General features: G+C 32.0%; 2 protein-coding genes across 2 annotated transcripts; both read left to right on the forward strand.

Annotated features, from left to right (window-relative positions):
- The first annotated feature begins 4,786 nt into the window (after window positions 1-4,786).
- Window positions 4,787-5,371, forward strand: LOC117921788. Its single transcript, XM_034839748.1, has one exon. The coding sequence runs from the start codon at window positions 4,787-4,789 to the stop codon at window positions 5,369-5,371; it is 585 nt and encodes a 194-aa protein (XP_034695639.1).
- A 14,374-nt stretch (window positions 5,372-19,745) lies between these two features.
- Window positions 19,746-20,249, forward strand: LOC117921789. The gene has a single exon (XM_034839749.1). It carries the CDS (start codon window positions 19,746-19,748, stop codon window positions 20,247-20,249), a length of 504 nt encoding a protein of 167 aa, XP_034695640.1.
- The last annotated feature ends 51,840 nt before the right edge of the window (window positions 20,250-72,089 follow it).

A 72,089-nucleotide genomic window follows, 5' to 3' on the forward strand; every position in this document is an offset into this window, starting at 1 on the left:
GAGCACATCATGAAGATGAGTGCCATGGCTTCTCAATTGAAAGGAATGGACATGGTAATTTTTGAAGGTTTTCTTGTTCACTTCATAATGACTTCCCTTCCTTCACAATTTGGTCCTTTCAAAATTAATTATAATACTCAGAAGGATAAGTGGAAAATTAGTGAACTAATTTCCATGTGTGTTCAAGAAGAAGAAAGGCTTAAAGTGGAAAAGCACAATATGGCTCACCTCATTGTTGGTCTAAATAAAAAATCCTTCAAGAAAGGTAAAGGTAGGAAAAAGAAGCAAGGTAATGATGTATCTCACAATGGGCAAAAGGACGAAAATAAGATACAATGTCATTTTTGCCACAAGAAAGGTCACAAGAGAAGAGATTGTTTTGGCTTTAAGGCTTGGTTGGAAAAGAAAGGTAAAACTCAATGTTTAGTGTCTTATGAATCTTATTTAATTGATATACCACCAAACTCTTGGTGGATTGACACTAGTGCAAGCATTCACATAACGAATTCATTGTAGGGATACCTTACAAGCAAGAGACTAAGTAAAGGAGAGCAAACAATTACTTTGGGAAATGGAACAGAAGTGGAAATTGAGGCTATTAGCACTCTTCGTTTAATTTTGGATACTGGTTTCATTATGGATTTAGTAGATACAGTTTATGTTCCCGTTTTTACTAGAAACCTAATTTCAATTCCAAGACTTGATTTTTATGGTTATGAATTAAAGTTTGGAAATAATGGAGTTTCCTTGTTCTATAATTTTTGTTTGGTTGGCTCTAGCACTTTACATGGTAATCTTTATTCATTGAATTTAGATTGTAAATATTCACAATCTCTTTTATCTTATCATGTGTATGAATTCTCTAACAAACGAAATCGAGTGAATGAAAATTCATCCATATTGTGGCATAAACGATTGGGTCATATTTCAAGAGAAAGGATGGAACGTCTTATTAAAGATGAAATTTTGACTTCACTTGATTTTTCTAATTTTACTAGTTGTGTTGAATGCATAAAGGGAAAATACACTAGGGTTAAGAAAAAGGGTGCCTTAAGGGCTACTAAATTGTTAGAATGTATTCATTTTGACATTTGGGGACCTTATTCAATTCCAACCATCAATGGACATAAGTACTTTATTAGTTTTATTGATGACTTTTCAAGGTATTCTTATGTGTATCTTATTCGTGAAAAATTTGAAACATTAGATGTTTTTAAGATTTATAAAGCTGATGTTGAAAATCAACTCAATCAGCGAATTAAAAATGTAAGATATGATAGAGGTGGTGAATATTATGGTAGGTTCACCAAATCAGGTCAACATATAAGTGCTTTTGCCTTATTTTTAGGAGAGCATGGTATCATTGCAAACTACACAATGCCTGGAACACTAGAGCAAAATCGAGTAGCAGAGCGACGAAATCGTACTCTAATTGACATGGTGAGAAGTATGATGAGTAACTCAACCTTGCTTGAATTTTTATGGGGTGAAGCATTGAAAACTATTGTTCACATTCTCAATCGTGTTCCTAGTAAGGTTGTACCCAAAACTCCTTATGAGTTATGGGTAGGTAGGAAACCGACTTTGATTTATTTACATGTATGGGGAAGTCTAGATGAAGCTAAAATTTTTAACCCACAAATAAAGAAATTGGATTCTAAAACCATAAGTTGTAATTTCATTGGCTATCTTGAAAGATCAAAATGTTTTAGATTTTACTGTCATGGTCAGGGCCCTAAAATTGTTGAAACTAGACATGCTATGTTTTTAGAAAATGAATATTTTAGTGGGAGAATTGAGCTTAAAAAGTTAACCTCTAATGAAGTATCAACACCAATGATGGAATATGGTGTGACTCAAGAGGTTTCTCAAAATGCAAATGAGAATGTCCCAACTATAGAAGTATCTTTACGTAGATCACAAAGAGAGAAAAGACTTGCTATATCAAATGACTACGAAGTTTATCTTAATGAGTGTGATTATGATGATGGCTTGGAAAATGATCCTACTTCTTATGATCAAGCCATCAATAGTGAAAATTCAACTCTATGGCTTTATGCTATGGAAGAAGAGTTGAAATCAATGAAAGACAATGAAGTTTGGGATCTTGTAGAATTGCCCAAAGGAATTAAAACTATTGGTTACAAATGGATTTTTAAAACCAAATATGATTCTAAGGGCAATGTCGAAAGATACAAGGCCAGGTTAGTTGCAAAAGGATACACTAAAAAAGAAGGAATCGACTATATGGAAACATTTTCTCCTATTTCCAAGAAAGATTCCTTAAGAATAGTCATGACTTTAGTAGCTCATTTTGACTTAGAGTTACATCAAATGGAGGTTAAAACTGCCTTTTTGAGTTAAGCTTCTGTATCAGTAGTTTAGTTGTAGCTACTTGCAGTATTATGGAGGAAGGCATCTTATAATCTGCCTGATGTTTATCATCAAAGTTGAATAAAGCTTATGCTTGAGTTGTTTTGGGTGGATTCGAAAGTGTTTTCCCCTAAATGGCTTTTTGTGCAAATGGGTCTTACGAGAAGTACTTGTATGATTCTCTCAAAGCCCTATAAATAATTTTTAAACTTTTAAAAATATTTACTAAATTTCATCTAACGTCTCATTTTTCAAAAATCTCAATTACTATTCTTCTACAAGAAACTACAAATTCTATAGGGAAGTTTAATAGGCCTTTGTTTCTTTGCTGCACGGAGCAAACCAGACCTTTGTTTTCTATTGTGGCCATTTTGTTAATTTAATAGAAACATACAAGGCTCCACGTACACATTATTCTATGCATATGTGCCTTGCCTAATGTCATCTCTCTCTTATATTTTTATCTTTATTTCTAAAAAATTATTGTGGCACAAGAGACATATAGTTGACCTTTGTAAAGTAAAAATCAATTATCACTCTCCTACAAGAAGATATAACTTCTCTATCACTCTCCTACATGCCCAATTTTACCACACAACTGCATTGTGGCTTCTAATGTTGCCTACCACTTCTTCCGTTTCCTTGATTTTGTTTGCTTGAAGTAGGATTGAAATTTTGAGATATGTAATTTCCTTGTCCAGTAAAAGTGCGTTGAAAACCACCTTGTCCTCCATTAAACCTTTTATGGGACTGTTGATTGTTAGAAGTCTTTGCCATATTCACTTGATTTGTAGAATCAAGCTCCTTAGAATGTTTTTCAATCTCGCTTTCTTATGCTAGCAACAAAGATTCAGTCTCTACGACTATACACAAATCATTTCTTGAATTCATTGAAACAAAAAATGTATCGTACTCAGAAGACAATCCATCAAAGATTGCATCTATATGATCTTTGGTTGCAATAACATGTCCAACAAAAGCTAGTTGATCGATTAGGGATTTAATCTTTAAAAAATAGTCATTTATCGATAGATCACCCTTCTCTGTATTCTGGAGCCTAGTCTTGAACTGAGATATCTTAGCTTTGGTTTGTGAGGCAAAGAACACCTCAAGAGTTTTCCAGATCTGGCGTGAAGTTTCACATCCAACCGTTTGAGTGAACATCACTTCTATCATTGAAGAGAGTAGCCATGAAAAGAGCAACTGATCTTGTTGTTCCTAATCAAGATACTTTGGATTGATCTTCCTTTAAACATGATCTCCAGCCGTAAGGAACCCTTTTGGTGGATCTTCATTTTTCAGAATAGATTTTTGTAGTTTGTGACCTCGTATTACAACTCCAAATTGTTATTTCCAGAGAAGAAAATTGCTATCATCTAATTTGATTGACAAATACAATTAGAATAAATTTTGCCATGGAAGGAGAGCTCTTTAACGAAGAAGAAAATGAATTCTCTCTAGCCATTTAGAACAACTTTGATACCATATCAGAATTGATAAAATGTGTATTTCTTGCTAATGAGAAAACAGAGTTCACAACTTAAGTAACCCTCTCTATATCCAACTACTTCTAACAATGTGTAACTAACAGGTAACAACTAACAATAACCTGTTATTTGTTCACAACCTATTATCTCTTCACATATATAAATGAAGGAATGAATGAATGAATGAATGCATGAACGAAGACAAGCTAAAATTAGTTTCACCTAAAAATGTTTTATCAAAGATGGAGAAAGAATTTGAATAAAAGATAATTTATTGAAAGTAGTTATAATGATTTATGTATTCAACCATAGATGAAGTAATGTATATGACAGGATTTGCTAAAAGTACAACAATGGTTACAACCAATACATTAAATTTAGAAGGACAATGAAATATTATGATATATTTTACCATCGAACTCTTCCATTCATTTGTCGTTTTTGCAAACCTTTCAACCTCTCTATTCAAAGGGTTTAAAGAATGGTCCAAATAAAATAAAATTGTGATTCCTTCTTTCTTTCGTACATTTACTTTCTTCCAAACTAAAAATTCATTCATCTTATTTCCTTCATAATTTTTCATTATTTATAATTTAATTATGACATCCTTCAAAAATTCCATGATACATTATACTATAACCAATTTCATTAATTTTATTATTTATGATTCATTTTCTTATAACACAAAACAAGTTTATTTTGTTCATTGTTAATTGCTTTTCACTTATAGTTCTTATCAAAATGTTTATTTTTTTGGCTAAATTTTCATGACTTTGTGTTTTTCTTTATTTCAATTTTTATGGACCATGGAAATCCAAATTCTCATCCTTGGACAACTTTGGCCCTCTTGGCGTCTTATTTAAGGTCGTCTAGTGATAAGGTTCTCTTCCCTCTTCCTCTCCCTTGACTTCTAGTTGTGAGCATTAATGGCCACACAACCCAACCCTTCGGAGTATGTCTCCCACGACTCCAATCCTCACTGCAAGTGTGATCACAGACTCGTCCCTCCGGAGGATGTCTCCCACGACTTCTATGCTTACTACAGGTTTAATCCCACTAGAGACACGCCCAGCGACGCCAGAAACACCTTGCTAGTAGTAGGCACCTTGATTGCCGCCGCGACCTTCCAAGCAGGAATCAATCCTCCAGGCGGAGTTTGGCAAGACAAAACCATTGTGGATGGAGTCCCTACACATCCAGGGAAGGCCATCTTGGGTTCCGAGAAGGCTGCGTTCACAGTCTTTCTTTTCTTCAACACCTTAGCGTTTTCTTCTTCGCTGCAAATGATTCACTATCTCATAATCGGCTGCCCTTTTTCTTTTGAGGTGCTGACTGCTATATACTCCATGTCCGGCACCTACGGCTTCTCAATTGCTGCTGTGGAGCCTCCTGGAGCAGTCAAGTTCTGGTACATCATGATTGCGTTTTTGTTCCCATATGCCGTAAGATTGTCTCACCAAATTTTCAAGAAGTACAAGAAGAGAGGTGATGCAAATCAGGGGGAAGGATAACCCATAATTCCGTAAACCATGGAATTATTATGTGATGTAGAGGACTTTTAGGAATCTTACGTATTTGTTGCAATTCTGTTTCTGTTATTCTTTCCGAGTTCATTGCTTTCCTAGTTTATTTCTTCCAAGTTTAATGCTTTCCTAGTTGGAGTTGGAGATTTGAATATTGGTTTGTTATTTAAGGAATGATAAAAGAAAAAAAGGCGGAGTGTTTTTTTTTGGCCATTCGAAAATCCGAATCCTTTCTTTCTTTCTTTGGAGTGATTCCAATGTTGCAGAGAGATTCTGTGTTTGCTTAAGCTCTTGGTTCTGATGTGAGATTGGTCCAGGACGCTTGACATCAAGAGGTTAATTGTAGTTCATCTAAAAAGGTATTTGTGTATTTGCTTGTAAGTCAAGCTTCTGTTTTTGTAGTTTAATTTGTAACTATTTGCAGTATTATGGAAGAAGGCATCTAATAATCTGCCCTATGTTTACCATCAATGTTAAATAAAGCTTATGCTTAAGTTGTTTTTATTTGAAGGGCTTTCCCTACAAGAATTTTTGAGAAGTACTTATCAAGTAATTCTATCGAAACCACTATAAATAATTTTTCAACTTTTAAACAAATATTTTCTAGATTTCATCAAATGTCAAATTTTTCATTAAAAGCTAACTTTTTAAAAGTACTTTTTAATTATATCAAATATCTAATTTTTTTAATCCAAGAAATATTTTTAATCCAATTGTGAAATAGACTTTTCTAATCCAATGGTGAGGTCCACAAGCTATTACAAGCAAAAGAATCAAAGCATCTATTGGGCTTTGTGAGTGTTTAACTAGGTTGGCACAAAATCATCACATGCATATGAAAAAGTATGATAAAGATAAAACAATATTCATTAAATATAACAATTGACAATCGGAAGAGATCGTATGTAGGGCCCCCACTAAAACCCAATTTATTTTGAATGAATTAATCTCACAAATTTCATTATTTTGGAATTATGAAAATTATCTTCATGCTTATTAGAAATCAAGGAAAATGAAAAATTATTTTAAAATCAAAGAAAATTTATGAAAGTACTTATCTGGAAGGAAAGATAGCAAATTTATTTAAAAACGAAATTTTTAGTAACTTAAAACCCTAATGAAGAATAAAAAGTGATAAAATTAAAAAATATTTGAAAACTAGAGTGAAATTAAAATTATTTGAAAGAAAACTATTTTTGAAAATTGAAGTCTTGATAATTATTTGAAAATTGGAGTTTTAAAAATTAAATTTAAGAACTAGAATTTTGAAAATTAAATTTGAAAAAAGTTGAAATTTAGAAAATTATTTGAGAATTAGAGTTTTGAAAATTAAATTTAAGAATTAGAGTTTTAGAAATTAAATTTATAAGAAAATAGAGTTTCGAAAATTATTTGAAAATTGAAAATTTTAAAAGAATTAAATATAAAAATAAGAATTTTGAAAAATTAAACTTGGATATCAAAATACGATAATAAAAATAAATAAATGAATAAATAAATAAATAAAAAAGGCCAAACGCGACCATGCAAAGCATGGGCCGAGGAGGGTGGTTATGCAAAATGACGTCATGCGCATGGGCCCGGGATCCAAGTAGGATTGCTCTCTGTCGGAATGGTTGAGATTGGTCTGAAGAAATCATAGTTAGTTGGAGTTCATGATCATCAGAAAAGGTTTTTGTGTATTTGCTTGTGAGTTAAGCTTCTGTATCAATAGTTTAGTTGTAGCTACTTGCAGTATTATGGAGGAAGGCATCTTATAATATGCCTGATGTTTATCATCAAAGTTGAATAAAGCTTATAAGGTTGTAGTTCATAAAATACAGATTGTTTACTTTCTAATTTTTATTTCCTTTAAAGAAAGAGACAATATAATAAGAATAATTTTTTTCTTTTTTAATTTATTCTCACATAAGGACAAAAGCTTCATGCTAATCCATAGACTTTTCTAATTCAATCGTGTGAGGTCCCCCACAAATTATCACAAGCAAAACAGTAGAAGCAAATTGCCCCAAGAAAAAGGAAAAAATTATTGGTACATTGAAAAATTAGAGCATCTTGTGCAGCTGACCCTATGTCTATGGGGCTTCCAAACGTATAGTTGACATTAACAAAATTATATTTTCAATAATCTCAATTATTGTTGTCCTACAAGAAAGTACAAATTCTATAGGGAAGTTTAATAGGCCTTTGTTTCTTTGGTGAACGGAGCAAACCGGACCTTGGTTTTCTATTGTGGCCATTTTGTTAATTTAATAGAAACATACAAGGCTCCACACATTATTCTATGCATGTGTGCCTTGCCCAATGTCATCTCTCTCATATTTTTATCTTTCTTTCTAAAAAATTATTGTTGCACAAGAGACATATAGTTGACCTTCGTAGAGTAAAAATCAATTATCACTCTCCTACAAGAAGATATAACTTCTTTACGAGAGTGTTATAAGGCTTTATTTCATCTAACAGTCTTTGGTGAAGAGAGCAAACCAGGCCAACCTAAAGTATTAAACCTCTCAATATGCTCTTTGGTTACTATAATTGCACCCCAACGCTTACACAATGTGATCATTCTATTAATTTAATAAAAATACACATGGCTCTACACATCATTCTATGCATATGTATCGTTCAATGTTATCTCTTCCTTTTTTATCTATCTTTCTAAAAGATTATGAAAGTAAAACGAGGAACCTTTCATGATTCAAGGTAAAATAAAATAAAAGCTAACCAATATATCATAATAACCCAGCATAAGCTAAGGGTATTGTGACCATGAGTAATTGACTTGAATTCAACTTTTAAGGTTATTATTATTGAGAAAGCTTGGAGCACTGGTTGCAAAGAATAACAGAGAGCAACTTTGAGAGCATGTTTGAGCATTGTTTAAATCAACTTACTAATTTGACTAAATACACCTAATACCTACTAATTTGAAATTTCATCAAATACCTTTCTTGTATCGAGTTTGAAGGGAGATGAGTGAAAATATATAACAAATGAAAATGATAAGGAGATATTTGATGAAATTTCAAATTAAGGAGGGTTAGACATATTTAACCAAAACCTTAGAGGAGGTAAATAAAATTAATCCTGAATTGTAAAATATAATTATAAATATTTAAACTCAAATCCCATACACATCCCAAGAATTTTTTGGCATCATTGTCAGGGAATCCTAGTTTGGATGTGCTAGAGGTGTCTTTAGGTGTATATTTGCTATTTTAGCGTCTTACCTAGTATATTTTACCTATTTACCGTTTTTTATGAGTTCTCTTACCTATGTTTTTTTTTTTCTTAATTTATCTTTTTTTGAGTTTTTTCTTTTGCATTTTTTTTATAAAGGTATTTTGTCTTGCTGTTCTATTTAATAGTGCCATGAATGAGGGATGTAACCAAAATAACAAGCCACATATTGAAGAGATTATTTGTTATCCCGACCCCTAGAGTTAATGCTCCACCTTGCTTAGATTTCCCTTACAATGCACCATAAATGAACATCAAGTTTAAAATGATTAAGTTGTTTAAGGGAGAATGAAAATCCCTACTTGAATGAATTTGAAAAGGTCTGCTCCATTTTGGTAGAGTCTCATTGCAACTTTTATCATTTGAAGTTAATTTACATTGTTTTCTTTTTCACTCGAGGAGAAGGCTAACCAATGGTGGTATAGCTAAAATGTAAGAAGCATAGTGTCATGTCCCACATCGGATAGGGGAGCAAGTTCCTGGCGCTATATATGTAGAGACTCCTCTTAACCCTGTAGACGCGTTTTAAAGCCGTGAGGGCCCCCTTGGGCCCAAAGCGGACAATATCTACATGGTTGGGTGCGGGTTGTTACAATGGTATCAGAGCCGATCCCCGACCCCGGTGTGGGGGTTTGTTTGGCCTCGTAAGGGGTATTTGTCTTGGCCCCGCAATCCCATGGGACACAACGAGGACGTTGTGTCTGCATGGGGGGGGTATTTGTCATGTCCCACATCGGATAGGGGAGCAAGTTCCTGGCGCTATATATGTAGAGACTCCTCTTAACCCTGTAGACGCGTTTTAAAGCCGTGAGGGCCCCCTTGGGCCCAAAGCGGACAATATCTACATGGTTGGGTGCGGGTCGTTACACATAGGTTCTTTGATTTAATTGCGAAAAATTTTCCTTGATAAATTTCTTCTCTGCTAAAAAAATATATTTTTTTAAAAGGAAAATTGTACATTTTTGTTGCAAAGTGAATGAGACATTGTATAAGTGTTAGGATGAATTCAAAGATTTGTGACTAAATTGTCCCCACCATGATTTTGAAACTTGGAGCATTCTTTCTTTATGTTATTGGCAATTTCATCTCAAATGAAACAATTAATTGAAAGCATAAGCAGTGGGGATTTTATTAACCAAGAACAAGAAAAGGCACTTGCATTTTTGGATTCAACTAGGCCTCAAATGTGCCAACAACTCAGTCAGATTCTTTTGCCCAATTATAACACAACTAAACATAGAAAATGATTTACAAGAATAATGTTAAAAAATAAGATTAAGGTAAACAAATCGATCAACTATAACAAGTTATGTTAGTTACCAAGTAATCTTGTCCTTATCGAAGTCTTCAAATATTTTTGTGTTTAAGCTCTTCAATCATTTTCTCCTTCAAACTCATCAAATGCTTTTATCTTTAAACTCTTTAATTTGAAATAAAGATGATAAAGAGCATTTGATAATGTAATTACTAGAGGCAAATGGATTTTTTCTTTCTCAAAGCTTTTGAATGATGGATTCTCTTTGATGTTAGGTAAATACATCCATATAAAATCAACAATGTTATCCATACAAACTCAACCATGTTCATTAAAAATTGGCACCATAGCTTCACCTCATTTACCTCACATTTAATCAAATCAAGTAAGTGAGATATTCTAGGAACAAACTAATCTGGTTTTCATCCACTTAGTAATCTGATAATTGAGTTTTACTAAGTGGATGATATATATATATATAAATGGATAGATAGATAGAGTAGTTTTGTGTCATGTATATGTTATGCATCATAATAAGTGAGGCTTAATAAATTTACTTTATCACATTGAAAGAGGGTTTTTCAACTATAACTTTAAGCATCTCCCACTTGGTACGAAAAACCAAATATTATTTTAATATGCTCTCAAGCCCAAAGCATAAATATGCTTTCTAAAATTTTCAATATTTGTAGGGTTAGTTAAAGAATCAGTGAGCTTTTCTTTTGTTGAGATATAGTTAATAAGTAATTCATCCCTTTGTATCATATCTAGAATAAATGATACTGCAATTCCATATGTTTTCCTCTTGGTCCTATTTCACCATTTTTAATAGTTGCAATACTCATTTGGTTATCACATAACAACTTAAATTTACTGTCAATTATTTCATCAGGCTTGAGATGTTCTAAAAATCTTTTTATCTATACAACTTTTGTGGCAATAGTACTATATGCTATAAATTCATTTTCCATTGTATAATGAATTACACAAATTTGCTTCTTACTGACTCAAGATATAGCTCCTCGTAAAATAAATATATAGCAAGAAATGGATTTTCTATCATCTTGTTCACCTACAAAGTTTGGATCAGAATAACTAGTAATATTCAAGTCTTCATTTTGATAAGTTAATTTTAAATCTTTTCTGTCTTTTATATAAGTTAGTATTCTTTTAATAGTCAACCAATGAGGAATTCTTGGATCACTTTGAAATCTGCTAACAAGACTCACAACATAACTTATATTTGGTCTTGTACATAACATTGCTTGCATAAAACTCCTTAAAACTTGAGCGTAAGTTTTATTTTCTATCTTTACCTTATCCTCTTCATTTGTAGGTGTCATTTTCTTAGATAATTTTATCCCTTTATGAATAGGCATGTCTATTGCCTTAAAATATTCCATTTTGAACCTTTTTAATATTTAATCTAGGTAAACTTCTTATGAGAGAATAAGTTTCTTTATTTTTCTATCTCTTATTATTTTAATACCTAACACAAAGAAGCCTCACCCATGTCTTTCATTTCAAATTGATATTTTAACCAATCTTTTATTTCATTCATCATTTTCAAGTTATTGGAAGCTAATAAAATATCATCAACATAAAATGATAAAATCATAAAACTACTCCTACTATTTTTCATATAAACATAATGATCGAAGTTATTTGAAACAAATCCAAATAAAATTAAAGTATCATGAAACTTATCATATCATTATCTAAACGATTGTTTCAGTCCATACAAAGATCTATTTAATTTATATACATTTTTCTTTTTCATTTAGATTTTTATATCCTTCAACTTGTCTCATATATATATATATATATATTTCTTCTTTTAATTCACTATGTAATAATACTATTTTTACATCTATTTGGTGTAATTGTAGATCTAAGTGTGCAACTATGGTCATTATAATTCTTATATAAGTAATTTAGTAATTGGTAAATAAATTTCTTCATAATCTATGCCCTCTTTTTGGGTGAAACTTTTTGGGCCCTTGCTTTTTCTGTACATCATTCCTTTAGCTTTTGTATCTCTTTCTTTTAGCCACTCTAGCAAAAAAAAGGTGTGCCTAGATAGTTTTCGAGCAAAATTCTCCGGCAATTAAGTTTGTATTTTTTATTTTGTGTGCTATTTTAATTGAAAGAAAAAAGTTTACCCCTTTTACCTTATATGGAGGGGTTTTTTGTAACCCTTAAGACCATTCATGGGTTTTTAAATGCATAATGTTATCCTATTAATTATAACAATTATTGGGTATGAATGTTTCTGGTTGTTACACTTTCCTTACTTTAGACTACCTACCTGGACATCCTTTGTCTGCTCAGGTGGTGTGTGTACTTGGATAGACCTTACCTAAACAATTTAGCTTGGTTTGCTAGTTCGGGAGTGGCTTTCCTAGGGAATATTCGGCTCCTCCCATAATTTATATAAGCTTGGGATTATAACTCTTAGTGTCTTTTGTGGAGTCTTTATTCCGGCATTGAATGCATAATGGTGGCATATTAATTCATGCACTTGTAATGACTAAGTGTTATATGTTAATGCACACTTTACTTAAACAAACATTTGATGATGATCAACTCATAGTTTGCTCGGACTCAATTTGCACTACTACAAAAATAGTTTATGGTGTCACTATTTACGGTGTCACTTTTAAAATAATGACACCATAGGATTTATAATTAATAAAGGTGACACATCATATAAAAAATCTTCAATTGAGGTAGTTAGATGATATTAATTTTATATTTATAGTGTCATTTTTTGGGAAGTGACATCATAGAAAATAATTTTTTTTAAGTATTATAACCCATTTTTAGAATTAATAATGATGGATACTATATAAAAATCCCATTGTTTCCATATCTCACCCACAATCCAAAAAATCTCAATATATAAATCCTATATATAAAATTGTGATCTTCTTCAACCTTTTCTCTCACCCATAGTCAACACGCTCACAACCGACATTCTTCACTTTGTGGACTCCCAGGTAACCCAAAATCTCTTGGATCTATCATTTTTTTTTCTTTTATTAATGTCATTATATTAATTGTTTCAACATCTTTGTATTATGGTTTTTGTGAATTGTGTATTCTTGAGTTGTAGGGAAGAAAAATTTAGGTTTAATCTTCTAGCATAGAAGAAAAAACTGTAGATTAATTGATTTTTTAATCTAAACCAAACACATGATCAAATCCTTAAAAAAAGTGAAAAACAGGAAAAAAAAAAAGAATGATTTTTAATATCTATTTGTGTGAGAATGACAGGTACATAATTTTTTTGAGATATACTATCACATAATCTTCATCCTTTCTAAAAAACGAGAGAGGAAAAAAAAATGATTTTTCTGTTTGTATCTAAGTGGGAATGAGATATAGAATTTCGTTGAGAGTATCCAACCCCAAAAGGACCAATTCGGGAAGGCATGTGTGGTATTGACGGGAGATGATAAGATGGAAATCATAACCATAGCCATGTTCGATCTCTCTATGTCTTTCTATCCTCTTCAATTAATTCATGGGCATAGATATTTTATTTAGTTTTTATATTTAGTTTATTTATAGTTTATTTAGTTTCTAAAATCCAATTAGCTAGATATTTTATTTGATTTTATTTTTATATTTAAGTAGTTGAGTTTTGGAAAGTTTTTATATTTTGTTAATAGAAATAGAAATTTTTATATTTTTTATTATTAGGAATTTCTATTTTGTTAAATTGTAAGTATCTATCTCAATAAGAGATTATTAATATTCAAATGAAAGTGATGAAAGAGAGTAAATATTTTAATGCTCAATTCTATTTTAATGTTTTTTTTTTTTACATAAGGGTTTATTTATGTTTTCAAATTTGAAGTTCCCTTTCCAAGTCCATCAACAAAAGTAGTGTCCAACCTTAAAATGGGCATGTGTGGTATTGACGGGAGATGATAAGATGGAAATCATAATCATAGCCATGTTCTCTCTGTGTCTTTCTATCCCCTTCAATTAATTCATGGGCATAGATATTTTATTTAGTTTTTATATTTAGTTTATTTATAGTTTATTTAGTTTCTAAAATCCAATTAGCTAGATATTTTATTTGATTTTGTTTTTATATTTAAGTAGTTGAGTTTTGGAAAGTTTTTATATTTTGTTAATAAAAATAGATATGAGGACTTAAAGGGTTTATATTTAGGTAGTGCTTGAGCCAAGGAAAATGATAGTCCACTATCTTGACCCTATGCATCACAAACCATGTGAGGACTTAAAGGATATCGTAAACATGTAAGTTCTTCCTATTATTTTTCATAGTATTATTTTTAAATAAAAAAATACATTCACCTCAAACACATTTTTTTATTTTTTATATATATTAAAACATATAACATTTACCTATTTTTAAAATGTACCCATTGAACTTATTTACATAGGACTCTTCGAATATCTGCAAAGAAAACATCTAAGAGGGGTCATCTTAGCAACTAGTGCAAGTGACATCCAAAAATTTTTCTTTACACATTAGCTTATGCATTTGCACCATTTATATATGTGAGTACTAATGTTATTTTATAATTGATCGATTAGTGTCCAAGACAAGAAGGAGGGTTCGAATGTGACTACTTTGTTATGAGATTCATTAAAGAGATAATTTTTGATCCTACAATTATTGCTTCAAAGGTATTACTTATTTAATGAATTGTACATAGTTTTAGGCTTCCAAATGTTATGCATTTTAATGTTATTTTCTTATTTGATTTCAGTTTTGTGATAAAAAAAACATATTCTCAAGTAGAATTATATTTCCATTTATTCATCAGAAGAAGCGCCCTTCGATGAAATTAGAGGAGAATGGGCTACTTTTGTGCTACAACTAATCATGAATCATGTTAATGCATCATGATCACCATGCATGGTGAGTCCCTTAGCTACTACATGAATTTTTCCATAGGTATTGTATAGTAATGCTTATTCTTTGAATAATGTTTCTATTTGAAAAAAAAAAATAGTTCTTAGATTTGTTCATTTATGATAACATCGATCCATGTTTATTTTCTTCAATAAAAATCTCTAAAACTCATTAAATTTTGAAATGCAGGTATACATTCTTGGGATGGTGAAATGGAGAATAAAAAGAAAGAAGAAGGCAACAAGATTTTGGGTTTTTAAATGCAACTCTTATGTTATACGTTGTAGGACATAAACGTTACTTTAATTGCAACTGAGAAATTTAGATTTTTAGATGGGACTTTTATGTCATTTTATGGTTAGCCGGTTTTATGCTTAGGAAATGGAGGTATACATGAATCTTGGGATCTTTAACATTTCTAAATCATGTTTTGGTATGTATTCACTCTTCTTTTTTAGTTTTGATGGGTTTGATATGTTGGACGTACTATCCTTTTGTGAACATTTGATATACAAATATTATTAGATGATCAATGTATTATGAGTTATTCCAGAAACATTACAGAAAAATGAGTTAAATATAATATGATTGTTATATTTATGGACAAAATATAAATAGGTTAATCTTATTAATTCATAAGCATTACAAAAATCAACAACTAAAACCAATCATATCTTCCACAATAATTTACAATGATGTGATACCATAACTTAAAGGTGATGCATTTAATGTGACATCATAACTCAAAGATGATGTATTTAATGTGACACCCTATCATCACTAGAAATATATGGTGTCACTTCCGAATGGGTCACCATTTATCTACTTTGGTGTCACTTCCAAATACGTCACCAATTGGTACCCTCTATGGTGTCAGTGGAGAAGGTGATGCTATGTTGAAGTGACACCCTATGTTTATGGTGACTCGTTATAAATGTCACCATATACCTTTTTCCTTGTAGTGTTGTCCAAATATAGTTTGTATGGGCACATTTTGTCTGGACATAGTTTGTCTGAGCACATTTTGTTCGAACATGGTATGTTCAGACATGGTCTGTTTGACCATTGTCAATCCAAACTTATCTTGGATAGTTTTATACGTTTTCTTGGCTGAACATAGTTTGACCAAACATCCATGCCTGGAAATGCTCTGATCCCCCACAATTGCCCCCATTTTCTTGGTCGAGCTTGATGAAGCGAAGAGAGTTAGGTAGGAGAAGAAATATCTTGTGTGGTTTCATTGTATCTAAGCTTAAAAATGCTCCATTCCTCCACAATTGCCCATTTTCTTGGTTGGGCTTGATGGAGCTAAGAGAGTCAGGCAAGAAAAGAAATATTTTGTGTCATTAATTTGAGTGAGCTCTATGGCTTTAGGTGAGTTCAATGGCCTTAAGTGGGCTTTATGGCCTTTTGTTTGGATGCTTTATGTTCGGGTGAAGTATGTCTGTCTAGACTATCTCTTTTCACCCTTGAGTGGGCTCCATGGCCTGCTATTTGGATGCTTTATGTTTGGGTGAAGTATGTCTGTTTAGACTAGCTCTTTTCACCCTTGAGTGGGCTCCATGGTCTTCAATGGGGTCTATGGCCTTGTGTAGGCAATGTGGCCTTAAGAGGGCATTGTGGCCTTATGTGGGCACTTTAGCCTTAAGTGGGCACTTAGCTTTAAGTGAGCGTTTAGCCTTGTTGAGCATTTCACCTTGATGTATATGCATGACAATTTGAGTCACCACTAATTTAATGTCATTGGATAGAGTTGTATATTACATATGATATAACTATTGATGAAAGTTGCTTTGTTATACAGTCTGGTTGTATAATGGATGATAATGTCAAATATGTAGTTGTCAATAAAGTGATCATATTTCAATGTAGTGTTTGTGTATACATATTTGTTGTGAACAAGTAAATTATTAAACAAACACGGGTAGGTTAGTGTAATCGTTTACATAAGAGTATGCATATAATATCAGCATATGTACATGAATTAAGGTAAATAACTCAAGTTTTCTTGCATTACTAAAATAAATATAATAATTAAATCATACTACTACGTTACTATTTCTATATGTGAATTGCGTAATCATAGCGTATAACTATAAAAGCTATGATTAATCACACTTCAAACAGTACGCTAGTTTTGATAATTAATATAGTTACAGGAGGGATCATGTGAAGATATACAACCGACTACAAATAATTGAGGGAAGGTTTGAAGATCATCCTCTTCACTTCATGTTCATATAACTATGGTCATAACTAAGACTTAATGATGGAATGTGACATATCATTCATAGATTCAAATCCTACAATGCCTAAATATGCTTTTAGTTAGGTGGAATTAAACTCCACTAACTTGAATATAAAGCTGAACTTGACCTCTTATGGGTTAAAGAAAAGAGGAGGTCAAGTCAATTAGGAAAAGAAAATATTAATAAATCAAAAGTCTAATGGACCGTAACATAAATATGCAACCACATATAATTCAACCAACTTACTAGACTTGACAAGATATTAAGCAACAAAATATAATTGCTATCAATGATAGGATGGTCTTAGAAATTTTAATGTGTTTTTTTTTTGTAATTTTTTTTAATGATAAAAAAGAATGAAATATGTAGTCATGCATATTCTCAACTATTTCAAATGAGGAAAAAGAATTTAACATGGGCATTGTGGGCTATTTTTTCATTTATTATTCCCTTTACAAAAGATTAAAAATTTGAACTTTTATTTATTTATTAAAAATAGAAAAATTCTCAATTGAAATAATAGTTTTTGGACTTTCAATCTTTGGGAAAAATTCTCAATTGAAATAACAGTTTTTGGACTTTCAATTACTGCTCTTCTATAAGAAACTACAAATTCTATAGGGAAGTTTAATAGGCCTTTGTTTCTTTGCTGCACGGAGCAAACCAGACCTTTGTTTTCTATTGCGGCCATTTTGTTAATTTAATATAAACATACAAGGCTCCACACATTATTCTATGCATATGTGCCTTGCCCAATGTCATCTCTCTCTTATATTTTTATCTTTATTTCTAAAAAATTATTGTGGCACAGGAGACATATAGTTGACCTTTGTAAAGTAAAAATCAATTATCACTCTCCTACAAGAAGATATAACTTCTTTATCTCTCTCATACATGCCCAATTTTACCCCACAACTGGCATTGTGGCTTCTAATGTTGCCAACCACTTCTTCCATTTCCTTGATTTTGTCTGCTTGAAGTAGGATTGAAATTTTGAGATCTGTAATTACCTTGTCTAGTAAAAGTGCATTGAAAACCACCTTGTCCTCCATTAAACCTTTTATGGGACTGTTGATTGTTAGAAATCTTTGCCATATTCACTTGATTGGTAGAATCAAGCTCCTTAGAATGTTTTTCAATTCTGCTTTCTTATGCTAGCAACAATGATTCAGTCTCTACGACTCTATACAAATCATTTCTTGAATTCATTGAAACAACAAATGTATCGTACTCAGAAGACAATCCATCAAAGATTGCATCTATATGATCTTTGGTTGCAATAACATGTCCAACAAAAGCTAGCTAATCGATTAGGGATTTAATCTTTAACAAATAATCATTTACCGATAGATCACCCTTCTCTGTATTCTGGAGCCTAGTCTTGAACTGAGATATCTTAGCTTTGGTTTGTGAGGCAAAGAACACCTCAAGAGTTTTCCAGATCTGGCATGAAGTTTTACATCCAACCATTTGTGTGAGCATCACTTCTATCATTGAAGAGAGTAGCCATGAAAAGAGCAACGAATCTTGTTGTTCCTAATCAAGATACTTTGGATTGATCTTCTTTTAAACATGATCTCCAGCCGTAAGGAACCCTTTTGGTGGATCTTCTTTTTCCATAATAGATTTTTGTAGTTTGTGACCTCGTATTACAACTCCAACTTGCTATTTCTAGAGAAGAAAATTGCTATCATCTAATTTGATTGACAAATACAACTAGAATAAATTTCGCCATGGAAGGAGAGCTCTGTAACGAAGAAGAAAATGAATTTTCTCTAGCCATTTAGAACAACTTTGATACCATATCAGAATTGATAAAATGTGTATTTCTTGCTAATGAGAAAATAGAGTTCACAACTTAAGTAACCCTCTCTGTATCTAACTACTTCTAACAATGTGTAACTAATAGGTAACAACTAACAATAACATGTTATTTGTTCACAACCTATTATCTCTTCACATATATAAATGAAGGAATGAATGAATGCATGAACGAAGACAAGCTAAAATTAGTTTCACCTAAAAATGTTTTATCAAAAATGGAGAAAGAATTTGAATAAAAGATAATTTATTGAAAGTAATTATAATGATTTATGTATTCAACCATAGATGAAGTAATGCATATGACGGGATTTGCTAAAAGTACAACAATGGTTACAACCAATGCATTAAATTTAGAAGGACAATGAAACATTATGATATATTTTACCATCCAACTCTTCCATTCATTTGTCATTTTTGCAAACCTTTCAACCTCTCTATTCAAAAGGGTTTAAAGAATGGTTCAAATGAAATAAAATTGTGATTCCTTCTTTCTTTCATACATTTACTTTCTTCCAAACTAAAAATTCATTCATCTTATTTCCTTCTTAGTTTTCCATTATTTATAATTTAATTATGACGTCCTTCAAAAATTCCATGATACATTATACTATTACCAATGTCATTAATTTTATTATTTACGATTCATTTTCTTATAACACAAAACAAGTTTACTTTGTTCATTGTTAATTGCTTTTCACTTATAGTTCTTATCAAAATGTTTATTTTTTTGGCTAAATTTTCATGACTTTGTGTTTTTCTTTATTTCAATTTTTATGGACCATGGAAATCCAAATTCTCATCCTTGGACAACTTTGGCCGTCTTGGCGTCTTATTTAAGGTCGTCTAGTGATGAGGTTCTCTTCCCTCTTCCTCTCCCTTGACTTCTAGTTGTGAGCATTAATGGCCACACAACCCAACCCTCCGGAGGATGTCTCCCACGACTTCTATGCTTACTACAGGTTTACTCCCAGTAGAGACACACCTAGCGACGCCAAAAACACCTTGCTAGTAGTAGGCGCCTTGATTGCCGCCGCGACCTTCCAATCAGGAATCAATCCTCCAGGCGGAGTTTGGCAAGACAAAACCACTGTGGATGGAGTCACTACACATCCAGGGAAGGCGATCTTGGGTTCCGAGAAGGCTGCATTCACTGTCTTTCTTTTCTGCAACACCTTAGCATTTTCTTCTTCGCTGCAAATGATCACCTGTCTCATAATCGGCTGTCCTTTTTCTTTTGAGGTGCTGACTGCTATATACTCCATGTCCTTAACCTACGGCTTCTCAATTGCTGTTGTGGAGCCTCCTGGAGCAGTCAAGTCCGGGTACATCGCGATTGCGTTTCTCTTGCCATATGCCGTGAGATTGTCACACCAAATTTTGAAAAAGTACAAGAAGAGAGGTTAGTTGGAGTTCATGATCAGAAAAGGTTTTTGTGTATTTGCTTGTAAGTTAAGCTTCTGTATCAGTAGTTTAGTTGTAGCTACTTGCAGTATTATGGAGGAAGGCATCTTATAATCTGCCTGATGTTTATCATCAAAGTTGAATAAAGCTTATGCTTGAGTTGTTTTGGGTTGATTTGAAAGTGTTTTCCCTTAAATGGCTTTCTGTGCAAATGGGTCTTACGAGAAGTACTTGTATGATTCTCTCAAAGCCTTATAAATAATTTTTAAACTTTTTAAAATATTTTCTAAATTTCAACAAACATCTTATTTTTCTCTAAAAATAATAATTTTTTTTTAATTTTTTAAAATATCCAATTCGTTTTCTAAAAGTGTTTTGTTAGTGTCAGAAGTGTTGTTTGAAACACTACCAAACAGACTTTAATTAATTCTATAAACAATAATAACGTAGATCTTGTTGGTCTGAGATAAAATCATATATATTTATTCTATATCAATTCATTAGAGTACAGGTGTATATATAGACAGAAGAAAATGCTATACATGGACTACATGGATTACGGCTACAATTGCTGAGGGATTGCAGTGACTGATTGCAGTGATTGATTTTTCTCCTTTAATGGTTCAGAGAACAGCTCACGCCAACACTCCCCCTCAAGTTGGTACGTAAATATCAATAAGTCCTAACTTGTCTAGTGAGTGATGGAATATTTTACTGCTCACAGCTTTTGTAAGAATATCGGCCAGTTGGTCTTCGGATTTCACAAAAGGGAATTGGATAATCTTTGCATCAAGATTTTGTTTAATAAAGTGTCGATCTACTTCTACGTGCTTAGTCCGATCATGCTGAATGGGATTATGGGAGATGTCAATTGCTGCTTTATTATCACAAAACAACTTCATCTCGGAGTCAGGGGCAAAACCAATCTCCGTTAGAAGTCTCCTAAGCCACAATAACTCACATAGCCCTTTAGCCATTCCACGAAACTCAGCTTCCGCACTGGATAGAGCGACCACCTTCTGTTTTTTGCTTCTCCAAGTAACCAAGTTTCCTCCAGCAAAAGTGAAGTAGCCCGAGGTGGATTTCCTATCCATGATATTCCCTGCCCAATCTGCGTCTGTATATCCTTCTACTCTTAGGTGATCATTTTTTGAGAACATAAGTCCCTTTCCAGGGGACGACTTCAAATATCTCAAAATCTGCATAACAGCACTCATATGATCTTCACTTGGACAATGCATAAACTGGCTTACCACACTTACTGCATAAGCAATATTCGGCCGTGTGTGAGAAAGATAAATAAGCTTGCCTACCAGTCTTTGATACCTTCCTTTGTCTGTTGGTACTTGATTGGGATATTCTCCAAGTTTGTGATTTGGAATTATTGGAGTTTCTGTAGGCTTACAATCAAGTAATCCAACCTCTGTTAATAGGTCTAAAATATATTTTCTCTGAGATAGGAATATACCTCGCTTTGATCTAGCAACTTCAATTCCCAGAAAGTATTTTAGTCCTCCTAGGTTCTTCATTTCAAACTCAGATGCCAACTGCTCTTGAAGTCTCGCTATCTCCTCTGAATCGTCTCCTGTGATGATCATATCGTCTACATAGACTATCAGAGCAGTTAGTTTGCCCTGTCTATGCTTTAGGAACAAAGTGTGATCAGAGTTACTTTGCTGGAATCCATACTTTTTCATTGTCGTACTGAATCTCCCAAACCAAGCTCGAGGTGATTGTTTCAACCCGTATAGAGTTCTTTGTAATTTGCAAACAATGTTGCCTTCTGTGTTGGCTACATATCCTGAGGGAATGTCCATATATATATCTTCTTCTAGATCACCATGTAAAAACGCATTCTTTACATCGAACTGATGCAGGGGCCAATCCAGATTTGCTACAAGTGACAACAATACTCTCACTGTATTTAGTTTGGCAACGGGTGAGAATGTTTCCTGATAGTCAACTCCGTATGTCTGCGTGAATCCCTTTGCTACAAGTCTCGCCTTGTAACGCTCAATTGTTCCATCTACCTTGTATTTGATAGAAAACACCCACTTGCACCCCACTGTTTTCTGTCCTTTAGGTAGATTGACAAGAATCCAGGTCTTATTTTTCAATAGTGCCTCCATCTCCTCTTTCATAGCCTGGACCCACCTCGGGTCTTTCATTGCTTCTTCAACGCTTGTAGGAACTTGACACGAGGAGAGTGCATCTGCGAAAGTCTTTAGAGGTTTAGGAAGCGTCTTTGTGGATACATAGTTGGCAATCGGGTATTTCAACCTCCGGTCTTCTATGTTAGGAGAGTATCTATCTGGTGGCTTGCCTCGATTATGCCTGTATGGTAACTCATAGCCCACATGAGCATCATTAGTTAACACAGGTGTACTCAGAGTGTTCAGGGAACTTACCTCAGGAATATTCTCAGGAGATGGGTCTGTGGATACTGTGGGATGAGGGGGTACTATCGACTGTTGTGGCTGTTGTTCTTCAGTTACTAATGGTAGAACACCAGGTTCTGTGTCAACATCAAGTTCTGTATTGGATACAGAAACAACAGGCTCAACATCAAGTTTTGTATTAGATACAGAAACAACAGGCTCCCAATCAAACCTCAGCCAATTCAACTCTTTATTTTGAGGCGCCCCCTGAAGAGTAGAAGTGGATGTGGTCGGAGAGTAGAAAGTCTCTGATTCCAAGAAGGTGACATCCATCGTCACATAGGTGCGATGATTAGATGGATCATAACAGCGATATCCCTTTTGATGTAGGCCACCCCAAAAAAAGACACCGGACTGCGCAGGGATCGAGTTTAGTGCGTTGATTCTTGTGTAAATGAACGAAGGCAACACAGCCAAATACTCGAGGCGGAAGCATTAAGGCAGTAGGTAGAGAGATGACAGTGGATAGAGCCTGGAGAGGAGTCTTGAACTTAAGAACCTTAGAAGGCATCCGATTAATAAGGTGAACTGCTGTAGTGACAACATCAGTCCAAAAATGATTAGGTACATGAGCACCAAGAAGAATAGCCCGAGCAGTCTCTAAAATATGCCGATTTTTTCTTTTGGCAATTCCGTTTTGTTGTGGTGTTTGAGGACAGGTAGTTTCATGAATCAAGCCATGGTGACTGAAATAATTTTTGAAGTCACGATGCATATACTCTCCACCATTATAGGATCGAAGTATGCGAATTGTAGCAGAATACTGAGTTTTAACCATCTCATGAAACGAGCAAAAAACAGAGAAAACTTCATCCTTATTCTTCATTAGATACAGCCATGTCATACGAGTGCAATCATCCACAAAAATCACAAACCATCGAACCCCAGATATAGTGGATTTGGGAGATGGACCCCACACATCAGAGTGAATCAATTCAAAAGGCATCTAACTCTTATTAAAACTCAAAGGATAACTAACACGATGACTTTTAGCTAAGATGCATGTCTCGCATTTAAAATCCAAATTCGACAAACCCGAAAATAAAGCAGGAAATACAAGTTTCAAATATCCAAATGAAGGATGTCCTAACCGACGATGCCACAACAAAATGTTCGCCTTATTTCGATCACTAGAGCTTCTCGTATGGTTAGCTCGACCGATGCAAAAATCTTCCATATAGTAGAGCCCCCCCTTTTTAGTACCACGCCCAATTATCTCCTTGGTGAGAATATCCTGAAGAAGACAAAAGGTTGGATAAATTAGAACGATACAATTTAACTCCTTCGTGACTTGGCTCACTGACAATAATTTATGAGACAATGAGGGTACAAAAAGGGTATTGGTTAAGGAGAGAGCTGGTGATAGCATCACTGTACCAGCCCCTTTTACCAAAGAGATGTCCCCATTAGCATTAGCAATGCTAGTACGTCGAGGAGAGGATCGTTCAGAAAAATCACTTGCATCATATGTCATGTGGTCTGTTGCCCCTGAATCAAGAATCCAACCATCATATGATTCAATGGTATTGGTCCCGAGAAAACTCATACCTGTATCCAAATCAACTGTTGTTGTCGGAATAAGTGACAATTGGGATTCAGCCGAGGCTATCGCGGCCTTGCCCATGCCATTAGCTGCATTTTTGCTGGCTCCACCATCATTCCCATTCCCATCTCGTCACCTCTTGGCTTGTAATTCATGCCACCAATCTGGGTAGCCATGTAGTTTGAAGCATGTGTCTCGAGTATGCTTCGAATTTCCACAATGAGAGCATTTCATGTCATTGGATGGGCCATTTGACTTAGAAACGGAGTTGAATTTTCCATTCAATGACAGAGAGTTGGTTGCAGTGGAGGGCCCTTTTTTGAGGCTTCGTGAAGCCAACACTGCTCCAGCCGCCTCTTCTCCATTATTGGTTGTCATCACCGCCTGACGCACAGCTTCTCTACGAACATGGGCATATGCCTGTTCCACTGTGGGAAATGGCTTAAGCTGCAACACATCACTTCTAATATTATCAAGTTTATCATCCAAACCATCAAGAAAAGTATATACCCGATCCTCCTGCAGCATATTGTTAAAATATTGGATATCTGCTGGACATTGCATTGGATTGGGACGACGGAAATCAATCTCCCGCCATAGACCTTGGAGATCATTGTAGTATTTTTCCAGAGAGCCACTACCCTGCCTGAGTCGCGCCACTCGCCGCCGGAGTTCATAAACTTGGGTTGCATCACTTCCATCGAAGTAAGTGGTTGCAATTGCATCCCAAACTTGCTTTGCCGTTAGAAACCGAATGAAGTTGCCAATAAGGGATGGATCCATCGAACCAATCAGCCATCCTTTCACAGTTGCATTCTCAGTCCGCCACCTACGGAAGGAAGGGTCGGTTGTTAATGGTTGAGGAAGGTCGCCGTTGATGTAGCCGAGTTTATCCTTGCTCGCGACATACATCTCTACGACTTGTGACCAGAGGGCGTAATTCGTGCCATCTAGTCTGATGCCAATCGGGGCAATTGCTGAGTCGGTGGCTGGAATGGACACCGGAGCTTTACTCAAAGCTCCTGTCATCCTTGCCGTTAGTTCAGACAGTACAGATGGCGGGATTGAAGATTCACCCGAGTGCTCACCCGAGTGAGGATCTGTATCTGCCATGTGAAAGGAGTTTGGGCTCTGTTTTTAAGAAATTTGGTTGAACAGAGGGTAGAGGATCGAATTCTGCTCTGATACCATGTTGGTCTGAGATAAAATCATATATATTTATTCTATATCAATTCATTAGAGTACAGGTGTATATATAGACAGAAGAAAATGCTATACATGGACTACATGGATTACGGCTACAATTGCTGAGGGATTGCAGTGACTGATTGCAGTGATTGATTTTTCTCCTTTAATGGTTCAGAGAACAGCTCACGCCAACAGATCTAAGGTTGTAGTTCATAAAATATAGATTGTTTACTTTCTAATTTTTATTTCCTTTAGAGGAAGAGACAATATATAATAAGAATAATTTTTTTTTCTTTTTTAATTTATTCACATAAGGACAAAAGCTTGATGCTAATCCATAGACATTTCTAATGCAATCGTGAGGTCCCCCACAAATTAAAACAGTAGAATCAAATTGCCCCAAGAAAAAGGAAAAAATTATTGGTACATTGACAGTTTAAAGCATCTTATGCAGCTGACCCTATGTCTATGGGGCTTCCAAACGTATAGTTGACGTTAACAAAATTATATTTTCAAAAATCTCAATTACTGCTCTTCTACAAGAAAGTACAAATTCTATAGGGAAGTTTAATAGGCCTTTGTTTCTTCGGTGAACGGAGCAAACCGGATCTTGGTTTTCTATTGTGGCCATTTTGTTAATTTAACAGAAACATACAAGGCTCCACACATTATTCTATGCATATGTGCCTTGCCCAATGTCATCTCTCTCCCTCTCTCTCTCTCTCTCTCTCTCTCTCTCTCTCATATTTTTATCTTTCTTTCTAAAAAATTATTGTCGCACAAGAGACATATAGTCGACCTTCATAGAGTAAAAATCAATTATCACTGCCCTACAAGAAGATATAACTTCTTTATGAGTGTTATAAGGCTTTATTTCATCTAACAGTCTTTGATGGAGAGAGCAAACCAGGCCAACCTAAAGTATTAAACCTCTCAATATGCTCTTTGGTTACTTTAACTGCGCCCCAATGCTTACACATTGTGATCATTCTATTTATTTAATAAAAATACACATGGCTCTACACATCATTCTATGCATATGTATTGTTCAATGTTATCTCTTCCTTTTTTATCTATTTTTCTAAAAGATTATGAAAGTAAAACGAGGAACCTTTCATGATTCAAGGTAAAATAAAATAAAAGCTAACCAATATATCGTAATAACCCAGCATAAGCTAAGGGTATTGTGACCATGAATAATTGACTTGAATTCAACTTTTAAGGTTATTATTATTGAGAAAGCTTGGAGCACTGGTTGCAAAGAATAACAGAGAGCAACTTTGAGAGCATGTTTGAGCATTGTTTAAATCAACTTACTAATTTGACTAAATACACCTAATACCTACTAATTTGAAATTTCATCAAATACCTTCATTATATCGAGTGAGAAGGGAGATGAGTGAAAATATATAACAAATGAAATTGATAAGGAGATCTTTGATGAAATTTCAAATTAATGAGGGTTAGACGTATTTAACCAAAACCTTAAAGGAGGTAAATAAAATTAATCCTTAATTATAAAATATAATTATAAATATTTAAACTCAAATCCCATACACATCCCAAGAATTTTTTTGGCATCATTGCAAGGGAATCCTAGTTTGGATGTGCTAGAGGTGTCTTTAGGTGTATATTTGCTATTTTAGCATCTTAGCTGGTGTATTTTACCTATTTGTCATTTTTTTATGAGTTCTCTTAGCTATGTTTTTTTATTTTTTTTTTATTTTTTTTCTTAATTTATATTTTTTTTGAGTTTTTTCTTTTGCATTTTTTTATAAAGGTATTTTGTCTTGTTGTTCTATTTAATAGTGCCATGAATGAGGGATGTAACCAAAATAACAAGCCACATATTGAAGAGATTATTTGTTATCCCCTAGAGTTAATGCTCCACCTTGCTTAGATTTCCCTTACAATGCACCATAAATGAACACCAAGTTTAAAATGATTAAGTTGTTTAAGGGAGAATGAAAATCCCTACTTGAATGAATTTGAAAAGGTCCGCTCCATTTTGGTAGAGTCTCATTGCAACTTCTATCATTTGAAGTTAATTTACATTGTTTTCTTTTTCACTCAAGGAGAAGGCTAACCAATGGTGGTATAGCTTAAATGTCTGAAGCATAGGTTCTTTGATTTAATTGTGAAAAATTTTTCTTGATAATTTTTTTCTTTGCTCAAAAAATATCTTTCTTTAAAAGGAAAATTGTAAATTTTTGTTGCAAAGAGAATGAGACTTTGTATAAGTGTTGGGATAAATTCAAAGATTTGTGACTAAATTGTCCCCACCATGATTTTGAAACTTGGAGCATTGTTTCTTTATGCTATTGGCAATTTCACCTCAAATGAAACAATTAATTGAAAGTATAAGTAGTGGGGGTTTTATTAACCAAGAACAAGAAAAGGCACTTGCATTTTTGGATTCAACTAGGCCTCAAATGTGCCAACACCTCAGTCAGATTCTTTTGCCCAATTATAGCACAACTAAACATAGAAAATGATTTACAAGAATATTAATGTTAAAAAATAAGATTAAGGTAAACAACTCGATCAACTATAACATGTTACTTACCAAGTAATCTTATCTTTATCAAAGTCTTCAAATATTTTTGTGTTTAAGCTTTTCAATCATTTTCTCCTTCAAACTCTTCAAATGCTTTTATCTTTAAACTCTTTAATTTGAAGTAAAGATGATAAAGAGAATTTGATAATGTAATTACTAGAGACAAATGAATTTTTTTCTTTCTCAAAGCTTTTGAATGATGGATTCTCTTTGATGTTAGGTAAATATATCCATGTAAAATCAACCATGTGATCCATACAAACTCAACCATGTTCATTAAAAATTGGCACCATAGCTTCACCTCATTTACCTCACAGTTAATCAAATCAAGTAATTACCAAGTCAAGTAAGTGAGATATTGTAGGAACAAACTAATCTGGTTTTCATCCACTTAATAATCTGACAATTGAGTTTTACTAAGTGGATTATACATATATACATACATACATATTTATATATACACACAATATATATATATATATATATATATATATGTATATATGTATGTATGGATATGTATATGTATATATATCTATAGATAGATAGATAGATAGAGTAGTTTTGTGTCATGTATATGTTGTGCATCATAATAAGTGAGGTTTCTAATAAATTTACTTATCACAAAGAAAGAGGGTTTTTTGACTATAACTTTTAGCATCTCCCACTTGGTAAGAAAAACCAAATATTATTTTAATATGCTCTCAAGCCCAAAGCATAAATATGCTTTCTAAAATTTTCAATATTTATAGGGTTAGTTAAAGAATCAGTGAACATTTCTTTTGTTGAGATATAGTTAATATATAATTCATCCCTTTGTATCATATCTAGAATAAATGATACTGCAATTCCATATATTTTCCTCTTGGTCCTATTTCACCATTTTTTAATAGTTGCAATACTCATTTGGTTATCACATAACAACTTAAATTTACTGTCAATTATTTGATAAAGCTTGAGATGTTCTAAATTTTTTTTTTATCTATACAACTTTTGTGGCAATAGTACTATATGCTATAAATTCATTTTCCATTGTATAATAAATTACATAAGTTTGCTTCTTACTGACTCAAGATATAGCTCCTCCTAAAATAAATATATAGCAAGAAATGGATTTTCTATCATCTTGTTCACCTACAAAGTTTGGATGACAATAACTTGTAATATTCAAGTCTTCATTTTGATAAGTTAATTTTAAATCTTTTTTGTCTTTTATATATCTTAGTATTCTTTTAATCGTCAACCAATGAGGAATTCTTGGATCACTTTGAAATCTACTAACAAGACTCACAACATAACTTATATTTGGTCTTGTACATAACATTGCTTGCATTAAACTCCTTTAAACTTGAGCATAAGTTTTATTTTCTATCTTTACCTTATCCTCTTCATTTGTAGGTGTCATTTTCTTAGATAATTTTATCCCTTTATGAATAGACATGTCTATTGCCTTAAAATATTCCATTTTAAACCTTTTTAATATTTTATCTAGGTAAGCTTCTTATGAGAGACTAAGTTTCTTTATTTTTCTATCTCTTATTATTTTAATACCTAACACAAAGAAGCCTCACCCATGTCTTTCATTTCAAATTGATATTTTAACCAATTTCTTATTTCATTCAACATTTTCAAGTCATTGGAAGCTAATAAAATATCATCAACATATAATGATAAAATCATAAAACTACTCCTACTGTTTTTTATACAAACATAATGATTAAAGTTATTTGAAACAAATATAAGTGAAATTAAAGTATCATGAAACTTATAATATCATTATCTAAATGATTGTTTCAGTCCATACAATTATCTTTTTAATTTATATACATTTTTCTTTTTCATTTAGATTTTCATATCCTTCTAGTTGTCTCATATATATATTTCTTCTTTTAATTCACTATGTAATAATGTTGTTTTTACATCTATTAGGTGTAATTCTAGATCTAAGTGTGCAACTATGGTTATTATAATTCTTATAGAAGTAATTTAGCAATTGGTAAATAAGTTTCTTCATAATCTATGCCCTCTTTTTGGGTGAAACTTGTCGGGTCCTTGCTTTTTCTATACATCATTCCTTTAACTTTTGTATTTCTTTCTTTTAGCTACTCTTGCAAAAAAAGGTGTGCCTAGATAGTTTTCGAGCAAAATTTTTTGGCGATGAAGTTTATATATATTTTATTTTATGTGCTATTTTAAATGAAAGAAAAAGTTTACCCCTTTTACCTTATATGGAGGGGTTTTTTGTATCCCGCCCCCAACACCATTCATGTGTTTTTAAATGAATAATGTTACCCTATTAATTATAACAATTATTGGGTATGAATGTTTTTGGTTGTTACACTTTCCTTACTTTAGACTACCTACCTGGACATCCTTTGTCTACTTAGGTGGCATGTGTACTTGGATAGACCTTACTCGAACAATTCAACTTGGTTTGCTAGTTCGGGAGTGACTTTCCTAGGGAATATTAAGCTCCTCCCATAATTTATATAAGCTTGGGATTATAACTCTCAGTGTCTTTTGTGGAGTCTTTATTCCGCCATTGAATGCGTAACTGTGGCATATTAATTCATGCACTTGTAACGACTAAGTGTTATGTGATGTTAATGCACACTTTACTTAAATGAACATTTGATAATGATCAACTCATAGTTTGCTCAGACACAATTTGTCTAGATATAGTTTTTCTGGGCACATTTTGTTTAGACATGGTCTATTTGATCATTGTCAATCCAAACTTATCTTAGATAGTTTTATACTTTTTCTTGGCTAAACATAGTTTGACCAAACAATCCATGCCTGGAAATGCTCTGATCGCCCATAATTGCCCCAATTTTCTTGGTTGAGCTTGATGAAGCGAAGAGAATTAGGTAGGAAAAGAAATATCTTGTGTGGTTCCATTGTATCTATGCTTGAAAATGCTCCATTCTTCCATAATTGCCTTTTTTCTTGGTTGGGCTTGATGGAGCTAAGAGAGTCAAGCAAGAAAAGAAATATTTTGTGTCATTAATTTGAGTGAGCTCTATGGCTTTAGGTGAGTTCAATGGTCTTAAGTGGGCTCTATGGCCTTTTGTTTGGATGCTTTATGTTCGAGTGAAGTATGTCTGTCTAGGCTAGCTCTTTTCACCCTTGAGTGGGCTCCATGGCCTTATGTTTGGATGCTTTATGTTTGAGTGAAGTATGTCTATTTAGACTAGCTTTTTTCACCATTGAGTGGGCTCCATGGCCTTATGTTTGGATGCTTTATGTTTGGGTGAAGTATGTCTATTTAGACTAGCTTTTTTCACCCTTGAGTGGGCTCTATGGCCTTCAATGGGGTTTATGGCCTTGTGTAGGCAATGTGGCCTTAAGAGGGCCTTGTGGCCTTATATGGGCACTTTGGCCTTAAGAGGGCACTGTGGCCTTATGTGGGTACTTTAGCCTTAAGTGGGCACTTTGGCCTTTAGTGGGCACTTTAGCCTTAAGTGGGCGTTTAGCCTTGTCGTGCATTTCACCTTGATGTATATGCATGAAAATTTGAGTCACCACTAATTTAATTTCATTGGATAGAGTTGTATATTACATATGATATAACTATCGGTGAAAGTTGCTTTATTATATAGTCTGGTTGTATAATGGATGATAATGTCAAAAATGTAGTTGTCAATAAAGTGATCACATTTCAATGTAGTGTTTGCATATACATATTTGTTGTGAACAAGTAAATTATTAAACAAACATGGGTAGTGTAATAGTTTACATAAGAGTATGCATATAATATCAGCATATGTACATGAATTAATGTAAATAAGTCAAGTTGTCATGTATTACTAAAATAAATATAATAATTAAATCATCCTACTAAGTTACTATTTCTATCTATGAATTGCGTAATCATAGCGTATAACTATAAAAGCTATAATTAATCACTCTTTAAACAGTACGCTAGTTTTGATAATTAATATAGTTACAGGGCGATCATGTGAAGATATACAACCAACTACAAATAATTGAGGGAAGGTTTGAAGATCATCTTCTTCACTTCATGTTTATATAACTATGGTCATAACTAAGACTTAATGATGGAATGTGATATATCATTCATAGATTCAAATCCTAAAAAGCCTAAATATGCTTTTATTTAGGTGGAATTAAACTCCACTAACTTGAATATAAATTTGAACTTGACCTCTTATGGGTTAAAGAAAAGAGGAGGTCAAGTCAATTAGGAAAAGAAAGTATTAATAAATCAAAAGTCTAATGGACCGTAACAGAAATATGCAACCACATATAATTCAACCATCTTACTAGACTTGACAAGATATTAAGCAACAAAATATAATTGCTATCAATGATAGGATGGTCTTTGAAATTTTAATGTGTTTTTTTTTTGTGATTTTTCTTTTTTTAATGATAAAAAAGAATGGAATATGTAGTCATGTATATTCTCAACTATTTCAAATGAGGAAAAAGACTTTAACATGGGCATTATGGGCTATTTTTTCATTTATTATTCCTTTTCTTACAAAAGATTAAAAATTTGAACTTTTTATTATTATTAAAAATAGAAAAATTCTCAATTGAAATAATAGTTTTTGGACTTTCAATCTTTGGGAAATGTTTCTCTTTTCAAACGATTTGGAAATAATGGTCTCTAGATAGTATTTTAGAAAGTATATATTTTGGCAATATTGCTCCTTTTGAGAGAAACTATGATTGGATAGTTGTTCAACTCTTAATTTGTTCTTTAACAACAAAAATCGAGTATTAGATAGAGCTTTGGTCAAAATGTCTGCAATATAATCTTGTGATGAGATATGTCTAACATCCAGCTCATTTTTCATAACTTTCTCACGCACAAAATATAGGTCTAGTTTAATGTGTTTTGTGCGAGCATGTAGAATAGGATTTGCTAACATGAGTATAGTACTCAAATTATTACACCATAGTATTGGAACACGACCTTGAGGAATTTTTAATTCTGTTAGCAAGGACTGTATCCAAGTAACTTTTGTTGCCAAAGTAGCTAGACCCCTATATTCAGCTTTGGTGCTACTACTTGAGACTATGCGACTTTGTTTCTTTGAATTCCAAGATATCAAATTTGAACCAAGGTATACACAGAAGCCAATAGTTGACCTCTTATCATCCGGGTCCAAAGCCTAATCCGCATCACAAAACCTTGCAATATCTAAGTTCATTGATCTCTTATGATGTAAACCATGATAAACTATTCCTCTTAAGTACCTAAGAATCCTTTTTACTACCTTCTAGTGAGACTCCAAAGGATTTTGCATAAACTGACAAACCTTGTTGGCTAAGCAAGTTCTGGTTGTGTAATTGTCACATATTGTAGGGCTCTAACTATGCTTCGATAGAGTTGTGGATTGTCTACAGGATCACTTCTAATGCTGGACAATTTTTCCCTTTTGGACATAGGCGTAGGCAGCTCTTTAGCATACTACATCTTTGTCTTGCACAAAAGATTTGTTACATACTTAGTTTGTAATAAATGTAAACCATCTGTAGTATGTTTAACTTGAATTCCTAAGAAGTAGTCAACCTCACCAAGGTCTTTTAATGCAAATCTAGTATTGAGTTGCTATACTATGGCTTGAATCTCAACTTTAGAACTTCTAGTCACAAGTATGTCATCAACATACACTAGAACAAACATGGTACAACTACCAAAATGTCTAATGAATAGAGAATGATAAGATTTAGAAGACATAAACCCCAAAGAAACTAAAACATCCCTTAGTTTTTCAAACCAAGCTCTTGGAGCTTGCTTTAAACCATATAATGCTTTATGCAACTGACACACCAAGTGTGGAGAATTTGAATTTTCAAAGCCAACTGGTTGTTCCATATACACTTTCTCCTATAAATCTCCATTTAAAAAGGCATGATTCACATCCAATAGTCTTACATACCAACCCTTTGATAAAGCAATTGTTAAAATAATTCTTATTATAGTAGGCTTTACTATAGGACTAACAGTCTCGGTAAAATCAAAACCTCCAAGTTGGAAAAACCTCTTTGCTACCAATTGTGCTTTATGCTTCAGTATATTGCCATTTGGTTTTCTTTCACTTTAGACACCCATTTACAACCAATTGCATTCCTATTTGGTGGTAGAAGTACTAGTGACCAAGTCTTGTTCTTAACAAGTGTTGAATACTCCTTAGCCGTAACAGCTTTCCAATGATCTTGTTGTAAAGCTTCTTGAATGAAAACTGGTTCTTTAGAAGCCATAAAGACTTTAGGTTTGAATATTCCAACCTTAGATCTGGTTCTTATGGAATGAACATTTCCAGATACATTTAAAATAGGCTCAGCATTGGTTTGATCAAAATTGGATTGGTTAGCAACTATGTTTGTAATAGATGAAGTGGAAGGTGAGGGTATAAATAGAATTGAGAAATGAATAAGAATAAGAGTAGAATGGGAAGTAGGTGTTGGATTAGGAATAGAGGAATGAAAAGTAATTGACTTGGTTTTAGCAAAAGGAAATGATTTTTCATTGAATTGAACATCTTTGGATATCTAGATACGACCTTGAGGATCTAAACACTTGAAACCTTTATGTTTGATACTATAGCCTAAGAAAGTACATTTCACAGACCAAAATTGCAACTTAGGATTGTTGTAGGGTCTAAGGTTTGGAAAACAGGAGCAACTAGACACTTTTAGCATGGAATGATCTATTTATTGTTTGAACAGAACTTGGAGTGGAATTTGACCATAAAGTACTAAGGAAGGCAACCTGTTGATAAGAAAAATTGATGTTCTAATAGCTTCATCCCAATATTGTAGAGGTAAAGAGGCATGAGCTAAGAGTGTCAAGGCTGTTTCAATGATATGCCTATGTTTGCATTCAGCAAGACCATTTTGTTCATGGGTTTTAGGACAAGAAACTCGGTGAATTATGCCATTAGTCTTGATATCATTTGTAAAAACTTAGTACCCACCATCTGTGGACCCTTCCCCGATCCACCGACCAGTATGACTCTCGATTTAAAACAACAAAGCGAGTGTGGAGAAAAAGTGTGGTTTTCGAGTTTAGGAAGATCCATCCTTGATGAGGGACGGTTTTGTTTAGAGTTGCCACTTACTTTTTATTTTTATTTTTGAAATGGGAAAAATTAAGTAAGAACCAAAAACCCCTCAATGATTCCTGTTAGGAAAAAGCGGTCCACTAAACTAGATTTTTGGGTCTGGGGATCAGGTTACCTATCAAGAAGGTACCTCATGCGAGGCAGCACCCCTCTAGGCTCAGAATCTGGTCTCTATTAGTGAATTGGGTACATTGGAGCATATAGATTGGAGATCAGTCAATTCCTTTAGGTTACATAGATGACAAGACTCATGCAATCTTAGTTGATATTTGGCACACACAGGAAATTAATAACCAGAACAAAGTTGCATACATAAGGTCTCTAGCTGTGCGCTGCAAGGAAATGTTAGTCAATAAGTACAAGCACACAATATATGCAAATTCCAAATTTACTAAAAATTCTAGCCATGAGCAAATCATATATATGTAATCTCTAGGCGCTACCCAATGGCTACCAAACGCAGCCACGAATCTGACTACGTGGCTAAAATTTAGCTACTCCAATTCTACTGGTTTTTAGCTAGGGACAAACATCTTTCTTGCTTGAATTTCATTTCCTAATAACCTAAATTTTGGAGTGGATCCTGTAAAGTTAAATCTAGAATTTTCGAAATTTTCAAAATTTTTTGAAATTGACACTAAAAAATAAATTCGGACTTTGAGAATTTTGATTTTTTTTTTTTGGAAATGGCCATTAAAAAATAAATTGGATTTTTAAGAAATTTTGGGAATTTTTGGAAATAAAATTTTTAAGATGGTATTTAAAAAGGAAACTTGGGAATTTTAGAATTTTAAGAATTTTGGAATATAAACTTTGAGAATGCCATTTAAAAAAAAAATGAAATTTGGGAATTTTTGAAAATAAACTTTGAGAATGGAATTAAAAAAAAGATAAAATCTTAGAATTTTGATATTCAAAAAGGAAACTTGGGAATTTTAGAATTTTGGAAATTTTGGAAAATGAACTTTGAGAATGGTATTAAAAAAAAAAAAGAAATTTTGGAATTTTGAGAATTTTAGAAAATAAATTTTGAGAATGGCATTAAAAAAAAAGATGAAATTTTGAAATTTTAAGATTTAAAAAGGAAACTTGGGAATTTTAGAATTTCGAGAATATTGGAAAATAAACTTTGAAAATGGTATATAAAAAAAGGATGAAATTTTGGAATTTTGAGAGTTTTGGAATTTTGGAAAATAAACTTTGAGAATGGTATTAAAAAAAGATGAAATTTTGGAATTTGAAGAGAAGAGGAAATTTTAGGTACGGAAACTCTTAAAAATTAAATCCGGAAGTTTGAGAATTTTCGGAATTTGGGCATGGAAATGTTAAAAATTAAATATGGAACTTTGAGAATTTCAGGAATTTTGGGTACGAGAATTTTTTTAAAAAAATTTGAATCCATAATTTTTTAAAGTTTCGGAAACTTGGGTATGAGAATTTTTTAAAAAATGAACCCGGGATTTTTGGAATTTTCAAAAACTTGGGTATGAGAATTTTTAAAGAAAGTGAATCCGGGATTTTTGGAATTTTTGGGATTTTTGGAATTTTCGGAAACTTGGGTACGGGAATTTCTAAAAAAATGAATAAATTTTTTTTGGAATTTTCGAATACTTGGGTATGAGAATTTTTAAAGAAAGTGAATCCAGGATTTTTTTAATTTTCGGCAACTTAGGTACGAGAATTTCTAAAAATTGAATCCAGGATATTTGGAATTTTCGGAAACTTGGGTATGAGAATTTTTTAAAAATGAACCCGGGATTTTTGGAATTTTTGAAAACTTGGGTATGGGAAATTTTAAAGAAAATGAATTATGGATTTTGGGATTTTTGGAAACTTGGGTATGGGAATTTTTAAAAAATGAACCCGATATTTTTGGAATTTTCGGAAACTGGGGTACGGGAATTTTTAAAGAATGAACCCGGGATTTTTGGAAACTTTGGTGTGCGAATTTTTATAAAAAAAAAAGGTTTGGAATTTTTAGAAAAATTTAGGAAACTTGGTGCGGGAATTTTTTTAAAAAATGTTTGGAATTTTTAGAAAAATTTAGGAAACTTTGGAAATTGAATTTTAAAAATTAAAATTCGGAAAAAAATTGAAAAATTATTTTGAGAATGGAAATAAAAATAAGAAATTGGAATTTTAGAAAATTATTTTGAGAATGAAATTTTGGAACATTGAATTTAAAAATTGAACTTTGGAAAAACTGGAAACTTCGAAAATGGAATTTCAGAAAATGAAATTTTGAAAAAAAATGAAAATTTGGAAAAATTATTTTGAGAATTGAAATAAAAAAATAAAAAATGAATTTAAAATTGGAATTTTAGAAATCATTTTGAAAAATCAAATTTAAAGAATGGAATTTTGGTAAAATTATTTTGATATCAAAATATGAGGAATGAGGTGTGTTAGTGGAATGCCAAGGTGGCCAGGTAAAGTGTGGGCTCGAATGCAATGTAGTGAGCTTTGTTGATGCTGGTGGTTTTAACAAGATTGATTTTTGGGTTGGCATGAGTTTTTGACTCCATTGTGTGAACTGGCAGTGAAGTGCTTCCAATAACACCAATAATTGCCATTGGCAATAATTCCTCAAATGAGTAGTCCTCTTGACCATTTGATATGTCCCATATTATAAAGCCACCTGATCCAAAATGTCTACACTTTCCACTCTTACACCACCACCCCCATTGTCACTTTTCACGTTATCTCACCCTTATTAATGAGCTGGAAAGGCTCTCACCTGCAGCCATCACTCTTTCCTCACTTCATCTCCATGGTGATCACTATTCCCCATGCCTTTGCTACACCACTTCACCACCATTCTTCGTATTTTCACTAGCCCACTGATTAGAAATAACAAATGGAAACCCAAAAAATGCTTTCAAGAAATGGAAATGAATAAATAAACATCACTTGCTATGGAATCTAAATGGCCATTTAATATGAAGAGAGTTGAGAGGCACCAGCAGACTCAACTACAACAACTTCATTTGCAGACATTTTTCTCAATCGTCCTCCCTAGATGATCTTGGTGTGCAAGCTTAGCCATATGATTCTAGCTGAGCATGAGAAATCGACATATTTGGCATACAGAACCAAAAAACATAGGACATAAGGAAGACCAGACAAAAAGTTGAAACGAAAACAGAGTAAATGCAAACAGGGAGAAAAACAAAGGAAATGCAGAGTAATCGCCAAGCCATGTTCCATAAATGGAGAGGCAATAGACTTGTGGTAAGGATGGGTGGGAAGGATTTCCAGAAATTATCAAGAGGCTTAAATCAGAGTTCAAGAACCAATCTCAATAAAACCCAATGAGAATGAATCATGAAAGCATTATAACTCAGTCCAAACAATCCAAAAAATAAAAGATAAAAAAAATCAGCAAATATATGGCCTGATACCTATACCCAAAATCAGTGACGAGCATATAGGCCTTCGACCACCCAAGCATCTAACAAATGAAATAAATCTAGAAAAGAGTGGATGAACTTACCTCTCAAAAGATGTGGCCTAATGAATCCCCCCTTCTTTATTCTCTGTGTTGACTTATTCCTCTGCTCTCCCTTTCACACTTTTTCTTTTTCTTGCTCTGTTTCACGTCCTCTTCCACTATCCTCTTCAAATTAATAAATTGTAGTTTTTTCATTCATTCTTTCATTCGTTCATGTACAGAGTATATATAGAGGGTAATCACCATTCTAAGAATGGGAAAGAATGATACAAGGAAAGAATGATATAAGGAAATAACAACTAATATCCTAATATCTCAACTTTCCTAATATCTCAATATTCATAATATCTCAACTTTCCTAATATCTAAACATTCCTAATATCTCAACAATAAATGATATAAGGAAATAATGATATAAGGAAAGTATTCCTAATATCTCAACACTCCCCCTCAAGTTGGTGCATAGATGTCACACATGCCCAACTTGTCTAAAAATTTTGAAAACACTTGACTTGAGACAGCTTTGGTAAGGATATCGGCCAATTGATCTTCTGATCGAATCTTAGGCAATTCCACAATCTTATCATCCAACTTTTCCTTAATGAAGAATCTATCCACCTCGACATGCTTTATACGATTATGTTGTACTGGATTATGAGCAATATCACATGCGGCTTTATTGTCACAAAACAATCGGATTGGTTGCCTAGATAGGTAACCTAAATCCTGTAAGAGGAGTCTTAGCCATAATGCCTCACAAAGTCCTAGAGCCATACCTCTAAATTCCGCTTCTGCACTTGAACGAGCGACGACATTCTGTTTCTTACTTTTCCATGTCACAAGATTACCACCTACAAAGGTAAAGTAACCAGATGTAGATCGCCTATCATCCACTGCACCGGCCCAATCAGCATCAGTATATACTTCTATACTCTGATGATCAACATTTTTAGCGAACAAAATTCCCTTCCCAGGAGCATTCTTCAAATACCTCAAAATACGCATGACTGCATTCATATGTTGTTCTCCAGGATTATGCATGTATTGACTCACTACACTCAATGCATAAGCAAGATCTGGTCTTGTATGAGCTAAGTACATTAATCTCCCCACAAGTCTCTGGTATCTTCCCTTATCGGTTGATATTTGATTAGGCTCAACACACAATTTCAGACCTTCTTCTATTGGTGTATTAACAGGTTGACATCCCGACATTCCAGTCTCCTGTAAAAGATCTAAGGCATACTTTCTTTGAGACAGAAAAATTCCTTCACTTGATCGAGAAACTTCAATCCCAAGAAAGTAGTTCAGATGACCTAGATCTTTCATTTCGAATTCTCTAGATAGATAATTTTGTAGAGCTTTTCTTTCTTCAGGATCATTTCCTGTAACTACCATGTCATCTACATATACGATGAGTGCCGTAATCTTACCATGTTGCTTTTTTAGGAACAAAGTGTGATCTGAATTACTTTGACGATAGCCAAAAGCTCTCATTGACTTTGTGAACCTTCCAAACCAAGCTCTCGGGGATTGCTTCAACCCATACAATGACTTCTTCAATTTGCACACCTTCTGACATTGCTTTTCTGACACCATGCATCCTGGTGGAAGATCCATATATACTTCTTCAGATAACTCGCCATGCAAAAAGGCATTTTTCACATCAAATTGTTGTAATGACCAATCTAGGTTTGCAGCTAAAGACAGTAATACTCGAATTGTGTTGATCTTAGCTACAGGTGCAAATGTCTCTGTGTAGTCAATTCCATAAGTTTGAGTGTACCCTTTTGCTACTAGTCTTGCTTTAAATCGTTCAATACTACCATCTGCCTTGTACTTCACAGTATAGATCCAACGACACCCAACTGGCTTCTTTCCTGGTGGACATTCTACGAGTTCCCATGTTTCATTCTTCTGCAATGATTTCATCTCTTCATTCATGGCTGCTTTCCACCTTGGATCAGCTAAGGCTTCCTGCACACTGTTAGGAATAGCTACAGTAGATAATTGATTTACAAATGACTTATTTGATTCAGACAAACGATGGGTAGACACATAGTTGCTCATGGGATATTTGACTTTAGTAGACAATTCAGGTTCATATGTGGGTTTAGGAATACCTCTATTATGACGATGTGGTAACCGTTTCATGAATGGATCAGGTTCCAGATTAAGAACACCCTCAACAGACGACGATTGGTTTGGTATTTCAGTGAAGACATCTTCGGACCCAAATTGTTGAGCACTCATATCCAACTCACCCACTTCCTGGTTCACTAGTTCAGATTGTCCAGATTCATCTTCCTCAGAGATATGATAATCATAATCGAGAGTCTGAATTTCCTTATGGTACTCCCCCTGAAGTTCAGACTCAGATGAAAAATACATTGAATCTTCATGAAACACCACATCCATTGTAATATACATTTGTCGAGTTGGAGGATGGTAACATCGATATCCCTTTTTGTGCAATGCATATCCAACAAACACACATTGCAATGCATGGGAAGTTAACTTGGTGCGTTGGTGCTTGTGTAGATGCACAAATGCCACGCAACCAAAAACACGAGGAGGTAGATTTGGGATGGTTGGGGCAACTACGACATTAGTAAGAGTTTGGAGAGGTGTTTGAAAGTTAATTGAGTTAGAAGGTACCCGATTGATCAAGTATGCGGCAGATGTGATTGTTTCTCCCCAATAAGATATCGGTGTTTTTGCTGCTATCAAGGAAGCACGAACAACCTCTAACAAGTGTCGATTTTTTCGTTCAGCGACTCCATTTTGCTGGGGTGTATTGGAATAAGTAGTCTGATGAATAATGCGATGTCCTTCCAAATACTTTTGAAGATCAGAACTTTGATATTCTCCACCATTATCACTACGCAGAACCCGAACCTTTGCATTGTACTGAGTTTCAATCATTTTATGAAATTTTTGAAACAACAAGTTCACTTCATCTTTGGTCTTCATCAAGCATAACCATGTCATTTTGGTACAATCATCAATAAAAGTAACAAACCAACATGAGCCACTCAAAGTTGGGACTTTGGACGGGCCCCAAACATCAGAATGTATAACCATAAAAGGAAACGGACTTTTATTCAAAATTAACGGAAACGAAGCACGATGGCTTTTAGCCAATTCACAAATATCACAACGGAAACCAGAAATATCACTCTTTGCAAACAAACTAGGAAACAATTTTTTTAAATAACCAAAGGAAGCATGTCCCAGACGTCGATGCCACAACCAAATTTCAGACTTTTTCTTCTCCCCCTCAGATCCATCTGCCATCAAGGCTTGTTGCAACTTATTTGAATCCTTTGACTGCAAGTCCAAGTAATAGAGTTTTCCCCGTTTAATACCACAACCAATCGTCTGTCTTGTTTGGATGTCCTTAATCACACAAAATTCAGGCCAAAAAATGACAATACAAGATAAGGCTGCAGTGATTTGAGAAACTGACAAAAGATTGTAATCTAAAGATGGAACAACTAAAACAGAATCCAAATTCAAAGTATCAGTAAGAGTTAAGGATCCTTCCCCAATGACTGGGGTTGTGTTACCATTGGCTGTGGAAACAATTTTTTGTGAGGAAGGTCTAAGGGGTGAAACCTGTCTAGAATCAAAAGTCATATGATCTGTAGCACCAGAATCAATTATCCATGCACTATTAATAACAGGTGTAAAAGTATTTAAAAACTTACCACCATGATCAGTAGCGGCTACCAATGCAAAGGCTTTCTCAGCAACATTAGCCTCTATTTTTATTTCGGCAACAGTTGCAGTCAAGGTTTTCTTGGAATCCTTCTTCCGTTGATCACGATTATTATAATTAACAACAAAGTGTTGATAGCCTAAACATGATCTAAAGGTCCATGGTTCAAACCTTCGGTTTCTTATTGTTTTCCTGGTCATACCAAGAGTAGTTGCTTTGAAATTGTGGGATATCCAGACTGGTGGGACCAGCCTTATTGCAGTGAGTGCATTTGAAGGTTGACTTATCAATATTAGGGCTTGTCTTAGGATGGTTGATCGCTGTCGGACTACCATAGCGACAAAATATCCAGGATTTCAGTTCCATGGCTCTGATACCATCTTCAAATTAATAAATTGTAGTTTTTTCATTCATTCTTTCATTCGTTCATGTACAGAGTATATATAGAGGGTAATCACCATTCTAAGAATGGGAAAGAATGATACAAGGAAAGAATGATATAAGGAAATAACAACTAATATCCTAATATCTCAACTTTCCTAATATCTCAATATTCATAATATCTCAACTTTCCTAATATCTAAACATTCCTAATATCTCAACAATAAATGATATAAGGAAATAATGATATAAGGAAAGTATTCCTAATATCTCAACATATCCTCCTCAAATCCCTCTGGCCCCTCTTTCTTTTTCTTCTTTTTCTTTTTATATCAGAATCCCCTCTCTACCTCTTCTTCTTCCTTCTCAAAATCCTCAGTTTCTTAAAAAAAAATCCATTCCCTCTCTGCAAACTCTCCTTCCCATAAAAAATATCCTCTTCCCTAGGTTAGCTTACCTATCTTTTCCCCATTTTCCAATTAAATCTTTTTTTTTTTTTCAAAACCTTAGTTTTTCTTCTTTTAGCCAACGACCCTTGGAATTTTTATTTTTATTTTTATTTATTTATTATTTTATTATTATTATTATTATTATAATTTAAACCTCATTTTCTACACCCTTCCGTTTTTAAAAATATCAGCCTTTTTTTTTATGCACTCGGTTTTTTACTTTTCCAACTTTTTTTTTTCTTAAGTAAATAAAAAAAATCAACATTTAATAATAAAATAAATAAAAATTATATTGAAACATTTCAAAATAAATAAATAAAAATAAATAAAATACCAAAATAATAATAATAATAATAAGATAAGAGCAATAATCATATGCAAATTTTTTGAAAATAAATAAGTAGGTGAATAAATAAATAAAATAAGAAGAATAAATAAATATCAAATGCATATAATTAATAATCTAAATATTAAACTAAAACACAATAAAAAATTAAATTAAAAAAAACAAAATATCAAATTGACACAATTACATATCGAAAATTCACCTCAAGCAATCAAAAATCAAAATCAAAATCATGCCAAATACTCACCTAATCTCAAACATCTAGCAATCAAGAAATTAATCTTAGGGAATTAAGTCCAAAAAAAGTATCTAAGTGACCTAGGTGAAAAAATGTCTAAGTGACCTAAGTAGAAAGTGCCAAAGTGATGTAGGGTGATTAGAACGTGTCAAGTGACCTAGGAGTGTACCTAATGGGTCAAGTGCATCTAAATGGGCCTAGGGTGCCAAAGTGGGCCTAAGGTAGGGCCCAATGGGTCACCAGAGAATTATTGTAAAGTATCAAATGGATACGTAATAGAACAGGTACTAGTAGGACAAAATGGAGGGTCTACACCACCTTAATCAACTTGGATTTTCTTGATAGAACAAACTAGTTGTAACTCTACTTGAGTTTTGAAGTTAATAAATGTTTGCAAGGCATTTGATTTATTTTTTAGTAGGTAAACCCAAGTGAAATGAGAGGAAGAATCAACAAAGTGAACATAGTATTTATAGCCATTAAAAGACGAAATAGGGAAAGGTCCCCACAAGTCTAAATGTATGAGTTCTAGAGGTTTAGTGTACTCAGTAGTAGAATCAAGAAAAGGAAATTTATGATACTTTCCTAGACAACAATCATTACAAAAATCAGGCAAGTCTTTATTGATGTTTAGAATATTACAAAGAGACAATACTTTTTGAATCACTTTAGCATTAGGATGGCTTAACCTATTGCGTCAAAGTTGAAAGATAGGATCTCTTGAAACATTAGAGGTTGTTATTGCAGCTTGTACATACATACATTTTGGACTTATAGGAAAAAGCATGGAACCTAATAATTTGATGAGGACTTGAGTGACTGGGGTTTGAGTTGAATGCTTGAGCTATAAAAAACATACAGTCCATTCGCTACTTTACCCTGCAGTAGGATAGTTCTTGTGACCTGGTCTTTAACAAAACATTGAGTAGAATGGAACTTAAAGAACACATTATTATCATGAGCAAATTTAGAGACACTCAAAAGATTTTTTGAAATGATGGGACATGAAGAAGTTATTTCAGAACTAGAAGTTTAGACGATAATTGAGAAGGAAAAGTTGACTAACCAATGTGTTGAATTTCAAGACTAGTACCATCTCCCATATGAATTGGTCATTTCCTTTATATGTGTCTTGAATAATGAGATTTTTGGGACTCGGTGTGCGGTGGTTAGTTGCACCAGAGTCATGATACCAACTATTATTTGTCACAACATTGGAAGTATTTACCATAGTAGCTATCTAGGCAGACATTTGTGGAGTTGCATTCTACTGAAATTGAATCGGAATGAAGGTTGGATCAAACTTGTGGTAGCATTTTCTAGCTACATGCCCAATTTTACCACACAGCTGGCATTGTGGCTTCTAATGTTGCCTACCACTTCTTCATTTTCCTTGATTTTGTCTGCCTAAAGTAGGACTGAAATTTTGAGATATGTTATTACCTTGTCCAACAAAAGTGCGTTGAAAACCACCTTGTCCTCCATTAAACCTTTTATGGGACTGTTGATTATTAGAAATCTTTGCCATATGCACTTGATTTGCTAAATCAAGCTCCTTAGAATGTTTTTCCATCCTACTTTCTTGTGCTAGCAACAATTATTCAATCTCTATGACTGTATATAGATCATTTCTTGAATTCACTGAAATAACAAATGTATTGTACTCAGAAGACAATCCATCAAAGATTGCATCTATATGATCTTTGGTTGCAATAACATGTCAAATAGAAGCTAGCTGATCGATTAGGGATTTAATCTTTAACAAATAATCATTTACCGATAGATCACCCTTCTTTGTATTCTAGGGCCTAGTCTTGAACTGAGATATCTTAGCTTTGGTTTGTGAGGCAAAGAACACCTCAAGAGTTTTCTAGATCTAACGTGAAGTTTCACATCCAACCATTCGTGTGAGCATCACTTATGTCATTGAAGAGAGTATAACACTACAAGAAAAAAGGTCATTATTGACATATATCATCTTGACTTAAGATAATATATGTGAAGATTGTCTATTTAAATGAACAATTATGACATATACAATTTAGTTTAAATCAACAATGACATATATAATAGTTATTGCATTTTTCCATGACTTATGATGATGCAACCTTGACAAATAATTTATAAGTCAATCTATAATTAATATGTTCATATGTCAAGGTACCAAAATGAAAGCAATAATGACATATATATTATTTGCTAAATTTTTCTTGGTTTAATGATATGCAATCTTGACTAAAAATTCATTAGTCAAAGTATAGTTAATCTTTTCTATCTAAATAAAAGTAATAGTGACATACATGCATTTGCTAAATTTTTATATGGTTTATAATGACACAACCTTAATAGAAATTTATAAGTTAATAAATATTTAATAAATTAATATTTTAAGATTAGAATATTTGGTACCGTCACTTTAACATATATTTTGTAAGTGAAAATAAGCCTATTTTATTTTAATTTATTAAGGTTGAGTTATTGAAAAACAAAATCCTAATTTAAGGCAATTTTATCAAATTTTGGTAGTTTTTACAAGCATATTCATTATTATTTTGAATAGAAATTTGTGATTAAAAAGGATAAGATAATGTTTCCATTTAAAAAAGAATATCAATATATTGAAAACTATACCTATAATCTTATTTTAATATTTTGGATAAAACACTAAGTTATGTCTCTATATTTCTAATTGTTGGAATTAAAATATATTGCCACTAACTTGGGTCGAGGTCTCACAAGTATTAGGTAATTAAATTATTATTTGTGTTTAATTAGACATTAAATCTACTAAGAATAACTTAATTAGTATTTAGGTATTATAACTAATTGTAGACCACAAAATCAATCCATAGACCCATTTCTTTTAAAATATTTTAAGCCCGTTTTATTTAGTTTGGGCCCATTACATTTATGCTTTTGCCCGAGCCATAAAAAAAGCTTAATAAATAAGTTTTTTGTTTTTCCTTTCTATTCCATTTCCTTCCACTTACAGCCGCCCAATCTTCCCCATCTTCCCCATCTTCCTTTTTCTCTTCTTTTCCTATTTTTTTTCTTTTTTCTTCTTCTTTCTTCTTTCTTTTTTCATCATCTCATCCTCATATTCATGGTAGCCTCTATGTCACCACCTCCATCTCCTGTGTTGTTACCATCCATGAGTCCCACACCCACCATGCCACCATCTTTATATTCCCCCATGGCTATTGTTCCCATGTTCACTACGACTCAAACATGCTTCCCGATGTTTCGCCATAACCCTGATGTGATTCTTGATGTTCCATCACCATCATAGCCACCATTGTTGCAGCCCACAACCTTGGTACCTCCTGCACTACCCATTGAATTTTGTTGGACTGACATCAACACCACCATCTCCATGGTTGCCACTTTGTTCTTCATCTTAGGGCTTCAAGAGATGTAGGTAAGTTTCCTTGGATCTCTACAGTACTTGTTGAGGTAGTTTTAATTTAATTTTTATATGGGCTTGGGTCTCATTTGCTTTATGATTGGGCTTCAAATATTTGGTGCATGGGTTTGATGTTATAATATTTTATTACTTGGGCCTTGTGTTTCATTTGGTTGAGCCCAATAATAAGAGTATCAGGCACACATAAGCAGGTTGGTTCTTTGAGAGCCATGGAGTTTTGTTGAACCTTAGGATTGTTGAGCTCATGCTTCACCATTGATTGGGCTTCAAGCAAGAGATAAGTATGGATGAGGCTTCATCCTGGAGGATATGTGAGTTTGAATATCCACCGTGTTTTACATTGAATCTAGAATCACAAAATCAATTCAATTACAATTGATGATATTAAAGGTCAATAGGGGTATTTATTTTATTTTTGTGATATTGAAGGTTAGTATATTTACTGTCCTATGAAAAAATCTTTTAATTTTTTGGTATTTGTTACTTAATTTTATATTAATTTTGTGTTTATTCTACTAGGTATCTAAGAAATACATCAAGAAGAAGACAATGATGCAGAAACAAAGATCACCTCTTATGAAGATAATGTTGTACTTTTCATTTTAAGTTTGTATATTATTTTAATTGAATGTTTTTAGCTAGGTTTTGTTTGTATATAGAAAATAGAGAGGTACTTGAAAAACATTTATGGAATTGTGTTCTTAATATTTAATGTATATGTAATGATTTTTTTTCTTAAATAGTAATTTATTTAAATTATTTTCGGGACTTAATTGTGATTAGCATAATTAAAAATATACCAAATTTAATTTTGAGATAGGTTTCATATGGCATATAACATGTTCATTTTCCATTAAAAAATAAAAATTATAATAAAATAATATTAAATTTTTCATAAGTTATATTGACATATGGCTCATGCCCAATATTGACATGTGCAGTGGCAACTATGACATATGTGATACCAAACATTGACATATATAAAACAATTATGATATATATAAAATCTAACCTTGACATATATATTTAGAAATCTTGACATATGTGGGATTAATCATGACATATATGACGTCTGACCTTGACACTTGTTTGAGTAACCTTAACAAAAGAGTAAGTTAACCTTGACATAAGATCAAGTAATCTTGTCATATGTTAAATTCAACATTGACAGAAGTAAAAGAAACATTGATAGATATCATACTATTAAGATTTCATCATTAGTAGAAATAGAGAAATCTTGACATATGTATGTGTCAAGCTAGCTTTAAACTTTTCTTGACACTGGCATAGATGACATATACAAATAGTAACCTATCTTGACAGATGTATCTTATCTTAACGGCAAAAAACTGTCAACAATGGCCTTTTTTCTTGTAGTGGTAGCAATGAAAAGAGCAACTAATCTTGTTGTTCCTAGTCGAGATACTTTGGATTGATCTTCCTTTAAACATGATCTCCAGCCATAAGGAATCCTTTTGGTGGATCGTCATTTTCCAGAATAAATTTTTGCAGTTTGTGACCTCGTATTGTAACTCCAACTTGCTATTTCCAAAGAAGAAAATTGCTATCATCTAATTTGATTGACAACGAGTATGCGAATACAACTAGAATAAATTTCACCATCGAAGGAAAGCTCTTTAATGAAGAAGAAAATGAATTCTCTCCAACCATTTAAAACGGCTTTGATACCATATCATAATTGATAAAATGGGTATTTCTTGTTAATGAGAAAACAAAGTTCACAACTTAAGTAACCCTCTTTGTATCTAACTACTTCTAACATTGTGTAACTAACAAGTAACAGTGTGTAACTAATTTCATAACCAGTTAACAATAACTTGTTATCTCTTCACAACCTATTATCTCTTCACATATATAAATGAAGGAATGAATGAATGCATGAACGAAGACAAGCTAAAATTAGTTTCATCTAAAAATGTTTTATCAAAGATGGAGAAAGAATTTGAATAAAAGATAATTTATTGAAAGTAGTTATAATGATTTATGTATTCAACCATAGATAAAGTAATGTATATGATGGGATATGCTAGAAGTACTACAATGTTACAACCAATACATTAAATTTAGAAGGACAATGAAACATTATGACATATTTTACCATCCAACTCTTCCATTCATTTGTCGTTTTTGCAACCCTTTCAATCTCTCTATTCAAAGGGTTTAAAGAATGGTTCAAATGAAATAAATTGTGATTCCTCCTTTCTTTTCTACATTTACTTTCTTCCAAACTAAAAATTTATTCATCTTATTTCCTTATTAATTTTCCATTATTTATAATTTAATTATGACGTCCTTCAAAAAATTCCATGATACATTATACTATTACCAATGTCATTAATTTTATTATTTACATGTCATTTTCTTATAACACAAAACTAGTTTACTTTGTTCATTGTTAATTGCTTTTCACTTTCATAAAGTTCTTGTCAAAATGTTTATTTTTTAGGCTCAATTTTCATGACTTTGTGTTTTTTTTCCAATTTCTATGGACCATGAAGATCCAAATTCTTATCCTTGGATAACTTTGGCCCTCTTGGCGTCTTATTTAAGGTTGTCTAGTGATGAGGTTCTCTTTCCTGTTCCTCTGCCTTGACTCCTAGTCGTGAGCATTAATGGCCACACAACCCAACCCTCCGGAGGATGCCTCCCAAGACTTCTATGCTTACTACAGGTTTAATCCCAGTAGAGACACGCCCGACGACGCCAGAAACACCTTGCTAGTAGTAGGCGCCTTGATTGCCGCCGCAACCTTCCAAGCACAAAATTTGGAAACACTAAGACAACTTGCCTTTGCATATTATTATGACATCAGTTGATTCCACTATAGCTTCTCTTATTACATCTGCTACACCTGCTCAAGAGGCTTGGACTTGTTTGCACACCACATATGCCAACAAATCCAAAACCAAGACCTTGGGACTTTGAGAAGTACTATGCCAAACCACAAAAGAAAATAAATATATTGTCGGATATATGATAGTGATCAAAACTATTGCTGATGAACTTGCCATTGTCAATTCTCTTTTAGTGTAGAAAAAATGGTGATGATTAGTGTTCTTAAAGGCTTAGGATCTAATTTTAAGGAGTTGAAAGTAGTAATAAGAGCTCAAGATTCCTCTATATCCTTTGAAAAACTCCATGATAAATTGGTGAATCATGAGATGTTCCTAAAGCATGAAGAATTCAAAAAGAAAAGCGTCTTTGTTACTTCTCAGTTTAACTAGAATCACTTAAATAACTTTGGTAAGAAGGGAAACAACTCAAGTTGCAGGAAAGGCCAAAGTTCTAACTTTGGAAATTAATTTTTAAGACAATAATTATCAAGGAAGTAAGAATCAATAAGGAAATGCCTTTATTAATCAAGGGAACATATAATTTGGTCAACAAAGGCGTCCTCCATTTACTCTTAATCAAAATCATGTAGCTTATCAACTATGTGATAAGGTTGGACACACTACCAAGGTCTGGTGCTCTCACCCACCCTCTTATTTCACACCACAATCAAACTTCATCGAGTATAGTCAAGTCATAATGCCAATTGGGTGATAGACTTAGGAGTTTTATGATTGCATATCTTTGTTGTAAATAAAATACTAAAGCCTAAATATATGATAACTCTGGCCAAGAAAAACCAGAGATAAAGATACCATGACTGTGTAGTATTCTAGGTTGTCGTCCTTTGAGATAAGCTCTAATATGTTTATTTGTTTTTAGATTCAAATGATTAATTATTTACTAAAAGTAAAAAATATCTAATTCAAATAAATCAAAATAAAATATGGATGAAAATTTCCTAAATAAACCTATTTAAATTATAGAATAATTATTGATTTTTAATTCAATTAATCAAGATTGAGGATCCACAATCCAACTTTAAGTATAAACCTTTAGGCAAAACAAGAGTATATAATTTAATAGTCTTAGGGTAATCAAAATGCATGGTCTAATGAGATCAACCTGAGTTCCACACCTCAGATTTGATTCGTATCCTAACTTTTAATATTTTATTCCATTGAATTACCTAATAGATGAATGGACATGAAATCTAGGTTTGGGTATAAGGTTTTTAGGTTTTCACCACTCTGTATAGATTTGCCTTAAGGTAGATAACAATGACAAAACCTTTGATAACTAGAGATAAAGAATTACCAAGAATCCTTAGTATCAAAGAATATGTGATTGTATCATCTCCTTAGTCAAACTAACTTTATAGGGTATTTTGATCTCAATACTAGTGCCCTAACTTTTCATTCATTCCATTATTAATCTAATTTCACACATTGTTTCCTTTTGGATCTAACCCTAGTATAGACCCTCAATTTTATCCCATTAGCACATGCCTTAGGTGTTCTTTCAATTCTCTATAGCAATTCTCTGGTGGTCCATTGCTACTCATACAACCTACCTTTTTGAGCCACCTTGGAGACTTTGGTCGAGGGATTTATCTGGCCTCCCATTGTGACCCTTGGCAGCTTTGATTTAGACTTAGGATATTCATTTTTCATTCCTTTTTAAGATAGCTCATTTAGGTACACTTTTAGGATACTTAGACACATCATAGGACACCTAGGCACTTTTTTGGTTACCTTAGGTCACTTAGCCATTTTTTCGGATCACCTAGGCCTACTTTGGTTCACTCAAGCCCATTTAGGCCCATTAAGCCCACCTAGGTCACTTAGGTCCACTTAGGCACACCTAAACACACTTGGCCCATTAGGCACCACCTTAGGCCCATTTAGGTTCACTTACACCCATTTAGGTTACTTGACCCATTAGGCACCATCTTAGACCCATCAAGGTTCACCTGGGCCCATTTAGGTATACTCGGCCCATTAGGAACACCTAGGCCCATTAAGACTCGTTAGGACCACCTAGGCCCATTAAGACTAATTAGGCCCACCTAGGTCACTTAGGTCTACTTAGGCACACTTGGTCCATTAGGCACCACCTTAGGCCCATCTAGGTTCACTTAAGCACATTTAGGTTATTTGGCCTATTAGACACCATCTTAGGCCCATCTAGGTTCACCTAGGCCCATTTCGATTACTTAGGCCCACTTAGGCATGCCTTAGCCCATTTAGACACCCCTAGGCCTATTTAAGTTCACCTAGACCCACTGAGGAATACCATGCCCGCCTAAGCCCATTAAGACTTATTAGGCCCACCTAGGTTACTTAGGCCCACTTAGGCACACTTGGACCCACCTTAGGTCCACCTAGGTTCACCTAGGCCTATTTAGGCCCACCTAGGCCCATTTGGACACACCTAGGCCCATTAAGACTCATTAGGCTCGCCTAGGTCACTTAGACACACTTGGACCCACCTTAGGTCCACCTAGGCTCACCTAGCGCACCTAGCCCCATTTAGGTCCACCTAGCTTCACCTAGGTTCATCTAGGCACCCTTAGGTTCACCTAGGCTTAAGCACGCTTAGGTCACCTTTTAGGCATTCTGTGCATGACTTGTCTGACTTGTATGACTTGCATGACTTGCGTGACTTGCGTGACTTGCATGACTCATTATTTATTTGTTTATTTTTATTTTTATTATTCAATTGTTTATTTTTATTTGTTATTTTTTTTTGTCTTTTTTATTTTTTTAATTAACTTATTTATTTGTTATTATTTTATCATTTTCTAATTTATTTATTTTAATAAATTTGATGCTTTTGCAAGGAAACTTACCAATGGAAAAAAAGGGTTGACATCGAAATATATATATATATTTAGAAAAAAAGGAGATTTTGTTTGTTTTTTCTTAATTGGAAAATGGATTTTTTTTTTTTTAAAGGTGAGAGAATAAGTTTAAAATTTTGAAAATCAGATTGTTTATCTAAAAGAAGGGGATAAGTTTGAAATTAATTTAAACTAAGATAAGAGTAGATAAGTTTTTTTTTTTTTTTTTTTAAATATCAGATGGTTGATGGAAAAAGAGAGGAGAGAATTTCAATTTTTTGTTTTTTTGGAGGAATAAACGTCTTGGACAGGGGATAAACACGGCTGAAAAGCTTTTGTTTTTTTGGGAGGGCCACTCTTTGATCTTCACGGCTTCATCTCCAAGGGCACAAGTGCGCATGCTAATCAGAAACTTCTCTCCACCGACATGCCATTCAGCAGCATACCCATCCCATTGACACACCATCCGTTTACTGTATACGATTGGAATTCATCATCAGCCGCTCGCCCCTTGAAGGAAAGAGACCACGTTGTCACTTTTAAGACATGACATGCACCTTGATGGAAAACCAGCTGCATCACGGGAGAGATTGAAGGTGAGTTCTTATTTTCGGGACACTTGATTTGGATTTGTTTTGTTTTTAATTAGATTTTGATCCATTAGTTTATGTATTGTGTTAGTTTACTTATCTTAAAGTCTTTAGTTTTTAATTTAATTCCATGTTTGAAAGCGCATGTGTTCAGTTTGCCTTGAGTTAAATTTGATTTATCTTGTTTAATTAATGTATTTTAGATTAGTTTTGACTCATTAATATAATTAATTATATGGAAAAGTGCAATTCCTTTTGATTTAGTTGTCAATTCTTATATAAGCTGTAACAGTTTGTTTTACTTTCATTTTAGTTTTTTTCATTATGCATAAATTGAAGAAGTTTTTATTTTTTATTTTTTATATTAGATTGAAAAGTTGATTTTTTTTTTTAAACTTAGTTTTGATCCCTTACTGTAGTTTAAAAATTTTAGAGTTCTCTTTTTAATTTAGGTTTGATTCATTATTATTATTATTGTTATTTTGTAGTTCAAAAAATCTGAATTCTGTTTAGTGTTGTCTTTGATTCATTGTATAAATTCTAAAAGTTTAAAATTTTGCCTTGTTTTAATTTAATTTGTGTCAATTTGAAGTTGATAATTAGTTAGTTAGATTACTTCTTGCTAGTTGTTAGTTATAAGTTTAGTCTTTAGTTTAGTTCATGCTTATTTTAAACTGATAATTGGCTAGTTATATTAATTCTTGTTAGTTATTAAGTTAGGCATAATTTTAGTTTTAGTTTAATTTATGCTTATTTTTATTTGATAACTTACTAAGTTAGTTATAATTTTAATCATAGTTTAATTCATGCTTACTTTTTTAATTGATGATTCGTGAGTTTGATTGATCATTGCGATTATTAAGTTTTTTAGAATTTCAGTTAATTAATTTAGTTAATCTTATGTTACTGTTTGCATGTTTTCGAAGTTTGTTAATTTAGGTTTTGATTTTTCATATTGATTTGCTATTGTTTAGAATTTTTGTTAATTAATTTAGTTAATCTTGTGTTTTTGTTTGCATGTTTCGAAGTTTGTTAATTTAGGTTTTGATTTATCAATATTTTATTTTGTAGTTGGTTAGGGTTTAAGTTAATTAATTTAGTTAATCCCATGATTTTGTTTGCATATTTTTTTTAAGCTCATTGATCTTAGTCTTTGGTTTATAAATATTTATTTTGTGTGTTTGTTGGAATTTCGGTTAATTGATTTAGTTACTCTCATATTATTGTTTCCATGTTTTCAAGTTTGTTAATTTTAGTTTTTGATCCATTGTGTTTTATTTTATGTGCTTTCGAGATTTTAGTGGATAGTTCTTGATCAATACCTCATTGTTTAGTTTGATCCAAAATTCTTAGTTTATTGTTTTGGGTGTTTCTTTGTTAAAATTCAATCTTTAAAGGCCATCATAAAATAGTGAAGATTGGCTTCTATTCTCTCCACTTCGGTTTGCTTGGTTGTCAAAAGTCCTACTTTGTGATTTTGTTTTTTTTTTTGGTGTGATCCTTGTGTATTGTTGTTTGCAAATAATTTATTTCCTTTTAAAAAAGAAAACCTTTTTCTCAACATTCAATCATTATAATGCATTTCAAAAACTCATTTAGAGTCCTTAGGGTCAAAATCTCTCTTTAAAAAAAGAAGAAGAAGAAAGCACAACTATATCTTACTCCGTCTGCACCCTTTTGCTTTAAATGAAAATCTGGTTTTGAAGTAAAACATGAATCCAAGCTTGAGGTCCCAAATAAATGAGATAATTCTAAGCTCTATTTGTGTATATCAATTGGGCATTTGGTGAGACTCCTACATAAAAATCAACTTAAAAATAAAATAAAATTTAAAAGCATTTTGATAGCTTGCTCATTTTACTGCATCTTTGAAAAGAAAATTCGATTTGACGCCCTTGTTATACTCCAAATTTTTTTCCTAAGATTGTATGTTTTGAAGACATATTGAACATAAACTTAGAACTTTTTGAGTTAAATTTTTTTTTTTTGCAATGGAAGATATGAATGAGACTTTTAGGTGGTTCTGTTTTCACCCAGTTTTGGATACCCAAAATGTTTTTGCAAAAATAAATTATTAGAGAACTCTGTAAATTTATTTTGAAGGTTTTCCTTAATTTTTTACTTCCTAAAATTGAATTTTGATGCCCACAATATTAAAAAATATTCTTTCTTGAGGGAGATATGATTTTTCAAAGTTGTAACTACTACACATGACCAAATTTGGACAATTGATAAATTATAATGTCTTAATTTTTTTTTAAAATGCTTTTGGACCTTGAATTTATTTATTTTATACAATCTAGACTTTTTAAATGACTTGTGTGATTTTTCTTATAAATTTAGAAGGCCTCTAGGTTTTTGTTTTTTTAATTTAGTTTACACTGGTCATTGTCTTCTACCCAATCTTGGACCTTTCGGAACTTTTGAGCGTTTTTGTTTAAATTTGTTATTTGAATGATTTCTTGCCTCATGGATGATAGATTAGACATGTAGAAAATTTTCTCTTGATTTTTTTTAATTTTTTTTTTACAATTTAATTTGCATTCTAGACATTTATTTAGCATTTTGTTTGTGAAAACTTCTATTCTGATAGCATGTTGGAAATCATGCACAACGTTTAATTTATATTTTAGCCTAGTATTGTTTGGTATATCTTGACTTGGTTTTGTATTTTATTCTCTAATGTAGACATAATTAAGATGTTTGATTTTTTTTTTCATGAAAAAATAATGTTTTTAGATATTTGTTTAGGATTTTTTAAGTGAATGCAACTATTCTGCTCCTTTACTACATGCTTTTGCCTTAGTTACTAACTTTGATACTTGTAGTTGTCTTGAGCATTAGTTTAAATTTAACAATGAGTCTATATGCATGTCCTATGCGATAGTTGTTGCTTCTTTAGACTCATGTCATTTCATTATACAATGTATATTAGGGTTTATTGTTATAGTTATTGGTTATTACTCATGAGCTAACCCTCTCTGGCCACATGCAAGTGCATCGTAAATTATGCATACTATCCAGGTACGTCTTATACACCATCTCTCTTTTTAATTTTATAAATATGTAAAGTTTGTTTGTGAATACTTGTGTTTGATATTGTCTTGTTTGCATTGATTTATTGCTTATTTGAATGGATTGAATACATGAGGTATGTTGTATTATATTGTCAAATTAACTTTGATGTCTTATGATAGAGCCTAAGAAGCAATCTAGGTACACACCCTAACTTTTCTTTATGATTGTGATTGGCTTTCTTGTTTGGCACGTTAATTTTGAAATCACCTTAGCTTATCTAGGTATCCATAATTAACTAATTAATTGTTATATTTCCCTTGACTTAGTCAATAGAGACCTCTTTAGGGCTTAGAGGGCTGCTACATCTTTGAGGTACCTTTCCAATAGGTAACCTGATCTCTGGATCTAATGTGAACCCACATTTTTCATGTGCATCCCTACTTGTTGGTGTGACTCGCTTTTTATGGTGAAAATTTGTATTCTATAAAAATTGGAGTCACCACTTATTTATTTATTTTTTTAAGAGAAAAGAAAATAAAACACTAAAACCCTAAGAAAAATGACTCCCTAAATTTTGGAAAAACATGTTTTTGAAAAACCTAAGTCTAGATTTAGGGATCAGATTATCTATTAGGAAGGTACCTCAAAGTGGTAGCACCCCTTTAAGCCCTAAAAAAGTCTTTACTAGCTGAATTAAGGGAAGTATGACAACTAGTCAAATGATTGAGGATACTTAAGTAGGCTAAGGTGATTTCAAAACTCTGTTATCACTAGTATGTCAAACAAGAATTCAAAACACAATCATAAAGAAATGGATAGTTTGCGTACCTGAACTGTTACTTAAGAGCTATCACAAAACATCTAAGTTAGTTCAAGCAACAAGGTATATAACATGCAACATGCATTCTATCTCATTTAAAAATCAAGTAACAAACAAAACATACAAAGCAATCACGCATGTCCGAATTTGCACACTTATGGTTTGCATGTTTTCATAATTAAAAGGATAAAATGTGTGAGAGACGTAACTGGATAGCATGCATAACTTACTGTGTGCTTACACATGATGAAATAGGGTTAGAACAATTCATGATAATAAATAGCTATGATGCAAAACACTAATATATACAACATTCATATAGCTAAAAAAAGGCAAGATTCCAAGGGAGTATCATCTATCACCTAAGACATACATACAAGCTCATTGTTAAATTTAAACCAATACTCAAGACAACTATAAGTGTCAGAATTAGTACTAAGACAAAAAAAAAAAAAAAAATGCAGCAGAGGGCAGAATAGTGGCATTCACTTGAAAAATCATAAACAAGTATCCAAAAAGATTATTTTTGTCATGGGAAAGACCAAACAACATCCTCATCATGTCTACATCACAATACTAAAGCTAAGATCAAGCAAAGATGTATCAATTAACTCCATATTAAGAGATAATTTAAAGACAATACAAAATTTCTAGCATGCTTTCAGAACATAAGCTTTCATAAAACAATTGCTAAAAAAATATCTATAATGGGAATTTAACTGCAAAAATAAAAAATAAAAAATCAGGGAACTTGTCCTATTTGTCTAAATGATCATACAATTGGCTGAACAATTTAATAAAGCTCAATGTAATCCCAATTTACAAAAACATCTAAGAAGGTCCAGAACAGGGCATAATTCAATAGCATGCATAAACTGATTTTTAAAACTAATGTAGAAGTGCCATAAAAAAGTACAAAAAATTAAGCAACATTTTTAGAATGCCTATTTCACAAGAAAAATAAATACAAGGTCAGAAAGCATATGGATCAATTTTAAAAACAATCAAACATCCCCTTTGTTCAGAATTAAGGCAGTGCTGTGAGTGTAGAAAGGGAAAATTATATCTTTCAATTGAAAAAACTATTTTCAATCCTTTTTTTTGTCTAAAGTCCATTTAAAGAAGTATAAAATCGAGGAAAAATATCAAATTGAATTTATAAAGTCATAGGACAATTTATTTTTACAGAAACATTTCGGGTGTCCAGAATTAGGTGAAAACAGAACTCCTAAAAGAATCATTTATATCTTCCATTTTAGAATTGATTTTTAACTCAAAAAAAGTTCTAAATTTATTTTCAAGATGTATACAATATCATAAAATCACTGGAAAATTTTTAGAAAAAATAGAAGTATGCCAATTCGAATTTTCTTTTCAGAGAAACAGTAAATTGAATTAGCTGATCATAAAAGATATTTTTTTTTATTTAAAAAAAAATGATTTCATATAGGGGTTTGACCAAATCCCCATTTGATGTACATGAATCTAGCCCATGGAGTCCTATCTATTTGGGACTATAAGCTTGGTTTCATGTTTCACTCAAAACCAAAAGAAGGTGCAGACCGAATGAAATCTAGTTGCGTGCTTTTGAAAAAAAGACTTTCGACCCTATGGATCCTAAGTGAGTTTCTTTCTTTTTTTTTTCTTTTTTTTTAATGTGTTTAAATAAAGAGTATTTTGATAAAAAGATTTCTTTTTAAGATAAATTAAAAATTGTTTGAAAGTAAAAAAATCATTGGAATAAAAAAAAAAAACATGAAAAACAAGAGAAAACAAAACTTTTGAAAGAAAGATTTTCAACCCTATGGATCCTAAGTGAATTTTTTTAAATGTGTTTAAATAAAAAGTATTTTGATAAAAAAATTTATTTTTAAGAGAAAATAAAAATTGTTTGAAAGCAACAAAATCGTTGGAATAGAAAACCAAGAAAGAAAAGAGAAAATAGAAACTTGTGAAGGAAATTTTTTGACAACTAACTAAATTGATATGGTGAGAATAGGCCCAAACTTCATTGTTTTTCCAAAGGCCTTTTGAAAATCAAATTTAACAAAGAACACCAAAGTAACAAACTAAAGGTTTCTAGATCAAACAAACTAACAGGATATCAATCAAGTACATTCAACTAGAATTCTAAAAGCACATAAACAAAGATGAAATCAATCAAGCTAAACGACCAAAATTCACAAGAACACATAAACTCAATAGAATCCATCAAAAACTAAAGTTAACAATCTTGAAAACATGAATATAATGGCATGGAATCAACTAAACTAGTCAACTTAAATTATGAAGACTTATAAATTAGATTGGATGAATTGAGAACTAAATTCAACTTTTTGAAACAAATAACATGTGGTCAAATAAAATAATAACTAAAAATTGACAATGAGAAAATTAAGATAAAATCAATCAAGGACTAATATTAGTGGTTTTAAAACGTACTCTAAATAACATGGGATCTATCCAATTAAAAGCTAAAATTTAAAACAAGCAAACTAACATTCAATCAAGGACTAATATTGATAAAATAAAAACACAACCATAGTTAGTTGGATCAATCAAAATAATAATTAAAAATTCTAGGACAAGTGACCAAGATAAGTACAATCAAGGATTAATATTGATGACTTTAAAACACAAACATAGTTACATAGGATCAATCAAAATTATAACTAAAATTCTAAAACACATAAATTAAAATAAGATCAATCAAGACTAATATTCATGACTTCAAATAAAATAAATAAATAAATAAATGACATAAGATTTATTAGACTAAACTAAAATTTCTGAAAACACATGAATTAAATAAGATCAAGGCTAACATTCATAACTTCGGAACAAGAACTAAATAATATAGGACTTATCAAACTAAAAACTAAAATTTTGAAAACACATGAATTAAAATAAGATCAGTCAAAGCTAATGTTCAATAAATATATAAATAAATAAATGACATAATATTTATCAAACTAAAAACTAAAATTTGGAAAACGCAAAAATTAAATAAGATCAAGGCTAACATTCATAACTTTGGAACAAGAACTAAATAATATAGGGCTTATCAAACTAAAAACTAAAATTTCGAAAAATGAGTAAATTAAAATAAGATCAATCAAGGCTAATGTTCTTAACTTCAAAACAAAAACTAAATAACGTATGATCAATCACACTAACAATTAAAAGTCTTAAAACATATAAATTAAGATGGCGTTAATCGAAACTAATATTCATGACTTTCAAACATACACTAAATAACACATGATCAATCAAACTAATGATTAAAAATCCTAAAAACATAAATTAAGATATAAGAACTAATAAATATATATATATATATATATATAAAGAGGAAACAATGTATAAACAAATGGAATGATATGTGATTACAAACAAGAATAAAAATCAAAACAAAGCATGCAACAAAAAAGAACTTACTTTTAATCACATGATCTTCAATTAAATGGCAGCCCCGTGAATCCTCTCTGATTGCTCTTTAGCTGTGATGCCCTCCTATCAATTATGGTGCGTGGTCACCTACTGCTGGTGCATTGTTTCCTTTTAAAATGGTGCAGCTGCGCCTCTTTCCCCTGCTATGGCGCGTGATGCCCTCTTATTTCAATGGTGTGGCTGTCTAGAGAGAACCTCATAAAAAAAAAAAAAAAAAAAATCCCTCTATTACGTGTTGCCCAGTCCCTTTTAAAACCTTCTTCTGCTCTCCCAAAACCACCAGCCCCATTTTCATTTTCAATTGGTAGCCCTACTTGCTGTGGGTGGACTTATGCAGCCCACTTATGGATGGCGTCATGGTGTCTTGCTTCAAAATCTACCTTCTAAAAAATCTGGTCATGCCTCTCAAGATGTGTGATGGTGCAGTCCCTCATTTCCCATGGCAGTGTGCTGTGTGTTATTCCCATGTAAATCAAATCAGATCAGAAGCCTCTAAGCATTAATCCATGCAAATTTTATAATCATGATAATAAAATAAGATAAAATCACTATTCACGTGAAATTTTCTTTAAATCAATAAAAACAAATAACTAAACAAATAATAATAAATAAATAAATAACTAGATAAATAAATGAAATAAATAAATAAATAAAAGGAGTTAGAAATGCAAATTATTGCGAATTATGTAAGCCAATGTAAAAATTGCCTAAAAGGTGGCCTAGGTGGGTTAGAGTGTCTAAATGAGCCAAGTGGGCCTAAGTGACCTAGGTGGGCCTAAGGTGGTGCCTAATGGGCCAAGTGTGCCTAATTGGGCCTAAGCTATCTAAATGGGCTTATGTGAACCTAGATGCGCCTAAGGAGGTGTCTAATGGGCCAAGTTTGCCTAAGTAAGCCTAAGTGACCTAGATGGGCCTAATGAGTCTTAATGGGCTTAGCTAGTGCTTAAACGGGCTAGGGCATGGCTAAGTGGGCCTAGGTAACCTAAATGGGCCTAAGATGGTGCCTAATGGGCCAAATGTGCTTACATGTGCTATCCTAAAACTGTATCTAAATGACCTATCCTAAAACAAAGAAATGAAAATCCTAGGTTCAACTTAGGGCTGCCAAGGGTCATAATGAGGGCTAGATAAATCCTTCAACTAGAGTCTCCAAGGTGGCTCGAAGGATAAGCTAAACGAGTAGCGTGGGCTACCAAGGAAATGCTATGAAATACTAAAAGACCACTTAATAGGGCATGTGCTAAGGGGACAAAATGGAGGGTCTACACCTAAACTAAGGTTTTTCAAATACAGGCTTTTCCAAAACTTAAAGAGTCACTTTTTTTTAATGATTTTCTTTCTTATTTTATTTTCCCTTTTAAAATAAAATAAAATAAGTGGCAACTCCGACTTTTCCAAAACTAATTTTCTACCATTAAAAAGTGAGTCTCGTTGATGAGTGGGGACACACGTGAAAAATACGGGTCTACACCTAGGTTTTCATGTCCTTACATACATAGGCCATAAAAAGAATAAGAAAGAACCATTCTTGATTTTAAAGAAATTAAAACAATAATTTATTCAATAAAAAAAGAAGAAGAAAGAAAACAAACTAAGAAAAACCTTCAAGGTCTTCTTCTCTCATGTCCTCTAACACCCACCTCCCCTAAGAATCATCAAGCCATCTCTATTCCTCAAAAAATCAAGAACCTCCTAGAAAACCTAAATATCAAGTTTTTATAGTTTCCACCAAAAAAGCTAACATGTGGCATGTTGTTATTGGCCACTTATTTTACAAATAATTACCTAAAATGACTAAAAATAAATAATAAAATTGTGATTTCTACTCGTATGAGGCCCACTTAGAGCGGAAAAAGTGTCCAAAATGCAATTCCCGAAGTAGAGGAGGTGATATCAATGTGGCAATGTGTGAATTCAAACTTGGGGTCATTTCTAATTGGATTTTGAAATGATCCTTAAACTCTGCATAGTTATCTTCAAACGGTCATAACTTCTTTATTTCAACTCTGATTTGCACACGATTGGAAGCGTTAGATTTCTGACTTCTAGAGCTTTGAAATTATATATAGCTTGCTTAAAATGGACTTCATAAAATGCTCCAAATTTCACTTAAAATTTAGAGTACATTTGCCACCAAATTTTAAGTTCCAAATTTCCATGCAACTTGATGAATTTGCTTCACGCCTCATTATCCATTTTCACTTACCTTCCCTATTAGTCCATAAATCTTAAATTGGCCATTTTCTCATCTAAACCCTTTCTTGATCTTTCAAAATATAAAGTGATTCAACTTGCACCCTTTTCTTTCCTTAAACTTGAGATAAATCTCTAAAATGCAAGTTAAACCATGACTAGCGCCTTAGCAACAATTTGGGTCAAGTCGGATGATTTAAGTGTCTTATGGTGGATAAATCAAATCGAATATGTACCATTAGAGCATATATTTTGACTCCAATTACTTTACACCATATTATTTCATATCTCCCAAATCTTTTCATTCATTTTGAGTAAGGTGGTACAGATGATGTAATCACTGGTGATGGTAATGGTATTCCTATTACTCATACCTACTTTACTAAATTAATTATTGAAAATTGAACTTTTATGCTGAACAATGTTTTATATGCTCTCTCAATTCATAAAAACTTAATTTTTATTTTCCAATTTTGCAAATATATGTTAGATGAGTATTCTAGTCTACATCTCTTGCATTTTATATGACTTGGATCCATTAGAAGTATAGAAAATTTAAGATATGGGTTTATTACAAGTAGATAATTTGTTCATAGTTGGTCTATAGGCTTAGACAACCCATTTGAAGTTTTAGTGCACTACCTTCTAATTAAAGGGATGATTGGTTTTGGCCATTGAGATAGGTTTCCATGGTAAGTGTACTAGGGTGTGTGCTTACACAATCAACAGGATCTACACTAAGTCATGATATAAGGTTATGACTTCACCAAACTGTTATATTGTATTGTTTCTAAACCTTGATAGAATAACAAGTTTGTGACAAAGCTAATAGTGGTTTTGACCTATGGGTGAGATCATAAAGTGATCATATATTCCATATAGATTAGGTCACTATCGATGAAAGCTAGTAGCAACATTCATTCTCAATAGAGACACCGTGATATCTCATAGATTGAGACAGTATGTCCCCTTAGGTGATCTTAAAAAGGTGTGTTCATGCAAACTATGACTATAGTAGTTTCTTAAGTGAAACTTGATATAAGTTCTTTGTGAACTAAGATATGTCAGTTAATCACACTATAGGAGGATCTAAAACTCAAGAATGGTAGAGGTAATCTTCACTAATAACATTCACCTTGTTAGATTATAAACACTATTTCATAGGAAGATTGTATACAATGGACAACAAGTTATAGACCTGAGCACTTAGTGTTTTATTGTTATTTTCATAGGGCATTGGAGTCTAGTTGACGCTTTGTAGTAAGATGTTGAGTCAACTTTAGAATTGGATTCTAAGGGAGCCAGTACTGTCCTATAGATCTTAATGGTCCTTGCTCAAGCTCGTATACCTTGATGACATGATTTATAAGGGTTGGATTGACTCTTAGTTCACTTATGTGCATAAAGGTGTTTTGGTAATTTTAGTAAGATTGCATAGGGTTGGTGAACAGTATCTTTAGATTGGACTAATTGATTTAGATAGCCTTGTTGGGTTAGTGAATCAATTATGACCATCTTTAGGCTAGATTGAGTAACCCAAGCCCATGGTGGACTCAAGTCACTTTAGCTTAGTAGGAACCTTATAACTACCCCCTTAAGGATTTAGGGTTTTAAGATTTTTTTCTTCATACTCACTATTTTAAAATAGATATAATTATAACCTTAAATAAAAACAAAAATAAAGATAAATTAGATAAATTAAGATTATGATATAAACAAGACATAAATTTGGGTCATTGTCATACTTGAGAAATGGAAAAACTTTATCGTAGTTCTTTAACACGTATTCAAGCCTGCGCCCAAACCTTGTCATCAATTTATCCATACTCTCCTTTGCTTAATGGTTGACAATTATGTGAAAAAATCGAAAAGCCTTGAGTCTCTTGACTATTACTTCCATCATAGTTTCTATCCACTTTATTGGATTTGGTCTCAACCCCATGTAAGTACATAGAACAAAATGTTAAGCATTCTATAGCATTGTAACCTTTTTCAATTGAACCCTCTATAAAGGCTTTATTACTCACATAACACTTTAACATATACAAATATCTAATAAGATAAAACAAAAATAAAAATAAGGATGTTAAAAAAGGGATTAATAGAATTAAGCGTAAAAAACCTATAATTAACATCAAGTATGAGAATCATATACTACCTTTCAATTGGATAAGTCCATCGATATTGTACTAGCCCTTCAAGGATTGCCTCTTGTGCTAGATGAATTGGAAAATGTACCATAATATCAAAAGAATGATAGTGGAAAAATATTTTGTAGTTTGCAAAGTGTTACAACAATTTGACTTTCAAGTTGCTTTAAGGTATCTTTCCTCAATGTTTGAGAACATAACTTCTTAAAAAAATGACTTAGCTTAATCAATGCCTTAGTCACATTATTACTTAAAGACCCACATAAAGCAAGTGGAAGCAATCACTACAAAAGTATGTAACGATCATGACTTTTCATGCCTATAATTTGACATTCTCTAGTGTTCACACATCTAGATATATTTGAGGCCCATAGCTTGCAAATCTAGATGAGTTTTAACATTGTCTTTCATTTTTCCCTCAATGTTCATCAACGTCCCCAAGATATTCTCACATATATTTTTCTCAATGTGTATGACATCTAAATTATGTCTTAATTGAAGTGTTTTGCAATATGGCAACCTAAAGAAAATGCTTTGTTTCGTCCAATTTAATTCCTCAACACATTTTCTTTTCTTTGATTGCACCTTTCCAAATTTCACTAGGTAAACATGGGAAAGTTGTTCAAGCACATCAATCCTAGATAGTAAGTTTGGTGTCTCTCGTAGTTCTTTTTTACCATCAAAATAGCCCTTTTTGTGTTGCCATATGTGATCACTTGGTAAGAAGCTATGATAACCCATATAACAAGTCTTTCTTCCATTCTTTAGCCACATATCAGATGTTTCCTTGTTGCAAGTAGGACAAGCTAAAAACCCTTTAGTGCTCCATCCTGATAAGCTTTCATAAGTAGGAAAGTCATTAATAGTCCATACCACTGTAGCATGCAAAACAAAATTTGTACCTATGGAAGTATCATAAGTTGAGATCCCATCTTCCCATTATTTTTTCAACTCATTGACAAGTGGTTGCAAGTATACATCAATGTCATGTCCAAGAGACCTAGGTCCATGAATGAGCAATGACATAATAAAAAAATGGATTCTTCATACACTTCCATGGTGGCAAGTTGTAGGGCACAAGAACTACTGGCCATGTGCTATAAGAAGTGCTCATGTTTGAAGAAGGATTAAACCTATCACTAGCTAACCCAAGTCTAACATTACGAGGATCTTTGGAAAATGACTTATGTACTTCATCAAATTCTTTCCAAGCTTCAGCATAAGCTGGATGCCTTATTACCCCATCATTAACACATTTTCTTTGTGCCACCTCATATCTGATGCCATATTCATTGCTATAAAACAACCTTTGTAGCCTAGGTTTTAGTGGGAAGTAACACAAGATTTTTTGGAGAACCTTCCTCCTTTTTCCATCATCAAACTTACATCTGGGCTCTTTACATTCTAGACACTCATTCACTTCTTCATACTCCTTCCAAAATAGTACATAGTAATTTTTACAGGTATAATTTTCAAATAGTTAAGTCCAAGATGACAAATTATCTTTTTAGCTTCATAGTATGATTTGGAAGCCTCTCGCCATTAGGAAGTGCTTCTTTCAATAGCTCAAGCAACATGGTGAAGGATTTGTTACTCCAATGATTCAATATCTTTAAGTGCAACACTTTTACGATAAATGACAATTTAAAGAACTTCTCACAACTTGGATATAATTTTTGCTTTGCATCTTTCACCAATCTCATAAAATTTTCAACTTCACCATGAGGTAACCCATTACCATTCCTCATAGAATCCTCCTCTACCCAAGAATTTACGGTGGCAGTAGTGTAATGTTCATGCATCATTTATTGCATGTCATCATGATCATCATCATTTTCCTCAACCTCACTAGAATTATCATCACTATTACTACTTCCTTCAAACTCCTCCCCATGAAATATCCATGGAGTATAACTCTTAACAATGCCATAATAATACAAATTAGCTTCCACATCATCACGAGCTTGAAATAAACAGTATTGCACTTCAAACATGGACACCGTATCTTTTTTCTTACTTCAATATGAGTATATGAAAAGTCTAAGAACTATTTAACTCCATCTTCGTACTTAGGGTGTCACCTATTCTCAATTTCCATCCAACTCTTATCTGTATTGAAGTCTTTGTAAAATTTCTTTATGAAAAATGGTCATTAATTGGTGTTTAGTATACCATATTTTAAAACTAAAACATAAAATTGAAAAAGTAAAACAATATGAAATACTAATACTCATATATAACCTATGGATAATCTAAAAACGTGTTTCCAAATATTTGAAAGTCAATTAAAAAATTTATAAATTCAAACTGAAGTATCATTCTATATTACAAGATCTGGATGAATTCAACCTCAAATATTTAGAACATTATACCCATTATATAAAAATGCAAATAAGAGTATCATGAAGCATAAAACTCAATAAAAATGAAATTGTAAGTTGAGATGGTCCATAGCAATAAGAAACTCTCCTTAAAAGGCCTATTATTTGAGAGCACACAAATCAATCTATTAATCTTTAAAAAAACTATATATATTAATGAGTTTAGTTATTAACAATATTTAAAAAGCTAACTAGTTTATTTAAATTTTTTATTATGATTAATTAGGAAAAAAATTATTTGATAGGTTTTTATTATTTAATATTATTAGTAATCATATTTAGTAAGAATTTGAACTTAATTATAATTAGTTTAGTTAATATAAATTTAGTTAGGATAAATTACTAATTAACTTTTATTTCATACATGTTTTTATTTGCTTTATACTATGTTTCTTTATTCCATATTAATTAGAAAACAGTTTTTATTCTATATTTAAGTTTTATATTATTATTAGTGATTTTAATTAATAATAATTTAAAGTTACATAAACTATATAAAATTACTTAAAATTTACATAGTGGGTATTGTTATTATAATTAAGCATTAATAAGGTAGGCATGGTATCGTAAAATGGAGTAAAGTTCCTTGCCCCCTCGCCCCCCTCCATACTATTCTGGCTATCATGAATTCAATCCTACCCTTGTTATAACTTACAACCTCATGTGTATAACATAATTTAATATGAAGAAATACAAATAATTTATGTTTCAGAAAATAATAGACATCAATGCCAATGCTTTTATTATATCTGGATGGTCAAAAATCCTAAACAATAGTGTTACCCAAAGAAAAAAAATTGTTAAAATTATAGGAAAAAATTGAAATAATTTAAAATTTTAAACATTTTAAAATTTAAAATTATTATAGATTTAATCTATATAATATAATTTAATATGAAGAAATACAAATAATTTATGTTTTATAAATTAATAGGCATCAATGCCAATGATTTTATTTTATCTGGATGGTAAAAAAATCCTAAAACAATAGTGTTGCCCAAGGAAAAAAAATGTTAAAATTGTAGGAAAAAATTAAATATAATTTAAAATGTTAAACATTTTAAAAATTATATATTATTATATATTTAATCTATATAATATAATTTAATATAAAGAAATACAAGTAATTTATGTTTTAGAAAATAATAGCCATCAATGCCAATGTTTTTATTATATTTGGATGGTAAAAAATCATAAAAAATAGTGCTACCCAAAGAAAAAAATATTAAAAAGTTAAATTTTAGGAAAAAATTAAATATAATATTAAATTTTAGACATTTTAAAATTATAAATTATTATAGATTTAAAATGGGTAAGATGAACTTGAATTATTATATAAAAACAACTTATTAATTTAATATATATATATATATATATATATATAATTAAAATTAGAAATCAATTGTATTTATTTATTTTTATATATTATCAAATTAAATCATGATATTACAAGGAAAAAGATATATGGTGACATTTATAATGAGTCACTATAAATATAGGGTGTTACTATAACATAGTGTCACCTTATCCACTGACACAATAGAGGGTATCAAATGGTGACGTATTTGAAAGCGACACCAAAGCAAATAAATGGTGATGTATTCAGAAGCGACATCATATATTTTTAGTGATGCTTATTTTGATATAGAGTTGTGTGAGATATATAAGGTGTCATATTAAATGCATCACCTTTGAGTTATGGTGTCACGTTAAATGCATCACCTGTGAGTTATAGTGTCATATCATTGTAAATGATTATAGAAGATACAATTGTTTTTGGTTGATTAGCCTGTAGATTTTGTAATGCTTATTAATAAATAAGATCAATCGGTGTAAATTTTGTCCATAAATATAATAATCATATTACATTTAACTTATATTTTCATAATACTTATGGATTAACCAATAATACATTACATCATCTAGTAATATTTGTATATCAAATGTTCACAAAACGATAGTATATTAAACACATCAAACCCACCAAAACTAAAAAAGAAAAGTGAATACACATTAAAACATGATTTAGAAATGTTAAGCATCCCAACATTCATGTATACATGCATTTCATATGCATAAAATCGGCTAACCGTAAAATGACACAAGAGTTGCATCCAAAACCCAAAATTCTCAATTCCAAATAAAGTAACGTTTATGTCCTATAATGTATGACATAAGAGTTACATCTAAAAACCCAAATCTTGTTGCCTCTTTCTTCTTTCTTTTTATTCTTCATACTGTCCTCCCAAGAGTGTATACCTACATTTCATAATTTAATGAGTTTTAGAGTTTTTATTGAAAATAAAAAGGTGATGTTATAAAAAATAAACAAATCTAAGCACTAATGTTTTCTTTTTTCTTTTTCCCATTTTGATATAAAAATAGTTCATAAAGAATAAGTAATGTTATACAATACCAATGGAAAATTCATATAACAACTAAGGGACTCACCATGCATGATCACGATACATCAACATGATTCATGATTACTTATAACACAAAAGTAATCAATTCTCCTCTAATTTCATCAAATTCTACTTGAGAATATATTTTTTTGTCATCAAACTGAAATCAAATAAGAATAACATTAACATCACAATAATTGGAAGTATGAAACTATGTATAATTCATTAAATGAGTAAAATCTTTAATGCAATAACTGTAGAATCAACAATTATTTCTTTAATGAATCTCATAACAAAGTAGTCACATTTGAACTCAAATAAAAACAATTCAAGAAAATAAAAAATAAATCAAAACTACAAAATCAAAATATAAATCTAAAATTTTAGAAAATACTAATCTCCCACTTAAAATCTACACTTTTTTAATTTATTTTTTATAATTCATTATGCTTTTAAAAATCATTTTAAACATCTAATTCTTTATATATATATATATTTATTTATTTATTTATTTATTTCTTGGAAGGATTTTCTTAATTTCAATATTTTTTAATGTTCATTTTGTGAAATAACAATGTCCATTAAATTTCATCTCAATTATATAAAATAAAATTTTAGTAACAAAATATAAAAATGTTTTCAACTACTAATATGATAGGACATGATATTATAACAAACATGAAAATTGTGTATATAAGACAAAAAAAAACCTAATTTATTATTAAAAAATGTTAAGAGAAAAATTAGTTTGAGAAAGAATTGAAGAACCTTTCACAAAAATTATTGATTTTTCAATCATAACTCCAATTGATATTTCTTTTTTGTAAGTAAAATAATTAATAAAAAAAATTTGGATATGAAAAATATGTTCAAATAAAAATAATAAAAAATAAAAACATCAAAAGGAAAAAATATTCAATATTTTAAATATTTCACTTTTAATATTCTTTAGATCAATAAATTATCAAACATCTTTTTCAGAAAAAAAAAAAAAATGAAGAAAATGAAGAGTTTTATGGAAGGATTTGAAAAGTTTTTGGAATAAAATGATTTCATAGAAATTTCCTAACCTTGAAACGAAAATTTCATCATTAATCTCAAATTACTCCAAAGTTTGGTCAACAATAAGAAAAGAAGGCAAAAATAATACTTATTTTTAGAATCCTTTTGCAGGAGATGACAATATTGAGAATTATTTTCTCAAAAATTATTTTCAAAATATCACCAACCAATATCCTTGTCACAACATACTATAATATTCTTAGAAAAAAAACCAACAGTCCAATAAAAGGAAATTTCATAGAAAATCAAAAGAAGATTATCAAGCATCTTCTTAAAAAAAAAAAAAGGAAAAAAAGGAAAAAAAATGAGAATTTTATGCAATAAAAAGATTTTATAAAAATTTCTAACCTTGAAAGGGAAATTTCATCATTAATCTCAAATTACTCTAAATTTTGGTCAACGCATATAAAAACAATAAGAAAAAAAAGTAAAAACAAAAAACAAAAAACATATTTTAAGAATAGAAAAAATATGAATAGAACAAGATGAGATATTAACCATAATACTATGTAAAAGAATAGAAAAAAAAATCAAAATATAAGATTTGATCATTTTTATAATTATAATAATTTTTATTCCTATTTAATTTTTTTAAAAAAAATTCATTTACCTTAATAAATAAAAAATAAAATTAATTTCTCATTGTTAATTCCAACATTCCAAACCGACTCCAACATGATATGAAAACTATTTCATTTTTCCTTTTGTGGGAGATGACAATATTGAGAATAATTTTCTAAAAAATTATTTTTCAAATATCACCAATCAATATTTTCATCACAATATACTATAATATTCCTATAAAAAAAAATAGAAAGTCCCATCAAAGGAAATTTCTTGCAAGATAAAAAAAAAAAAATCTCATGTTGTAAAATGTTTATCTCTCATTTTGAGTATGAAAGATATTAAAAAATCAATCATTTTTCTTATTTTCATTCATTTTGGGATTTATGGGTTTAACAATGAAATAGAAAATATGGTGGAATGTTAAACCTAGTTTTTACTTTTTTACAACTCAATAAAAAAACACTATTTACACAATCCACATTACAAATATACCAAATAAATGACTATAAGTCCATTGTGCTAATAAAGATTTTGACATTAATAAAAAAATGAAAATGACATATCTAAAAGATTTTGGGTTACATGAGAGTCCACAAAGTAGAGAAAAACAGTTATGTGTTAACTATGGGTGAGAGAAGAGGTAGAAGAAAATTTTTGTTAGGGTTATGGAATAAGATTTTTT

Source organism: Vitis riparia, chromosome 9 (assembly GCF_004353265.1).
Source record: "Vitis riparia cultivar Riparia Gloire de Montpellier isolate 1030 chromosome 9, EGFV_Vit.rip_1.0, whole genome shotgun sequence".
Classification (NCBI taxonomy): domain Eukaryota; kingdom Viridiplantae; phylum Streptophyta; class Magnoliopsida; order Vitales; family Vitaceae; genus Vitis; species Vitis riparia.

Bases quoted from the DNA above. Each gene is read 5' to 3' on its own strand.
- LOC117921788 (XM_034839748.1), top strand. From the start codon at position 4,787: ATGGCCACACAACCCAACCCTTCGGAGTATGTCTCCCACGACTCCAAT.
- LOC117921789 (XM_034839749.1), top strand. From the start codon at position 19,746: ATGGCCACACAACCCAACCCTCCGGAGGATGTCTCCCACGACTTCTAT.